Source organism: Prionailurus viverrinus, chromosome A3 (assembly GCF_022837055.1).
Source record: "Prionailurus viverrinus isolate Anna chromosome A3, UM_Priviv_1.0, whole genome shotgun sequence".
NCBI lineage: Eukaryota > Metazoa > Chordata > Mammalia > Carnivora > Felidae > Prionailurus > Prionailurus viverrinus.
Window position 1 is genome coordinate 132,208,960 of NC_062563.1, and position 72,089 is coordinate 132,281,048.

The window sequence follows — 72,089 nt, forward strand, 5'->3', positions numbered from 1 at the left end:
TCATGAAAGTACAGGGCAAATCGCAAAGCGCTCTATAAATGTAACATGCCCCCGTTTGGGTTTTTTTCGAATTTGAAATTTGAACCCAACGAGCGTGTATACATTGGACAGGGTGACACAGGCCTGGAGGAAAGTTCCAGCCATGTGGATAAACTGAGTATGTCAGAGGAAAGCCCCTAACCGCTGGGTCACGCCGTAAGGCTACAAGAACCTAAATTATCGACCCCCTTCAATGCCCCCGATACTCCAGGACGCTAAGAACGCAGTGCTTGACAGTGTAGACCCGCTCTGTGAGGAACCCACAGTTCGAACATTAAGTGAATATTTGGAAAGCCAAAGTGTAAAAGCGATCGTCGAGAAATGGCTTGTGTGCTGTGAGACCCGAGACGGGCTCCACACAGGAGGGGACAACAGAGCCGGCTGTCGACAGGTAAGGAAAAATGTGCTCCCCCCACAATCCAGTCACTGTAGGAATACACAGCAAGGCTTTTCAGAGGAGGGCGCTGAAGGAGATGTGGACTTTCTCGGGCAGTGCCAGCTTGGTGGGGAGGGGAAAGACGTGGGGACGTGATGTGGGCGGCCCCCACTCACCCTTGGTGGGCGGAAAGGGGCCGAGAGCCTCAAGGGAGGGCTGAGAGGAGGTGGGGAGGGTGTCGAAAGGAGCAGAGAGGAGGACGGTTGAGTGTGGAAGGTGCACACGGTCAGGAAAGGTTTTCCCCATCCGTAGGGAAGGAAAGAGTTGAGGCGGATCCCACTTCGGCATTTCCCACAATCCTTGGCAAATGCCGAGTCGCGAAGCTTCTCGGGGCCTCTGTTTCCTCAAATGACAAAGGAAAAGCAAGCACCGTTGAAATGTCACCACCATCATTATAGGTGGCGGGTCTCTGGTAAACGGGTGACTGCCTGGGTAGTCGAGAGGCCGTAGTCAGTATTCCCAAGGTGACAGAATCTGAAGGGAAGGTCAAGTTTCAGTGTTGCCGAGTAATTTTCTCATTCAATTTTGCATCCTAATTGGTGGCTTTAGAACCATCTTCTCTTAGTTCTTATTTTCCCTGGCTGCAGAGTGTACTTTGGCAGGAGACTGGGCCACTCAGGCACGTTAACGGGGCCTCTTTCCCTCTGGTGGATGAAGTGCCTCACCCTTAAACCAGAACCATCTGTGTCAAATGACTGGGAGGCACTCAAAGCGCCGGAACCACAAAATTCCAGCTTTGGCTTTGGCTTTCTGGCAGCGAAAGAAGAAAAACGCAGCTCTTGTTTCTTCAAATATTTCCTGCTCCACAGTCTACCCCGGTCTAACTTCAGTTCTCGATTAGGAAGCCCTGATGTTTTTGTGGCCCGTTCTCCCAACTGCCTTTGGAGATACTGCTGGAATGCGCCTTAAGGTCATGGCATTGGCTTGGAAAAAAATGATTTCTCAAAGAGGACAAACTTCATCCATCCTGGCTCGTTCCTACACAGGTGTATAGCCCAAACAGAAGAAAATCGCCTGTGTGTTTTCAAGTCTTGCCAAGACCTGAATATGAAAAACATGTGAGACCCCAAATGACTTCTTTTTTTACAGAAGGTATCTTTTAAGACACCCCAAGTGAGTCCAGAGAAAGCAAGCCATGAGCTGTGAAAATATCTTGCCTGATATCTGCCAACAATGGCCAAAGAGTTCCTCACAAAGCCTCGGCCCACATTATGATAATTGGGGGCGCCATGTACATCACCGGATAAAGTCCACGGTGTGGACTGACCCGATAGGGTAGGACCAAGATATTTACCCAGACGAGTGACAGCTGTTGAACAACCCGCTGTCCTCCACACCCCAGGAAGGCTTAATGATCCCACCCAACCCAGGACTTGCTTTGGTGTCCAGAGATGAAAATCATGTGGTTTGGGGGCACAAATGTTTTTAGCTATAAATACCCTTTAGATTGTTCCAATGCACTGAGCCAAAACCTAAATGCTGTGAGGTTTCACCCAACAGAACGGTTCCTTAAATAAACACGGTGCAAGGACAGAAATGACCAAGATGGAATCCAAAGAACAGAGACTGACTCTCAACGGATGACCCGACTAAGGAGAGAAAACATGTCCAGGCCTGTAGCAACAAATGCCAGCTGAGGACCTCAGGGTGCCGAACAAGAGGATTCAAATCCATCAGCAGATGGAAAGCGCCCACCGAAAATCCGATAAGAAAGTATCAGCTCCCTGCACTGTACAGATGAGGAACCAAAAGGTCCGGACAGATTTAAGAAACCAGCTCAGGGTTGGAAGTCACGACTGTCTGACCCCAAAGCCCACTGTCTTCCACAAGACCCACTGCTCCCAGCGCACCTGTTTCCCCATCGGTGGGTGACCTCTTCAAGGGCAGTGGCATGGAACTGTCCCGTCCACCTGGTACTCCCCAGTGCGTGGAGACCCGTGTTACCTTTGAGGTTGTATGCCGTTTTCCAGGGTGTTTCCTACCCGTGACAATGCACCACAAGCCAGGTGGCTTAAAACAACAGACATCTATTTCCTCCCAGTTCTAGAGGTGGGAAGTCTTCAGGGTTGGCACTACTGGGGGTTTTGAGGGAGAAACTGTTACTGCCTCCTCTCTCCTAGCTTCTGAGGGTTCACCCGAAATCCTGGGCTTCGAAATGCCCCGCCCCAATCTCTGCCTTCATCTCCACATGAGGGGGGCTCTCTGTATCTCTTCTACTAAGGACAGCATTCATATTGGATTAGGGCCCACCCCAATGCAGAATGGCCTCGTCTTAACTTGATTATATGTGTAAAGACCCAATTTCCAAATAAGATCATATTCACGGGTACAGGGATTAGGACTCCACCATATCTTTTGGGACCACACATTCAACTCGTGACAGAGATAATAAACTCATATTTCTTGAATGAATCAAGGACCAAATGGATCCTCCCGGGACTTCTGACGTAATCCCCCATGAACTCGTCTCTGGACACTTTAGATCCCGAAATACCACCGTTCCGCCTTCCTCCCACAGCCTGAGGAAGTCAGTCAGATTTGCCCAAGCTTCCGCCATACTGGAAATGTAAAATGGTGCCACCACTGAGGAAAACAGCACGGCAGTGCCTTGAAAAATTAAAGATGTAGAATTACCGTATGACCGAGTTCTACTTGTCCAAGTAGAGAAAGTGAGAAAAAAAAAAACCTCTTCTTTTATTAGCTATCAAATCCCACTTCCCTTCCTCCAAAAAAAACCCAGAGCAGTTTTTACAGCTCTATAAAGAAGATTGAGAGCTCTGGGTGTCATTTAAAAAGGATTAAGAACACAAATCTAAGAGCCCCTCCTTGACCACTGGGAAGAATTCTTATTATCGTGAAAAATACCACATTTAAAAAAAAATTTTTTTTTTTAACGTTTATTTATTATTGAGAGACAGAGAGAGAGCACGCATGAGCGTGGGAGGGGCAGAGAGAGGAGGAGACACAGAATCCGAAGCAGGATCCAGGCTCTGAGCTGTCAGCACAGAGCCCCACGCGAGGCTCAAACTCGCGGGGCTCCAACTCACAAACCACGAGATCATGACCTGAGTCAAAGTCAGATGCTTAACCAACTGAGCCACCCAGGCACCCCGAATATCACATTTTTAAATGCACCAATTACTTGTGTGTTGCCTATCAACCCGTGATATCACAAAGAAATACCAGCTTAGACTTCTTCTATTCTGACTGTAAAATCTTTGTTTGTTTGTTTGTTTGTTTAAAAGCTGATCTTTGAAGCATTTGATGATATTTGCAAAACATACATTTTATGCAGTACCTCCAAGATATCTATCAAGGAGGATGTACTACCCAAGAGGATGATATTGACAGCAATGTACAAAAAGTGGCTGACAAAGTCCAAATTAAGAAAACCGTAGACAGTAACAAGGCAAAATATAAGCCCGTTCGGGCAATAAGCATTTGCATGTGCTGTTAAATATAATTTCCACCAGGTGCATGAAGCACATGAGTGATTAAGGATTAGGAAAAAAAAGAAAGTGCTTTTTGCAGCATGGACACCCCTCCTCCGATTATGTGGCGGTGCTTTGAAGAGCTACACGCCCTCCACAATTGCCAGGTGGTGGTATTATTACCGCCTTCACTGTTCCTCATCACGGCCAAGGTTGCACATGAAACAATTACAAAGGGGTATTTTCCCCTCCATTTTCTCTCATCTCCCTGGAAATCCATGGTTCATTTAAGTCTGCAGTGCTCAGCATACACTCCAAAGAACCCCGGGGTTCCAATACTAAAATCAAAGAAAGTTCGTCTTCCCAATTCGCAGGGAGAAAAATAAGCAAACGAGGAGAAATTTCTCAACGTTAAGTTTTATGCCATAATTTTCTTTGTCCACGTGTGGCACTCACTACCTTTAGCTTGCTGGTAACTACCAGAGACGACAGAGCAAACGGGCAAGCCATATTACCGCACCGTTCCCATCGGACTGGGCGCGTGCCGCTAGCCCACTTCATGCTGATGGGGGTAAGGCCAGTCTGCATCCGTGTGTCTTTCTCCCCACTGTAATCTCACGTCTCCCTGCATATCATGGACTATACAGCTCTAGAGTCTCTGCTTCGCCCAAGACTTGGCCCCTGGGAGCTCACAGTAAATGCCCCAAGACTTGGCCCCTGGGAGCTCACAGTAAATGCTTGCTGTAAGAACGAGCAATAAGGATGCCTATAATAATAATAAGAAGAAGAAGATAAACAAACAAAACATAAGACAAGTGTTGGCAAGGATGTGGAGAAATTAGAACCCTTGTATGTTGCTGGTGGGAAGGCAAGATGGCACAACCACTGTGGAGAAGAGTATGGCGGTGCCTCAAAAAATGCAACATAGAATTTCCGTATGATACAGAAGTTCTACTTCTGGGTCCACACCCAAAAGAATTGAAAGCAGCAACCTAAGCAGACTCCTATATATCCATGTTCACAGGATTATTCACAAGAGCCAAAAGGTAGAAGCAACCCAAGTGTCCATCAAGGGATGCATGTCTAAGCAATATGCGGTGTATGTATATAATGGAATATTATTTGACCTTGATAATAAAGGAAACTCTTATACACACTACAGCATGGGCGAAGCTTAAGGACATCATGCTAAATGAAATAAGCCAGATACAAAAGGACAAATATTGTATGATTCCACTTATAAGAGGTATCTCACATAATCCAATTCATAGAGTCAGAAAGTAGAATAGAGGTTACCAAGGGCTGGGAGGAGGAAGAAATAAGGAGTGAGGGTTTTCATGGGTTCAGAGTTTCAGTTTGGGATCGTGGAAAGTTCTGGAGACGGGCCGTAGTAATGGTTTCACAACAATGTGAGTGTACTTAAGGCCACCGAACGAGACGCTTACGAGTAGTTAAAATGAGAAAGCTCGTGTTATGAATATCTGACCACAGTTTTCAGAAGAATGAGCAGATGCGTGTCAATAGCTAACAACATTCTCTAGTAAGCATCTGGCTTCCAATAGCCCCATCACCCAGCCATCTTTAGACACTTGAGAGTGAAGTTGCTAAGGTACAAGATGTGGGTATTTTAAGCCTACCTACAGTCTCTGAACGCGTGAGAGTGCCTTTCCTCGCACTATTGCCCCAGTATGAGCAGCGCTTTGCAGGAACCAGCACTTTAATGTTTGCCTCGCTAATGAAGCAATGTGGCATTTCAATGTGTATGAGAACTTCCTTAACTAAGGGATGTGCTGAGCAGCTTTTAATGGGATTCTTGTCCATTTCGCCCCTTTTGTTTTTTTACTTGTGCATATTCTTTATTGGCTTTTTCCCTACTTTGTCTTATTGATTTATATGAGCTTTAAAGACTTAAAAGTTAAGGAAATTAACCTTTCATGCATCACGTGTGTTGCAGATAGGTGCCCCAGATTTGTTTGCTTTACCGTGTGTTAGCTCCTCTGTGTCCAACACAAATTCGGAATTTTTATTTCTCTGTATGTGTCTTTTCTTTTATAGCTTCTGGGTTTTCTATCCTACTCAGAGAGCTTTTTCCTCTTCCAACTCTAAAAACAAATTCATTCAAACTTTTAGACTATCTTTGCTCTATTAATTCAATAGCGTGCCAGTAGTGTCGCCTTGAGTGGAATAAAATACAGTCAAACGTTGGTTTGCAACCATAATTCATTCCAGAAACAAGCTTATAATCTAAAGCACTCACATATCAAAGTGAATTTCAAGAACCATTGGCTCAGTTGTGATCACGTGACATTTGGCCCCATGTACTACTCATATTGTGACATCACTCATTTATCAAGTTAAAGTGTATTAGAAATGCTTGCTCATCTGCAAAACACTCGCAGAACAAGTTACTTGCAATCCAAGGTTTTACTGTATAAAAATAGTGAATGAGAATGTTAAGACGAGCTACTGAAACGGAAGTGACACAACTGACCTTAGGCCAATTGATTTTTAACATGCCTGCCAAAACAATTCAATGGGAGAATACCATTTTCAACAAGTGGTACTGGGACAACTGGATAGCCACATACAAAAAGTGAAGTTGGATCCCTTCCTCACACCATATGAAAAAGCCCACTCAAAATGGACCGTAGACCTACATATAATAGCTAAAACTATAAAACTGCCAGAAGAAAACATAGGAATAAATCTCGGTGCCCTGGGGTTAGGCAATAGTTTTTTAGCTATGACACCAAAGCACAAGAGACAAAAGAATAGCACAGGTGACAAAAAAAAAAGATAAATTGGAATTCATACAAATTAAAAACTTTTGTGTTTCAAAAAACATCATAAAAGTGAACGTATAACCCACAGAATAAGGGAAATTACTTGCAAATCATGCATCGATAAGAAATGTGTAACAGGAAGATACTATTTCACGCCCACCAGAATGACTAAAGTTAAAAAAGGCAGACAAAATACCAGCCCACAAAAGCACTGACGAACAAAATGAAAAATAACAAGTTTGGGCAAGGATGTGGAGAAACTGGAATTTTCCAGTCACCAGTGGTGGAGTTGTTCAATGGAACAGCCACTTTGCAAAATAGCTTGGCCGTTCCTCAAAATACTAGACATAAAGTTAGCGTGTGAGTCAGCAGTTCCACTGCGAGGTAGATGCCCAAGACGAATGAAAACATGTGTCACGCGGAAATTGGTATGTGAATGTTCACGGCGGCCTTATCCGTAAGAGTCAAAAGATGAAAATAACCCAAATGTCTATCAGCTGATGAACATACAAACAAAATGTGGCATATTCATACAATGGAATATTACTCAGCAGTTAAAAAAAAAAAGCAGTACTCATGTTACAACACAGATGAACCTTGATAACATCATGATTTTTGAAAAAGGCCAGTCACAAAAGACCATGCATGGCATGATTTCATTTATTTGAAATGTACAGAATAGACAAATTCATGGAAAGGGAAAGGAACCTGGTGGTTGCTTAGGGCTGGGTGCTCAAGACATGGCTAATGGGAAGTGACCGCTAATGAGTATAGGGTTTCTTTGGCGGGGTGATAAGATTGCTCTAAAATTAGACAGCGGTCACGGTTGCACAACTGTGAACACAGTAAATTCCCCTGAACTGTATATTGTATAGGAGTGGATTTTATGGTCTATAAGTTGTAACTCAATAAAGTTCTTTTTTTAAGTTTGTTTTAAAAAACAGGCAGTGGGAAATCGTCTGCCAGCTTCGGTGTTAGTCTTTCAACATTTTGCACTTTTGAAATACAGTAAAACCTCAGATCACGAGGAACTTGTTCTGTGAGTGTTCCACAAGATGAGCAAACATTTTTAATAACTTTTAGCTTGATCAACGAGCACTGTCTTACAATACGAGTAGTACATGAGGCCAAACGTCACAGGATCGCAACTGAGCCAATGGTTCTTGAAGTTCACTTTGATACACGAGTGCTTTGGATTACAAGCACGTTTCTGGAATGAATTGTGCTCGTCAACCAAGGTTTTGTTGTATTTAATAAAAATAATGGGAAACATACAAAGGAATAAGTGATTAAAAAAAAAAGGAATATGAGTGAGCAGAGGAAAAAAATCAGAAAATAGCACAGAGAGATAGCTCAGAGAAAGACTCAAGAAAAATCGTCTTTTCTTCCCTCTGCATGTACCAGTCCATGGATAAATGCCCCATCATCCAGGAGAAATATCAAGTTGGAAAGCAGAAAGCCACTGAAGTCTGTTACTGGGAGATGAGGGTGGGCCCAGTGAGTCAAGCTCACACAGGTGTCTAATCCTGCCCCCCATTCTTTCCTGATGGGAAGCTCATTGCCAAGTGACTCAGCTACACTGAGCATATCTGTGTCTTTCTTTCTAAAAGGGAAATAATATCTATCTTCACAAGTATAGAGCTCAAACACTTGAAAATTTTTGATACATTATAAAATAGGAATATTATGACCATAAAATTGATTTTTCTTGGTTGATGTGGCATGGGTGAAGGTTTCCAACTAGACTCTTTACTTCTTAACATGAGTCTAAATACGCCTAGAGCAGAGTAAGAAATTCATATCTATTTTCCAAATAAACCCTGATATAATTCAGGGCACCTGGGTGGCTCGGTCAGCTGCGTGTCCGATTCTTGGTTTCAGCTCAGGTCATGATCTCAGGGTTAAGAGTCCTGCATCGGGCTCCATGCAGACAGTGTGGATCCTGCTTGGGATTCTCTGTTTCCCTCTCTCTCTCTCTCTCTCTCTCTCTCTGTCCCTTCCCTGCTCACGCTCACTCTCTCTCTCTCAAAAATAAATAAATAAACATTAAAAAAAAAAAACCTTGATATCATTCAATCTAGTGGATCAAAGTTCTGGCCCAATCTTTGTAAGCCTCAACCAGTTATAAGCATTCTCTGGGCCACCATTTCCTTGCCTGTCAAGAATGAAGTGTTTCTACAGTCAGACAGTCTGGGGTGCCTTCCAGTTCTAAGTCAAATTCTGGGTCAAAATGTCACTTAGAAGTCGGAACCAGAACAAACTGATAATAACTAAAGACAATAGAAAGCCCTTGTTTTCCCGAAAGTGAATGGTCCCGTCACCACCACTCAGTTCCTGACCATTGGCTCGTCCCTTGTTTTCTTGGTGTCTTTCCTCTCATCTGTCCCCAGCCGGGGCCCCACCTTCAGGTGCAGACTTCTCCCTTAGCAACCAAACACAGAGAGCACCTGGCTGTACTGAGCGCTGGCCACAATGTTCGTTTTGTATGACCTCAGGCACTCTCCGCTCTCCGGGTGCAGAGGAACCCAGGTGTGCACAGCTCTTCGGTGAGAAAAGTTTCAGGGTCACATAAGCTTGGGCATCAACTGAATCGAAGATAGACAATTTGACTTTCGTTTCCTGATTTGACCTAGGATGTCCCCTTTCCCTAGGTTCTACCAGGCCAATCTCTGTGACTGTGGTGGCAAGGGAAACACCCAGCCAAAGAAAGCCCTGAAAGCAAACATTGACTGAGGCCTCCTGAGGGAGATTCATGGGAGGGAGCACACAAAACGCATCCAAAAGTTACTCCGGACCTTTTCACTTCTCAGTATTTTTTGAGAGACTTGGGACAAGAGGTGGGGGCCACCTACAGAGATCATCTTTGTCCCTTCTGGGCTCAACGCTGATAAACTCTACAGACCTTCACAAAGAGGAGGTGTGTTCTTTCTATAGAAAGGAAAGAACGATGAGGTGTCTCCAACCCTCCATTCTGGATGCTGTTGGCCACTGGCTGTCCTATTTCTCCCTTCGTGCCACACGCAGAGCGAATGCAAGGGTGTCTACACACACGGAAGGCCTGGGCAGGGCAGTGTTTGCAGCAATGGGCCACCCCACGCTGGTCCGTGGGTTCCAGGAATCAGGAAGGAACCCTGTTTGTACCCAGCCCTCGCCAATTGGAGGCCAGAGACAGAACAGGGGCTTTGATTCTGAGGCTCCCCCGGTGGGGGTCAGTGATCTATCCGGCCTTGCCACCACTTCCCTTGGGCACTGTGTCCACATTCCAGTTGCCCAAGTCGGCTCCCGTACCTGAGAGGGCAGCTGTGTCTCTTGCTATGTCTCTCTCCAGGAAACGCCATTCTTTCTCTTCCCTTCCTCTGATCAGCTCCGCTGGCTGGGACATCCAGGGCCGCCTGAATTTCTGGGGAAATCGGTTCCTTCAGGAAGGTTTGGCTCTCAGTCAGTCCTGCACTCCCCTGACCCAGGCTTTCCAGATTCTCCAGACTTCCTCCAGGGACCTGCCGGGTGACCTACTGTGGAAGCGTTTACTGAAACACGTATTGAGAGAAGGACCTTCTCTGCCTCCTGCCCGCATGCGGCCATGAAGTGCCCAGGCACCCTGACAGTGGTCGGCACGCTTGTCCACTCTGCCTCGAGGGTTCAGAGAGTGTGCCACGGACTCAGAGGCCCTGGTGGCCTTGCTACATAGAACGTCAGAAAGGCAGGTCCCCTAGATACTCCCGCAGCCTCTGCTGCTTCTCTACCTGCATCATCTGCGATCGGCAGCCCTCCGCTGCATTCCTACCAGGGGCTTGAGTTCTGCTCATCCACGCCTGGCTGTGTTCCTCCACGTCTCCCATCAGCAGTGAGCCCAGAGCTCCCGCTCCAGGGGGCCCCCTTGTCAGCGGGCACAGCAGAGCAACCCTTGACTCGGTCCAAGTTCATGGGCCACCGAACCCCTCCCCTTCCAGAGGGCCTTCAGCTTGGCCAACAAGGTGGGCATCCATCTTGTAACGTGATTTCTTTGGTTTTCTTATGCAAGCGAATTAACATCATGCTACATAAGTGAAGCTCTTCATATGAAATGCCAGGTCCTGATTATCATGATTACCTTCGTAAAGCAAAACAAAACAAAACAAAAAACTTCTGCTTTCTATCTCAACATCCTCTCCAGATTCTCTTTCTCTTTGGGGAGGGATTTCGAGGGCCGTCACGGCTCATTAGTGGGTCAGTTCCCACCTCCTTGCTCCCTAGGGCCAACAGAAATGTTGAAGGTGCACTATTAGGAATTTATCCAAAGGATACAAAAATGCTGATTCAAAGGGGCACGTGCATCCCAACCTTTATAGCAGCACTATCGACAATAGCCACATTATGGGAAGAGCCCAACGTCCATCGACTGACAAATGGATAAAGAAGTTGTGGTATGGACACACAGTGAAATACTACTCAGCGATGAGAAAGAATGAAATCCTGCCATTGGCAACAACATAGATGGAACTAGAGGGTATTGTGCTAAGTGAAATAAAGTCAGCCAGAGAAAGACAGATATCATATGATTTCACTTCTATGTGGAATTTGAGAAACACAACAGATGAACATAGGGAAAGGGAAGGAAAACTAAGATAAAAACAGAGCGGGAGGCAAACCATAAGAGACTCTTAAATACAGAGAACAAACTGAGGGCTGCTGGCGGGGAGTTGGGGGGGAATGGGCTAGATGGTTGATGGGCATTAAGGAGGGGACTTGTTGGGATGAGCGCTGGGTGTCATAAGTGGGAGACGAATCACTGGCTTCTACTCCTGAAGCCACAACTACACCGTATGTTAACTAACTTGAATTTAAATTTAAAAAAAAAGAAAAAGAAAAGAAATGTTGAAGATGCATTCTTGACTTCATTCTATGGTAATAATTTATAAACAACATCACTCGGTGTGAGTCGAAAATCCAAAATAGTCACTTCCCACACAGAGTTAGAATCCACACTGCAGTTAACGCCAACAAGGTGCCACATGGTAACTCAACAGCCCCACTGACTAGCACGCGCTGTGTCCCAGCACCGTGTCCCAGGCTTTACAGTAGCCCCCTTGTCTCCTCCTCTCGACAACCCTATTACGTAGACACTACAACGATCAGATTCCATAAACGACAGGACCAAGGCACAGAGAAGTTCCATGCCTGCCCAAGATCACACAGCTATGAGTGGTGGAGCTAGAACATGAACTCTGGAGGTATGGTTACAAAACCTGTGCTCGAAACCACTCTACTACGCCACCTTGAATTCAAGAGACATCCCTGATCCCAAAGAGGAAGAGTAAAAGCTTTGAAAAGCCTATTAATGTTGAATGGATTTTTCTCAATGGTGCCAAAGGGGAAATTACATTCTGAATCTCGCAGAAAAAAATCTTGAACACTTTATTATCCCCAAATTAGTGGTCGCCTGATGCGTTTCTAAATTTTCATTGAAACCCCCAGACCACTTGGATCTCCCATCTGTTTTCCTTTTATGGAAAAATTTGGAGCATTCGGCTTCTTTCAAGTCTCCTGTTCACTTATTTTCCTGGTCATCAAAACAAAGCCACCAAAGGTAGATTGGATTCGGCAAGGAAAGGATACGAATGTCGTTTTATACTCTTGCATCTCGGTCCCTTGGTTTCTGCCCATTGATTCCATTGAAGTTGGAATCTCAAACACTACCCCACTGGAATTTTCCTGTTCTTCTTTCCAAAACACAAGATGCAACCTTTTTGTTCCCTCTTACACCACCAGCCAGAAGATGATGATGCCCGTGGGCCACTCTTCCCAGTTTCCAGGGCACCCCAGCTACCCATTGCTGCACCCTCATCCATGGCCCAAGGCAAGACTGCTGCTCTGTCTCTCCCTATGCTTTGGGGTGCAACACGTCTTATGTAAGTTCTACCATCAAGCCTACACCTCTGCTTCCTTCTCTATGAGTACCCCTTCCTTTTTAAATCCTTATTAATATATCATACCCAGAGTGTTGATACAACTCACAGAATCAATAGAGCCATTGACCTACACTGGCTAGGTAGCCTCTTCTGTTGGCACCATGATTTTGTATTTAAAACCAAGACTATCACGTTGGCCCCATGTGGACGCGTTACCCGTTTAAGCAGCGCCAGGACCGGGCTGGAGAGTACCCGCAGGCCAGTGAGCCTGGGTCAGCTGAAAATCAGGGCCATCCCTCTGCCCCTGATGCATCCAGGCCATCACATCCCAATGGGGAACCTGGATTTCAGCCCTGGAATGCATGCTGGAAGCACTGACCTCTGAAGGTCATCTCTGTGCCCTCACAGCCACTGAAAAGGGTTTTCAGAAAAAAGAGAGTACCACATGTTAAAAGCTGACCGTGCCTGTGATTTATCACCTCCTTAGCAGGTGAGTCTCGACCTAGAGAGGCGCTCACCTTCCTGGGAGGGTTAAGTGGGAAGCTTTAGGGACACGGACATTTAGGGAGACATTTGGAGAATGGTATTCATTCACCATTTAATACAAACGTGTCTACATTGCAAAACTAAAAATGCACATATTTAAGCTACAGAAGACGTCAAGTAAAGGTGACAGCATTTTGGTGGCCAGGGGAAGGAGGAGGGAAAGGGTAAGGACACCAACCTGCCGTGGCGGGCGCCAGGCAGAAGCATTGTGCACAGTGCCTCACGCCGACCCCCCTGCAAACACGAGCGGAAACGGACCACATAACTCTGACTCCCTTCCCTACTCTGAAAAGTTTGAGGGGGGTCCGGGTGGCTCAGTCGGTTAAGCGTCCGACTCTTGATTTCGGGGCATGTCATGATCTCATAGTTCGTGAGTTTGAGCCCCGCATCGGGCTCTGCGCTGTCAGCACGAAACCTTGGGATTCTCTGGCCCCCTCTCTCTCTGCCCCTCCCCCGACCCCTCTCACTCTCTCTCTCTCTCTCTCTCTCTCTCGCTCTGTTTCTCACAATAACTATGTAAACATTTTTTAAAAGTTTGAACCATAATAGTATGATCCTTAACAGAATTGTTTTGAGAATTAAATGAGCTAATATATAGAAGCACTTAGATCAGTGCCTAGCACGAGGTAAACACAACATCACAACTAACTTTTATTATCCTACTTACACTAATTATATATTATTAGGTTGTATGTACAGATAATATACATACATATAATACATGTTTGTGTGTAACATGTATAAATATACAACATCCATATATAAGATACATGTTATACGTCATATATAATCATAATTACAATATATACATATAATTAACCTGTATATAGATAATACGTATATAGGCTATTAACCTAATTATACTAATTGTGTCTTCTCCTGCTCTACTGTTTGCAAATGGAAATGATTTATTGAAGCCATGCTGCCTGAAAGGTATGAAGGTTGCATCTTGAGGTTTGAACCCAAATCTTCAGAATCCAAATTCTGATCACTGCCACAGTCAGACTTTCTGTCACCTTCCCCCAAAACCATTCTAAATGGGTGCTTTAACTTCACTTAGCCACCACGTCAACTACCCAAGGCGTTGTTGTGGAGAGCAGAAAGCTCTTGGCTTGTAGTCAAAGAACCTGTGTCCCAGTGCTGAGTAACAGAGCTGGAGAAAAGCATGCTGAGTTTAGGTGTCTGTCGTGGGCTTAAACAGGTGCCTGACATGCAGACAAAAAGTCAAGGCTGGGGGGCCTGGGTGGCTCAGGTGGTTGAGCATCCAACTCTTGATTTCAGCTCACGTCGTGATCTCCCGGTTCGTGGGATCGAGCCCCGCGTCAGGCTGTGCAGACAGCGTGGAGCCTGCTGGGATTCTCTCTCTGCCTCTCTCTGCCTCTCCCCCATGTGCTCTCTCTCTCTCTCTCTCCTCTCTCTCTCTCTCTCTCTCTCTCTCTCTAAATAAATAAGTAAACAAACAAACAAATAAATAGAATAAACTTGTTTAAAAACTCAAGCCTGGAGATCTATCACAAGGAGTCATTTGTTGAGGGAGAGAAGGTTCCTGAAGCCCCAGGAATGAATGAAACGGGTCAGGAAGAATGGGTGGGTTGAAGGAGAAGAGGCTGGAAGCACAGGATAGAACACAGGGCAGGACAAGGGACCTACTCGCAGATTCAGAAAATGCCCGATGCACCTTGATGTTGTCCGTCCAAGGCGCTGATGTAGAGCCTAGAAGGAGAGCTCGTGTCCTCCCGTGCAATTGCCTCTTGCGCCTCCCGCGTAATACAGATTGGCTCTGAGATAAGCTATCTAGGACTTTCCATTTCTCTGCTGGCTGCGATCCAGCTCGGATTTGGCATTTCCCAGGGTGTTAACAACCATGTCTGTATTTGGGTTCTGTACTTATTAGGAGTTCTCTGAAAATAGCCTCTAGCAACTTCTGCTCTTTCCGAATGTGAGGCTGAAAACTCCTGCAGCTGAATATAATTTTCAACGCTTCGCTTCTCCTGGGAAGAATCAGGGTGGGGATTCACGTTGGTGCCTTCGAGGCCCAGAGCGCAGCATCCTCTGGTCTTACGGGGGTCACACCAACAGTAGAACGGCGCTAGGTCGTGCCTGGTGACTGCAGATTGCAGACTTCTGTAGCTTAGAACTTTAGCACTGGTCCTTACTCCCAAGTGAAGACTCGGGCCAGGTCATCAGCCATAAGAGAAAGGGGAGAGAGAAAGAGATTACTAACACTGAACATATATTCGAATGCTTCCAAAAATTATGTAGAAAATACGGTGCATTGGGGAAAAGCCCCGCTAAAATGGGGAGAAAATCATACCTGAGGACTGCACATCCAGCATGTGATGACTTCATGAAATGTTAGGAGAGAAAGGTTATAAGTCCACTTCTTGGATCAGACAAAAGTTTTTGACGTGTACTAGGACCCAGACACCGTTTGGGCATTTTCTTTAACAGTCCCCCGCGCTGGAAGAAAGGGTTTTAGCACCGCTGTCCAGATCAAGGAATCCGCTGTTCGGAGAAATTAAGTAGCTCCATCCAGATCACGCAGCTAGAAATTAATATAGTCAGGATTCAAACTCGGGTCTTCCCGGCTTCTCATGCCCATTCTTGGCTGGGAGATGCATCAAGCTGCACAGACACACAGGGTCCCACATCGTAATCATATCTTCTAGAATGAGGCATGTGCACACATTTGCAAGAGAGCACGCTGGGGACACAGCCAAGAGACCACTGGGTCAAAATGCAAAGATGTGTGAGTGGCCTATTTGACTCTGGGAGCAGAGAAGTCTGGCAGGTTGCTTATCAGCCCTTGAAGGCGCAGAATGAGCCACGAGCGCTCTCGAGAATATGGCCACGCCACGGAGCGGAGGGATGGGAGCGTCTGAGAGAAGATGACTTGCCTGCTGAGTTGAAACTGAGCACCTGTGCAGCGAAATGACAAGTTAGCCTATTATGTGGCCCCTGACTGGGCCACCAGGCGCACAGATGTATGGTCGAACACAATTCTGGGTGGTTCTGTGAGGGTGTTTGGGATGTGATTAACTGTTTGTGTGTGGACTGAGTAAGGGACATTGTCCTCCCTAGTCTGGGTGGGCCTTACACAATCAGTTGAAGGTCTGAGTAGACCATAAAGGCTGACAGTCCTGCATAAGAGAGGATTTTTGCAGCCTGACCCACCTTCGAATTGGAGTTTGGGCCTTTTCCTGCCTTTGGGTTCAAACCGAAACACTGGCTTTTCCTGGGGCTCGAGCCTGCTGATCGACTCAACCTGAAGATCTTGAAACTTCTCAGCTCCCATAGTTGCATGAGTCGATTCCTCGTAATAAATCTCTTTCTATACATACACATCCTGTTCTGTGGGTTCTGAAGGCCTGGGCTAATACACGATGACATCAGAATTCCAGCCTCAGTGAGGGGAATTGGTGATAGTCCCGAAATCAGAGCAGGTTTTGGGGCAAGTGGATTAAGTTCAGACATGAAATCCGAGGCGGGTAAGAGCTAGGAGAGAGTTGGATGTGTGAGTCAAACCCCCAGGAGTGAGATCAGGGATGAGACCGGAGACGTGAGGACCCAAGCAAGTGTGTGACAGTTGAGGGCATGGGCTAGATACCCCAGGAAGAGGGTCAAGGACCGAGCAGTCTGCTTAGGTCAGAAGCCAATGACACACGCCCTGAGGAATGTGACCCTGGATGTATCCCCTCCCAGCACAGAAGACGTTTCTCCATTTCCCTGCCTGGGAACGGGACGAAAATTCCTAAGTCACCTTCCAGAGAGAGATTCTATGAGATGGCCCCACCCACAAAAAGTTAATCACACCCTCTTACCTGGAGCCCTGACCATTGCTCAGGATCCGCTCAGCACTTTCAGGCTCGCTCGCTCGCTCTCTCTCTCTCTCTGCTTCATTTCGTGCTCCCTCAATATGCTACCACCTAATTTCCCCGGTCCCTGCCGTTCCAGAACATAATTCACCACCCCATTCCTAATGGATTTATCTCCTGCGACCATGGAGGACTTCTGTGTTTCGGTCCATTCTGATCACGGGGAATCCATCCATCAGACAGGACGAAGCGGAATTTGGGGGAACCTGCACTAAAAGAGATCTCCTTGCCTATATAGATTTAGGGGCAAGTGAAATCCTCCCAGGATCCTGAATACAGCTGTTTGCAATAGACATGCTGTTTTGTTCTGTTTTGCTTTGTTTTTAAACGTTTATTTATTTTTGAGAGCGTGCGGGCGGGGGAGTGGCAGAGAGAAAGGGGGACAGAAGGTCCGAAGGGGGCTCCATGCTGACAGCAGAGAGACTGGCCTGGGGCTCGAACTCAACAAACCGCGAGACCATGACCTGAGCTGAAGTCGGACGCTCAACAGACTGAGCCACCCAGGGGCCCCTGCTGGTTTTGTTTTTGATGCGACAGGTTCTCTCTGATGCGTTCCTCCTGTGCTCTTCTTATGGGAGGTGGCCCACCGTCCGTCCAGTGGCACTTACGATTGACAGCCCCTGCTCACCGGAGCTAAGGAGGCAAGCGATGTTAAGAGCCACCGGGCGTAAACAGGCACCTGCAGGGCCACTGGGGGGTTCCTGGGTGTCCCAAAGCCCTGTGACCAGCAGGTGGATGCCGACTCGGGCACCGCGTGTGAGTACGCAGGGCAGTCCGCACCACGGGCACAGAAGGTTCACCGTCCTGGCTACTCGAGAGCCCACGCAGGTCCAGGTAACGACCTGGATCGTACCCGTGAGACAGGGATCTTCCAGCTGCACCACATTCCAGACTCCAGTGAATCAAAGCGATCGGAGGCTGGCAGACAGTTTCTTTTCTTTGATAAATGACCACGAGAGTGAATAATATTCAGGCTCACCCACCTCGAAGGCAGCTGTTCTCAGGATTAATTGGAAGGTTGGCCTGCGTAAGCCTCCCATATTTCTTTGGAAAGGAAAAAAATCACGGAATCATGTGACCTTCATATTTGGTTCATGACTGGAAACAAATCTTCCCCGGCCACCGATGCCAAGCACGCTTGCGGGGAAATGAAGCAGTGGCCGTGTTTACAGGGCACTAAATTGTGTGATTAACAAACGTGATTGGACGGACGGAGCAGGAAGCTAGATGCCAGCGGGGATGTGCAGCCAGATTTCGGCACGTGGCCCTCCACTGGTCGTCCCCAGGCTCCCCGAGAGAGCGACTGGGGAGAACATCCCGGAGCAAGGAGAAGGCTGAGGAAAAGGTGAGCACAGTGAGGAGGGATGGAGGGAGGGGCCGCAGAAACTCGGCAATCCCAGGCCACTGGGTCCATTCTTCTCTTCAGAGACAGGGAAACTGAGGCACGGAAGGGCAGTGACTCTTCCCGAGATCATGCGTTGTTTACAGTGATCATTCTACGTTTGTGGTCAATTACAAACTGACCCAGAGTCACTCCACCTTTCTTACTCCCCTTCCTACCACCCAAACACTTGGAACATGGACCCACGTGCACACACAGTAGAAAACGTAACGAAGGTATTTGAAGAAAAGATGTACTGAGCTGAACTGAATTGAATCGGCGATGGCACACCGACCCGTCATCATGGAGCTTTGCATGACCTTGCATTGTCTGGGCTTATTTGTTTAAAATGAGCCCTGGAGGGGCCCCTGGGTAGGTCAGGCATCTGACTCTTGATGGCGGCTCAGGTCACGATCTCACCGTTCCTGAGTTCGAGCCCCACGTCCGGTTCTGCGCCGACAGCACGGAGCCGGCTTGGGATTCAATCTCTCTCCCTCTCTTTCGGATCTTCCCCTGCCTATGCTCGTGCTGTCTCTCTCTCAAAATAAATAAGTACATATTTTTAAAAATAAATAAAATGAGCACTAGGTGTGATATGTAAGTGACGAATCCCTAAATTGTACTCCTGAAACCAATATTATGGTAGCTAAATAGAAGTTCAATAAAATTTTGAAAAAAATAAAATTAAATTTAAAAAAAAAAAAAGCAGAAAGAACTCCCTGACCCTACCATCCAAGCCCAGAACTAGACACTTCTAATTAACATTTATCTTGTGCTTCTCCCATATACCAGCGTCTGTCTCCCCTCCCCCACCAGAGGTTGTCTTTCTCTGTAGGACGTATTTCACTTAGCATAACACTCTTCAGTTCCATCCACGTTGCTGCAAAAGGCCAGCTTTCATTCTTTCTCATTGCCGAGTAGTATTCCATTGTATATATAAACCACATCTCCTTGATCCATTTGACAGTTGATATGGACATTTAGGCTCTTTCCATAATTTGGCTACTGTCGAAAGTGCTGCTGTAAACATTGGGGTGCAAGTGCCCCTCTGCGTCGGCACTCCTGGATCCCTTGGGTAAATCCCTAGCAGTGCTGTTGCTGGGTCATAGCGTAGATCGATTTTGAATTTTTGAGGAACCTCCAAGCTGTTTTCCAGAGCCGCGGCACCAGTTTGCATTCCCACCAACAGTGCAAGAGGGTTCCCGTGTCTCCACATCCTCGCCAGCATCTATAGTCTCCCGATTTGTTCAATCACGAGTTGCTTTTCAAAATGACTGCGTTTCCACTGCAAAGTAGCAGGAACACCACTGACCCAAATTCCTTGCAAAACACGGAAATGTTAATTTTGCCAGTCAAATGGATCCCAAAAGGCATCTCACTGTGCTCTCGATCTCCCTTTCCATACGTTTATTCATCCGATGTGTCTCCTCTTCTGCAAGAGGCCTGCTTGTGCGTTTGTCCGTATTTACTGGGGAGATTTTTTTATATTGGCTCGAGGGGTTCTTACTCCTAGAGGTGGGCAGTTACTGACGTCACGTTTAGGACCCCCTAGTTTGCAGCTTGTCTTTTCACTTCCTTGATGGTGTCCTTTGGGGATCAGAACCTCTTAATTCGAATGCAGTGTAATTTATCAGTTTCTAATTTCGTGTGGGTGGATGGGATTTTTCACCCATAGCCAATCTTGCATCAGAGTATAAAGTGTGCATTTCTTGTCTTATTTTTTCATCTCATAAACCTGGTGAGCAAGGCTTTAACATCATTTCATAGACGGGAAATCTCAGTATTGGAGGTAAGTCATTTGCCTGAGGGCACAAAGCCTATAGGGGGCTGAGTGAGGACTGAGCTCAGGTCTCCTGATCAGCAGGATATCTCAGCCCCACACGGCCTCTCCCTGCTGTGCCAGGAATTTATCCATTCATCCTCACAGGAAACACTCAGTGTAGGGTCTCCTGTGCATTATCCATAGTGCTAAGTCCCGAGGGCAAAGAAACGGAGTGTCATCTGTACCCTTGAAAAGCTTCTATCAGGACTGTGCCCAGAAAAGGCTTTTGATGAGACAGCAGAGTTCAGACTTAAAGGAAGAGTAGACCTCATTCAAAGTGCGGAGAGATGTAGAGGGAACAGGAACATTCTAGGCAGGGGAAGCATGGGCAGCGGTCAATAGCAGACTGTCCGTGTGGGGCAGGGTGGGGGTAGTGGAAACGGCGGACGGACCCACAGACAACGGTCAGATTGTGAGCAGGATGTGTCGCACTGACAGGGACTTTATCCTGTAAGTAACGCATCTTTGACTTTGAAGCTCTGAGATCTGGCCTGCAGAGCCACCTTATCCCCCCAAATTCCTTCTGAGACCTCCTTCTTGAAGATTTCTACCTGGCAGAGAGGACACCCCTTTCTCCGGTCCCCTGCGCCCAAGGGCTTGTCCCCGTGACACATCCTGAGATTTGGTGAGCGAAGCTATTCATCCTCACTTACCAAGAAATTCATAGAATTCCATCCTTTCTACCCTGTGACCATCGTCGTCATGGACCATCGGTGAACACTTGTGAAGATGGTCAACCTCAATGGCAGCCTGCAGAACAGACAACAAGGTGGAAAGAACGCAAGCCGGGGGGGTTCGGTTTCCGGTGCTTCCTCTAACAACCGTGTGACCACGGGCAAGTTTCTTCATCCCTCTGTGATCATTTCCGCTCACTGTCCTGAGGACTTGGGGAGCTACTGAACATGTCTAAAGCAAAGGAAACATCCAGCGGATGTCAGTTGACTCCTCGCCATAACAGAAGTTCAAGATCATACCCTCGAGGGACATGTAATCTAAACAGAGAAGAAATCCCCTACTGAAACCAATTCCAGAGACACTGAACGTGGACCCTAAACAAGAACTCCTGCGTGAGGAGAGATGATTGAGCCAGCAGCCTGGACTCTGAACCCCAAGCGGCAGCATCCTTGGCATGGGGGGTGGGGGAGCGGGGGAGGTCTTTGACCCTGAGATTCCGATGGCCCCGGGGAGGCCCCTGGCAATCACAAACAGGCTGGGTGAGTTGCACTTGGCCCTAAAACAAGGGGGGAAATCTGAGAACAAACAGTTCTCATCTTCCAGAATCCTCCTTCACCAGAGAGTTGTCCAGTCTTCCAGTGATAAGAGCAAGAGTCACAATAAAAATAGATCTAGGGGCGCCTGGGTGGCTCAGTCGGTTAAGCGTCCGACTTTGGCTCAGGTCATGATCTCGCGGTCCATGAGTTCGAGCCCCGCGTCGGGCTCTGTGCTGACAGCTCAGAGCCTGGAGCCTGTTTCAGATTCTGTGTCTCCCTCTCTCTGACCCTCCCCTGTTCATGCTCTGTCTCTCTCTGTCTCAAAAATAAATAAATGTTAAAAAAAAATTTTTTTAAATAAAAATGGATCTAATGCAGAGGAAGTGGGACGGACTGCTGGCAGGTTTCAGAGGCCTTCGACTGGACGTGGAGACCCCCAAATGCTCAAAATAACCTCAAACTGTGCTTTCTCTGACAATCCCTTGAATCTGCTTAGAAGAACTTTTCGGCTGAAGGTAATGAGTCACGGAGGAGAGTCCTAATAGGGAACAGACAGAAACTTCCCTTCAGTCCCACACGCACACATTCACAAGTGTGAACCTCTGAAGTTGGGAGAAAGTAGAAACCAGGACAGGTGGTAGCTAGACGCGGAAAGCGCCCAACTGAGCAAAAGCAGGAGAAGACGATGCAAAATACACTTGTTCTCCTCCGTAGGGAGGATGGTCGCAAGAACTTACCATCTACTAAGCCGTAAACCAAGACTCAACAAATTCCAAATGAGCTGATTTCGAACACTGGGTGGAAGAGGGCCCACAGAGCAGTTTTCCACCTGCTTCTGATGTGTTCTCCCCAAAAGTTTTAAAAGACAGACCCCCCCCAGTTCTGGGTCATTTTTTTTTTGTTTCCAGCTTGGGATTCCCATAACACGCAGGTGCTAACTAAGCATTCGGCTGCCCCGTCTGAGCACGCCACAGGATTTCTCCCAGAAAACTCCTCTGTCTCTGGCTCAGAGCCTCCGGAGGAGACAAGCCTCCAGCATCTCCCGTGGCGTGGGATTTATCTTATTCAAGACCTTCTCACGCTTCCTCTAAGTTTAGCGGCACTGATGGGGAAAGCACATAGTCTTCTAAATTCCTGTCTTTGTGTATAACATGAGGGCATGGGGCAGAGCAATACCTAGATGTGCCAAGAACTTTGTATCCCTCCTTACCCCTGCCTCTGACGGGATACGACATCACATTTTGCAACTTCTCATGCTTGATTACTTTGCCGCTGGGACTCTTTCTCGGCTTTTGCAATTTTGTTCTTCGGGTTGGTCCTCGAGAGATGGAAGTCCTGCACTCCATCCACCACCATGGCCTGGAAGTCCCTGTATCAGAAAAAAAAAATTATTAAGAAGCTTCTCTATCCCCTAGCCTAGGCCCGCCTTGCTGGAAATCAAGGATAATTAAATAAGATCCAGCCTCAGGAGTCTTTTTTGATCTAACAGTTAGTTATAAAGACACGGTCAGAAGCTACAGTGTAAGTAGGAGATATTTATAGATAATGATAGAAGCGAAGAAACAGAAACGGCTTCTTAGGGAAACTAACAAACTGTACCCTTCCAGATAGTATCATAGTAACAATCGGTACCACATCTCAGATTTCAAAATGCTTTCATGGTCATGAGCTCGCCTGAACCTCACCCAGCCCAGCGACCTACACAGAGTAAGAAAAACCTAGTGACTCGCCTGACATCCGAGCCAAGGGTACGGTAAACCTGGAGGTGTCAGGGAGGGTCTGGAAGGAGATGAGCTAAACATTCACCAGGAGCTCAACCACAGAAACCCATACAAGAAAAGGCTGATTCACACAAGTCTAAGCTGGGTGAGATATTCATTCCTCAAGCAAAAGTGAACCGAGTGCACATTTAGTTTTTGGTGAAAGGGTCAGTTCTGTTGCATCCAATAAGCTTTCCCAATGCCAATGGGACCAATTATTATAGGACATTTTCAGGAGTAAGACAGTTCCATAAGTTCAACAAAAAAGTTGCATGTTTCAGAACAAGAGAAAGTCTGGAGTGTCTCTGGCAAAACAGGTCGTAGGTCCCAGGGGAGGCTCACCCTAGCTCAAACACAGCCTCGTCTTTTTACTACTGGATCCGATTCCAGACTCCGTTGCTAACTAGAGAAATTAGGTAGAAGATCCGATGAGGTGCCGTGCGGGCCACTAAAAGGCAGAAGTATCTGATGGCTGATTTTTGAGACTCGTGACGGTCAGAGGTTAGACGTGGAAGAACAGGCAGGGCAGGTCTTTGGGGTTCAAATTCCAATTTGCCGAATCTGAAGCAGGACCTACACATTCAGAATCGTAAGAAATATTGGAACGTCGTAGGTGCTTAATTTTTAAAAGTACATATTAGTTCAGTAAGGGCGTGGATTCATTTGCGAGGGCTGCCACAAGAGAGGACCACAGACCAAGTGGCTTGAACAACAGAAACGTATTTCCTCCCAGGGCCAAAGACAGAGATCCTCAACCAAAAGGTTGATGGGATTTCCGAGGCCAATCTCCTTGGCTTCCAAATGGCTAAATACAACACGATGTTTCTCTGAATGAGTGAGTCAGCATGAATGAGGAAAGAAAAAGTGATATAAAAGCTTCCTATTATGGACTGAACCCCAAAATTCACGTGTTGCAGCCCTAACCTCCAGAGGAACTGTATTTGGGGATAGGACCTTAACTTAGGTAATTAAGGTTAAATGAGGTTATAAGGATGTGGCCCTAATCCAATGACACTGGTGTCCATTTGAGAAGAGGAAGACACTAGAGAGGCTCACCAGTGAGAAAAGACTGTGTGAGGACACAGGAGAAGACGGCCGTCTGCCCGCCGGGAAGAGACACGTCAGCAGAAACCAGCCCGGACACACCTTGACCTTGCACTTCCAGTCTCCAGAGCTGAGGAAATAAATGTCTGTTGTTTAAGCCCCCTCAGTCTCTGGTGTTTTTTATAGCAGCCTGAGCTGACTTAATACACTTCTTTTCTGAGGTCATTTGCCAAAAAAGGAAACCTAGGTTTTCCCCTGGTTGGGGATTTTAAGTTGGGTTCTCTACAAAGTATCCAAAAGTTAAAAACGAAAAAGGGAAAGTAGTCCAACATGATTGTATTTGGATGTGTGCGGGAATATGTGCTTACAGCCACAGGGGTACTTTCTTCCACAAATACTTTGTAAGAGAATTTGCCATGGGCCAGATACCAGGCTCATCACGTATCATCAAATGCAATCCTTTCCTCTTCCTCAAAATGCTACTAGTGTTAGGAATTGACATCTCCATTTTTAAATTTGAGAAAGAAAGAGACTCAGAGACTTCAGGCGACTTGGCCAACCAAGGTCAGGCATATGGTAGAACTGGGTTTTGGAGGCAGGTCAGGTGGATTTCAAAGACTTCACACATACCCAGGACCACGCTCTCGTCTTCACGATAGAAGAATCGCAAACCCTTCGCTGCTACAATGTGCCTGGGTCCGTTCTGAGAGATTTGCCCATTTAATTTAAACTTACACATTGAATTAATGTTTAAAACCCATTTGATCTGCACGCAACCCATTGAGATAGATACTTTTATTATCCCATTCTGCAGATGAAAAATGTGAGACACGGAGGGGCTGAGTGACCCAGTGTAGGTCGCACCCTGCATTTCTTCATATGAATGAACAACAGGAGGCTGAGGTGACATCTGTCCTCAGCTTGGGGGCCACATGGCCACGATCTGCTGTGTTTTGGCTCCAATGGAGGAGAAAGAATCCCATGGGAGATGGGGGGGGAGAAAGCTCCCAAATCCTTTCCCTTCCTTGGATCTCACTGCTCTGATTTCGACTCACCAGCAAAATAGACAAGACTAAATGTCAGGATGTTTTTATCCACATAGAGATTTTTCTCCAATGAGAAGAAAGCTAACTCCTACTTCGCTCCTCTTTTGACACAAAATTTGATTTCAATTACCCAAAAATTTTCCTAGTTCGCTTTTTTTCTTTTTAACAGAGATCTTCTTTGTAGTTGAGAAACCCGCCAACAGCCAAGTACGTCCGGCTTCAGAAAGCCCACCGTGATCTGTGGCTTCTGAGAGTCACGGATCACCACCCCGTTGACTTCCGTCTTGCGGAGCGGTCAGGGGACCCCAAGGGAGAGGCTGCCTGCTTCCAAACTTCTATTACGTCATCCTGATGGAATGTGGACACAGGGACTTTGCAGGGACTTTACGCTTAAGCCTTGTTTTATTTAAGTTTATATCGTTCTTAGAGACTTAAATCTCATCCACTGTTGCTTGGAATCCAGGCTTCAGTTGGATTATGGCAAAGATGCAGCAAACTTATCCTCCTAAAAGCTGAGCTCGGGGAATGGTTAAAGCCATCCTGCCCCAAGGCTCAAAACGAATCCTTCAGCTCATTACATTTTAAAGATCGCCAGCAGTCAGCAGGCTTTAGATTTATGTAACCGAAGTTATATGCAGGAACAGCATGTGCTGGTTATACAACAAATGCTCACGAGAATTGGTTAAAATAGGACAGGTAAATCCCATGTTGAAACCCGGAGCACAAAGGCTCCCAACAGCTTTAAATATCTGTTGTTTTCATTCATAACAAGGGGATCATCGTTTTCCCGTCCTCTCCAATAATAACAGACATGACCGAGTGTCCACAAAATGCCACGCACCTCACCATGGCTCAGCAGCAAGAGCAAAGGCTTTGCAGTGAGGTCAGGCCACTTCATATGTGACATTCAGCAGGTGTCCCCGCCATGGTTGGCCCATCCATCAAGCCTTACGGAGCCGGTGGGAGAATTAAATGGAAAACGTTGCCAACGGTCTGGCATGACGGGGGTGCTCAACAGGGGATCGCTTCCTAGCCTGCTGCCCCTTATCTGATTTTATTTACTCCTCTTGGCAAGTCAGAGGAGAGGTGTTATTCCAATCCCCAATTACCAGGTGAGGAGCCTGGAGCCCGCTGCCGAACCTGACCATGTTCGGAAGCGGCGGGGGGCGGCGGGGGGACTTTTATGCTTCACTCCTAAGAGGCGTGTCTCAACTTTACAAGGGCACAGGCTGTCCCATTTGTGGTTTGTGCGGGTCTTTTGACGTCTCTTTTCCTTCTGGCCGCCTGCCATTTGGCCCTCTCCCTGCTAATTAGCACCTCGACCACAGTACAGCAGGGGAAATCCAAAAAGGTGAGCCTCGGTTAGTAGCTGAATTGTGTGGTTTGAGAGCTTTGGAGGAAAGATTTAAAAAAAAAAAGTTTGGTAAAGAGAGAGGTATGACACCTGAGCAGTGACGTGAGTGTGTGAAATCATATTTAGAGTTCAGTTGTCTAATACCTGGCCTCCCACTGCTAGGTGATTGAGAATAGATCATTGCATTTAAGAAGCCTTCTGATCTTCAGGGATTCAATATCCCGTTCATTTGTACACTGAGGCATTGAGAATGTTGCTCAGAATCATATCAGCATTCCTACTCACCTTAGCCATGACCACCAGACTGCGTTGCTCTATATTTACAATGTCTTTCGTTGGCAGAGAGGTTTATGGTCAAGAGTATTCACTCACTGCTGAGCTGGAATGACCCTCGTCCTGGACCCAGCAAAGCAGAGGCTGCGGACGAAGAGATTAGATTGGTTACAAGGAATTCTAGGTCGGAATCCCTGGGTCCCACTCAGGCAAGTTCATGTGAGCCCAGACCAAGAATCCACCGAGGAGAGAGGTAGCATCTCTTTTTGAAGCAGGTTTGCAATGGAGAGGAGAGAAATCACTCAGCAGAACCACTTTTCAAAATCCAGCTGAGTATCTACACTTACTCCCAACTCAATGCATTGCTCTTTGCAGCTAAGTTCACATGACATCTTGAATAATATGGCTAGCTGAGTTGATGAGTGCTTCCACGCTGATAAAACTAAATCCTGCAAAGATAGAGGACAGTAGCACTCTCCCAAAGGCATTCTACAAACGGTTTGCCAAACACAGCAAGAAGTCTCTAAAGTGCTCCTAACCCTTGATTTAATAGTTAACACTTCTTAAAGATAATTTTTTTTGGAGACACAGAGAGAGAGAGAAAGGGGGGTACAGAGGGAGAGAGAGAATCTTAAGAGATAAGACCCAGCGTAGGTCTTAATCTCACGACCTGAGCCAAAGTCTAGAGTTTAATGCTCTGCTTACTGAGACACCCAGGGGCCCCTGAAAGATCATTCTTATGAAACAGTGTAAAAATGCAAATCAGTACGTTTCTTTCCACGCTTACGTAGATGATGGACAGAACCGGGGACGGTGAATGTTGCCAAAACAGGCATTGGTTAAATTCATTTAGTCCATAAATATGTATTGCCCACCTGCTCAGGTCAGCCATTACTCTGGGAAGTTCTTCCCTGGTTACAACAGAGAGGGGAGAGCACAGGGGCACAGGGGTCCCAGGGTGGGCAAGAGTAGTGGGGAGAGGAGCTTGGGAAGTTTTCTTCCCTTTGCTAAGACCATCTGTGGGAGAGCTCCCCAATAAAGTATTCCACAGCCGCTAAAAACCATGTTCATAACAAATTTCAGTGAGAAACAGGCTCAGCGTGTAAAACCACATGAAAAAGCATCGTTCGTCCATAATTCTCTCAACTGTGCAATATGTTTGAAAACTTTTTATAATATGAAATCGAGGGGAGACACATTTTATGCACATGTCCACACAAACGTGTATATATATCAAAATGTGCAGTCGTTACCTTTCAGGGGTGACTCTATGGGTGATTTTTACATATTGTTATTTTTTGAGGTTTATTTACTTTTGAGAGAGACAGAGCGAGCGAGCGAGAGCGAGAGAGAGAGAGAGAGAGAGAGCGCACTCATGGGGCAGAGAGAAAGGGAGGCAGAGAATCCCAAGCAGGCTCCATGCCGTCAGTGCAGAGCCCGATGTGGGGCTCGAACTCACGGACTGTGAGATCATGACCTGCGCCGAAATCAAGAGTCAAGACGCTCAATTGACTGAGCCCCCCAGGCGCCCCAGATTTTTCATTCTGTTTTGTACACTTGATATATTACCCACACCCCGTGACCCTGCCCCCAACTCTTTAGCGAGAATCTCAACTTTCTGAAGCGGCCGCTGCTTGCTTCCGATGCTGCCTTGACCGTGCGTGGGCCAGGTCCCTCTGTTTTGACACCCGCACCCTTGTTGGGCGGCCTCCGCGGCAGCTGGCTGCGCCCTTTCCCCCACCCCCGTATCTGCCACCTCTCCCCGCTCTTCTCCGGGGGAAGCGCATCGCTTAGCCCTCCTGGTACTGCGGCACGCTCCCTGGGGTCCGGTCCCCGCAGAGCCTCCACGGTGTAGCGCTCACCTCCGGGACCCTCGCTGCCGGGGCCTGCCTGTGCCTCGGTTCCCTAATCTGCCAAACTGGGAAAATACCAGTACCTAATTCATAACGGTGCCGTGGGGACAAAATGAGTTCACGCCCAGTATTCAGAATAGTGCCTAGAATGTAACACGCTCTATAGGGGAGTCTAATTGTCATTGTCATTACTACGACTGCTGGTATTACCCCCGCGTCTACGACGATCACCCCCAAGCCCAGATTGCTATGCACAACAAGATACAGAGCATTAGGGACAATGGAGGCGAACTGGTGTGGACAAAAGCATTTATGTCTGCAGTCCCGGGTCCACACCCACCTTCCCGGGCCATCTCCCAGGTGACTGGCTGCCAATCTGACCCTCCAGGACAACGGCAGGTCACCGACCACTATCCCGCACCACGCTGCTCTGTGCTTCCAGAAACTGGGCCAGGCTGACCTCTGAACCCAGAGAGTTTGTCCTAGAAGAATTAATTTGTAAGCCACGAGCAAGGCCCATCTCCTTCCCTGCCCCAAGATTTACATCATCCCAGGATAATTAAGCGCCGGAACATTCCCTCAGTGGGGAACCCCCTACTCTGCCCCCCGGGATGTGGCTTGGTCTCAAAGCCCTCAAAAGTCATATAAAGTCATAAAGTAGTCTGACATGGCTGCATCTGTTGTTTTTTTTAAGTCTCTGCTGCTCGGCCTTATGGGCATCATGTTGAGTATATTTCCAAATTTGATGCAATTAACAGGTGCCACCTTCATAATGAAAAGTAGATGATGGACGTGAACGTACTTCGTGTTGCTGTTAAGATGGTGTAGATGTCTACGTGGTGCCACAGACATCAAGCAGACTTAGGTTCCAAAGTCCACGAACGGCCATCGGTTAACCTGACGGTGTTGGCGCAGCTCTTCGCAAGGCTGCTCTAGGGCGTTCCAGCTCCTTCTAGGAAATAGTTGTCAGAAGTCATAGATGTTGTCCTTTCCGAGATGTAAAAACAACAGCAATTTGCTATTTTTATCAATTCCATCTCTTCTGGGCCTATCAGAGTCAATAACCTGAACTGGGACAAAAATAAGAGACGACTTTTGCATTCAAAGTCTACGTGCTCAAAATCTTAACCTTTGCCAAAAAAAATTTAAAAAACAGAAAGGAGCTGGCCGGGTTGTTGCGCAGGAATGTCATTCAAACCCTTAAATCCGAAATAACTTCTGCTTCTCCAAGTCCCACTTATTTTTCCGAATCAACAAAGATATCTTTTTCTACATTGTTTCCACCCAATTTTGAAACGCGCCTGCGAAATTTCTCAAATAACATATTTCATGCGTTTCCTGGAGTTGGGAAATGCCAGAAAAAACAATCCAGGGAGAAGAGGAAAAGAATTCGTAGATCTGGCTGGCGAGAGAGAATAAATGATGACCTCTCTCCCTTCCAGCAAATGTAAAACTCTCCATAATTCTGCAGGTACCTGAAGAATTCATAGCCATCAAAACCGTCTTACTCATTTATTTCCGGAGCCCGATTTACACGGGTGAGCAAGGGATTGCATTTATCTTCGTGAATACACAGACGAGGGCATTATTTGACTCAGTCAGCGGCCTCCCTGTCGGTAGAGAAGACATTTTGGAATAAAACACAAAGGCTGGCGTGTGAGAGCTAGCAGGGCCCTCGAGGGCTGTTTCGTTAAAGCCCAGAGAGGTGACAAACCCACTGCAGTTTGCACAGCAACATGGTCCCTGTGAAGGATGCTCTGTCCATACGTAAAGCTTCACACCCATTAGATTGACGGCTACCGGAGAAGCAGAGACAAATGAAGAGACCCTGTGAGTCTATGTCAGGCAGGCCATTGAACTCTCTCTTGGGTCTTACTGGAGCAGCCCCTGGAAATGTTCAACATGTAGACCTTTCATTGCCTTTTGCCTTTGGGCTTTATTTTTAGCAGAAAAAGGTAAGAGCTTGGGACCAAACATCCGCTCTGGGAAACCACTCTTCCAGGGAAAACACAAGACTCTCTGGGACCAGAGGAGACCCCCCCCCAGGGCTTGGCTGTGCATCTTCTTTCCTAGCAGACATCCCTTCCGGTCAGGCGGGCGTCACAGGTGTCGGCCACAAACAGTGCCACTCTGGCGCGGTTTGCCATTTGCAGGGCAAACCATTCCATTGACCCCTGGGACTCCTCCTGCTATTTGGAATCTCCCTCCCTCAAACTCCCACCAACTTTTCTCTCTGGAGTCCCCCAGGCTGCACACGCTCTCCCTTCCAGCCCTTTAATATTGCAAGCCCTGCCGAGCTCTTCCTAAGACCTTTGTACCCTCGTTAAGTATCCCCAATTCCTCCAGCCGCTCTTCGTATGACAGATCTCGGCTGGACCAAGGCGCCTTGAGATAGGGTCTGTGCATGATCTAATCTGGTGCAGTCACCTCATGACCCTCGTAGAAGCTCCATCAGTACTGTTAAACAGGTAGATGAATCATTAAATGTTTATGAAAATCTTCTCATCAATCAGGGTATTCGACAAACAGGTAGAGAGCTCTAATGGTATTCCCGAATGGCCACAGGGATGCAAGGCTAACGACAAATGGTCTGTGCCCCCCGGAGTCCTGGCTTGAGCAGGGGCTGTGTGTGAATGACCGCTGTGGATTACCGTACAGCATGGGCTGGTGCACAGGTCTAGATGTCCGCGAGGGTCTTGAAGGAGGAACAACGCCCCCCTGAGCACCAGCCTGGGAGAGGCATTCCAAAGTGACCGGCGTGGGCAAACCCCCAGTGATCCTCCTGGGTCAGTATGACCCCCATTTCCTTTTCCTCTCTAACCTTGACGGTGAAAACAACACCGTAGGGACACCGGGGTGGTGCAGTCGGTTAAGCGTCCAGCTCTCGATCTCGGCTCAGGTCATGGTCTCGCGCTTGGTAAGTTCGAGCCCCGCATGGGGTTTCTGCGCTGCTGGCATGGAGCCTGCTTGGAATTCTGTCTCTCCTTCTCTCTGCTCCAAAAATCGTAAATCCTCTAATAATACATTTTACTCTTGAGTTTACTTTTCTGGTAACCGTGTCGCATGGTTGGTTTATAGAGAGTGCACGGGCACCTCAAAGCACTGAGACGTTTATTTCACAGCTACGCTGCTAAGCCCCACGTCTGCCAAACTGCACTAGCACAATGGGCTTAATTTTCCATTTTACTTAAATTTAGATGCTTGCGTTTCCCACCGCTACGTTCATTTCATCCCCAGGCTTAGGCTCCAGGCGCCACCCCTGAACTCCTGTGTCCCGGCTTCCCCTGGAGAGGAAGGCAGACAGAGAGGTTCTGCACTACGCCATCGGGAGATGGGGGAGGAAATAAAACGTGGACTTTAGGTGAGACCAGATTTCCAAAGGCCGCTGTCAGTTCTGACCTTCTCGCGTTACCCTGGAACCTAATCGTGATTTCCGCTGGAGGAGAGAAAGCCACCGAGGCGCGATGGCTACAGGTGCCCCTTCCTGGAGCCGCCTCAGTTTTCTGATCCGCTCTCTGCTCCGCTGTCTTGCAAGAGTCACCAAAAACGTCCTTAGGAGTCACAGTTGTCACTACGTTTCCCACGTCTCTCTGTCTTCACGCTACCCACGTTCCCCGTGTCCTCTGTCGGATCGTGTGTCCCCCGTTCCTTCTGCGACGGTTACTAGAGAAGCTTCACATGATGCTCCACCCAGCGTCTCTTGGAGGGTCAGTGGACCAGAAGCTTCTGCGAGCCTCATCCCAGCCCCGCGTTCTCCAAAAGCAAAATATGCCGATAGCTTCCGATTTCATTTCCATGTGTCGCTTTTCTTTAATTTTTTAGGAGGCGACGGGAAGAGAAGGGAAACAGTAGTTGTCTCTTTTCCGTATTGTGGCATTTTCCATACAGAAGTATTTTCTGTACATTTAATGCTTATAATTTTGAGGTGAGCGTGATCAACACTATTTTACAGACAAGAACACTGAGGCTCAACGAACTTTAGTAACTTCTCTCAAAGTCGTCGGGAGCTCAGGTCTGCCGGGCTCTGAAGCACGTATTCTTTCCACATCCTACATGCCCAAGAACTATGGAGAAGCTAAATTTGGGGGAAAATCTTGGAGGACAGCTCCTCCAAATGGCTTATTTTTCAGAGGAATCAACAGAGGCCCAGAGCGTGCCAGCCACATTGGCAACACTCTGGAGTTAATCCAGGGCTGAAACCCGGGTTCCCCGGAGCCCAGCCCCCTCCCTTTCTCTTCACCACACAAGGTCCTCTTCAAGCAGACAAACCCCACGGGAAGGATTGCTTCATGAAGGTTCACCCACACCAGGTGGCCAAGAGAAGAAAAGGCAGTGCTGATTTGTAGGGTAAGATCTGGGGAAGGCAGCAAAAACGACGTGACCGTAAAAGACTCGAAACTAACTTTCCTGATGACGGATAAAAGGTGTCGGGATTAAACTATGCCCAGAAAGCAAAGGTCAACTCGATGGGCAAGCCAGAAAGGCCCAATCCTCCCTGGGCCAGGAAAGCAATAGAGACATTGCCTGAGCCACCCAGACGCCCCTCTTATTTTTGTTTTAATGATTAATCTCTTCCATATGGCAACTAGGCAATAAAAAACAGTCCCTTCTATAAAACCATCTAATAGGAAAATGTACCTGATGAAAGAACGATCAAAAAATTTGCTTGAGAAAGGATGCACGAGTGACAAAAGCAAGTTCTTACAAACGATGGAAATATTTGAACATGGAAAACCTCCGAGTATTTTCCTTCTCTAAACGGAGCACAGCGACCGAATTTGGAGGCGATGCTCTGCGGACGAGTATGATTTTTATTTAAACGGATTTTCAGAATTTAGTACGCTGACGGAGATGCTTCTGATCATTAATTAGCAAGGAACAATCATCCTTGGGGTCAGTCTACCTCGACAGCAGGGTATCTGCCTGTAATGTGATCACTGGTAGTTAAGGTCCCTGAATTCGTTTCGTTCCAGAAGAGCCAAGCTGCAGTTACAATGCTCTTCCTTCCAAAAGTAAACCACAATCAAAACTAGGTCACAGATGCTGTTTGAAAATAATGACTAACATCTGCACAGCCCCGTTATGGTTTCAAGAGTAAATTCACATCCATTATCTCATTTGATGCACATGAAAATTTGTGAGGCAGATATTATGGTTCCCCTATCAGGGCTCGGAGTCGGAATGACTTGGCCTCGATGCACAGCGAGTATGTGACAGAGTCAGGCTCCGTCATTCACCTGCAACCTGTCCATCAAATGTACCATCAACCAGAGCTATAACAACGCACAAAAATCCCGGAAGTTCAAAATCTCCTGAAACCCACTTAACCAGGATCTATAAGGGTCTAGTTTTGTTTATGTTTTTTTTTCTTTGCAGGGGAAAAGAGGAGTTTGGGGGAACATTCTACTTTAAAGATAGAAAAAATAACATCCCAGGCAAATGGAAATACCCCCCATTTCCTGCCTGAGCATTTCTATCTCCTATAGTCTTCTGGACAACCTTTTATCGTTCTAGCAGGAATATAAAGCCAAGAGAACAATCATTTAAAAAAATCAATTTTATTGAACACGGAGTTTTCTTAGCATGGGAACTTTTCAAGATTGACAGTTTTTTTTTTGAGGTGAAACAAGAGAGATCTTCTGGTTAACCAGGCAAGTAAATTAACAAGAGGAGATGTTCATGAACTCGTGTCATTACTGCGGAGAAACGATGTTGAGTCTATCGACAAATATTGGCGGGATTCTCTTTCACCTTTTCACGGCTACTTCTCTTCTTTCAGGGTTGGTAACTACAGCCAGAAGATGAGATGCCAATTGGGAATTTTCAGTTATTTTTTTCATATGTATGTGTGCTTAAATGTTGGAATCTGGGCAAATAAAAGTGGGATTCTTTAGAGTGCTCCTGGGGAGAAGCCGGAGGGGGGACCAAGGACTGTCCTTGGTCCTACGACTCTTTCTGGGGGAAGACACTGGTTTGGGAGAGCTTGGTTCCAGGGAGTGTCTGGAAGCAAAATAGGAGTCCTGAAGTCTACAATAAAGATGAAATATAATAATATAATAAGAGGAAACTTCCTTGGAATCCAAAGCAGACTTTTCCTTCTAAGAGTTTCTGTACTTAAAATCACAGTGTAATTTTGTTTACAAGGAAAGAAAGATATTCTGACCAAAATGAAGCAGATTTGAACCATGACCCTCAGGAGCAAATATTTCCCCCCAGGCTATTAAGGCAATAGACTAAAGAGAAAGTAATTTTACATGGAAAAAAAAAATCAGAGATGAAGGAACATGTAATCAAAGTCGAGTCTACACAATATCAATTTTAAAATAACAAGATGAGTGAAATAACCAAGATCTATCCTCTTAACGCCAACAACATGGTGTGGCTTGCGCCCCCCCCCCCCCCTCACCCCGCCACTAAATTATCTAATTGATACTGGTGACCATTTTAGTCTACTAGGGCCGCCATAACAAAATACCACAGACTGGGGGGCTTCAACAACAGAGGTCTATTTTCTCACAGTTCTGGAGGCTGGACGTTCAAGATCAAGATGTTGGGAAGTTTGGTTTCTTCTGAGGCCTCCCTCCTTGGCTCGCAGATGGCTGCCTTCTCCCTGTGTCGTCACGTGGTCGCCTCTCAGTCTATGTGTCTGGGTTCTAATCTCTTCCTGCAAGGACGCTGGTCCTATTGGATTAGGCCCACCATACAACCTCATTGTGCCTCACTTTACCTTCATTTTACGTCATCACCTTTGGGAAGGCCTGATCTCCAACTGTGGCCACATTGTTTTTTTTTTTTAATTTTTTTTTCAACATTTTTTATTTATTTTTGGGACAGAGAGAGACAGAGCATGAACGGGGGAGGGGCAGAGAGAGAGGGAGACACAGAATCGGAAACAGGCTCCAGGCTCCGAGCCATCAGCCCAGAGCCCGACGCGGGGCTCGAACTCCCGGACCGTGAGATTGTGACCTGGCTGAAGTCGGACGCTTAACCGACTGCGCCACCCAGGCGCAACTGTGGCCACATTGTGAGGTAACTGGGGAGGGGGGGGGGGTTAAGACCTCAGCATGTAGATTTGGGAAGACACAGTGCAGCCCATAACATGCCACCCTTGGACCCCCTAAAATGTAAAACACACTCTCCCCATCCCAACAGCCCCCAACCTTAACCCACTCCAGCACCAACTCCAAGCTCACGATCTCACCGAAATACCAACTGGGTCACATATGGGTGAGACTCAAGGTATGACGCGTCCCGAGGCAAAATTCTTCTGTGAAGCCAGACAAGGGATCTGCTCCCAAAACACAACGGCGGGGCAGGCATAGGGCAGACATTACTATTCAAAGGAGAAAAGTCAAGAAGATGAAAGGCTTGAGGTCATAAGCCTCTTTGGCTCCCTTTTCTAGCCCTCTGGTCCCCCAGGGAGGCAGCTCTGCCCTTAGGCCCTGGGCAGGAGTTCCGTGTTTTTTGGAAGGACAACACACATTCACAGCCAGAGAGCCCTATTGGCTCGTCCTGCAAAATCTCAGAAGCCCAGCAGCGTTCCTTCATCGTGTCCGGTCTCCGTCCCCTTCCGTCCGAGCTGGCCAAGCCCTTCGGTCCAAGCCCTTCTGCTGAGACAGCTAATTGGATCCATGAGTCATACCTGTAGTCACTTGATAGCCAAATGGTTGTCCAGCCACACGCTCGGTGTTCTCTCCAGACCGAGCGTTCTCATCTGGGGCCATACAGATAGGCTGAAACATTCCAGATCTTCGAGTACTAGTTCCCTTTGGCCTAACAATTCTTTCTTCAATTTATGTCTCTCCTGTCACATTTTGTCATCAGGCAGCAAGGGGAAGCCAGGCAGCAGCCACAATGCTCTACGTAGGAATCTCCTCAGCTAGGGATGCCTGGGGGCTCAGTTGGTCAAGTGTCCAACTCTCGATTTCAGTTCAGGTCACGATCCCATTGTTTGTGGGCTTGAGCCCTGCCTCGGGCTCTGCGCTGACCGCACGGAGCCTGTCTGGGATTCTCTCCCCCTCTCTCTCTCTGCCCTTCCCCTGCTGGTGCTTTCTCTCTCTCTAAATAAATAAATAAACTTAAAAAAAAAAAAAAGGAATTGCCTCCGCTAAATATCCCAGTGAATCACCTACAAAGTTCTACCTTCCACAAAACACCACACCCAATTCCACCAAGCGTTTTGCCCCTTCGTAATGAGGACCACCTTTCTTCCAGTTTCCAATAACATGTTCCTCATTCCCACCTGAGACCTCACCAGAAGCACCACTGACATTCTTGTTTCTGTCAAGAGTCTCTTCAAGGTAATCTTGGCTTTTCCTGTCAGGCACCTCCAAAACTCTTCCAGCTCTCCCCACGACCCAGTTCTAGAGCCACTTGAGTAATCTGAGGTACCTGTTAACAACTCCCCACTCCACGGCACCAAAATCGATATTAGCCAGGGTTCTCTAGAGAAATAGAACCGAGAGGGCGTGCATAAACAGATTTCGTTTAAGGAATTGGCTCGTGTGGAGGCTTGTCAGGTCCAAAATCTACAGGGTAGGCTGGCAGCCTGGTGACCCAAAAAAAGAGTTGTGGCTTGAGTCTAAAATGTGGTCTCTGTCAGGGCTCCCTCTTCTCAGGAGAAGGTCAGTAGTCTTCTATTAAGTCCTTCAACTGATTGGATGAGGCCCACCATATTATGAAGAGCAATCTGCTTTACCCAAAGTCTATTGATTTAAGCGTTAGTCTCATATAGAAAATATCTTCACAGGAGCCTCTAGAATAATATTCCACCAAATCTAAGTACTGTGGCTTAGCCAAGTTGACACATAAAGTTGACCTTCACAGGGGTGCCTGGGTGGCTCAGTCAGTTGAGCGTCCGACTTCGGCTCAGGTCGTGATCTCACAGCTCGTGAGTTCGAGCCCCGTGTCGGGCTCTGCGCTGACAGCTCGGAACCTGGGGCCTGCTTCGGATTCTGTGTCTCCCTCTCTGTCCCTAACCCACTCGCATTCTGTCTCTGTCTCTCTCAAAAAACAAATAAACATTAAAAAAAAATTTTTTTAAGTTGACCTTCACAGTGGCATATGGTTATTTCTTTCCTAATTGTGATGTGTAACTCATTCTAAGGGCCAGAGGTGAACTCAAGCATAGAAACTAAGAAGAAGCATGGAATCCTGCTAACAGTCCTGAATTTCAAGTCAATAGAGACATGCACTGTATGCCAAATGATTGGCCAAACGATTTATGTGCTGTCAGTTTTTTAACTTACAAAATGGGAACCACATCAATAACCCCCTCATCAGGGGTCAAATGGGATGATCAAAAACAAAACACTTTGAAATGTTAGTTCTTAATCACGAAATCATTTTCTCACCCTTTAAGGAGACAAGTACAGTCTAGGATGCACAGAAAACTTGGCTGTCCATCTTGGCCAATACCAAGATGCCTTGTATGGACGATTGGATGACATCATTCTTGCTCTTGCCCCCACTGAAGCCAAACTTAAGTTATCACCATGGAGACTGAAGTCCAACAGCTGTAAAGGCTTTCTCAAAACTATTGTGTGTGCAGAAGGAAGTACCAAGTTCTCCTTCCCCAGGGATGTGGTTTCTATTCTTCTGATGACATTGTAGCCAACTTTGACGACAGGAGTTCGAGAAAGATGGCTTCCAGCTCAAAGATTCTATGGTATGTAATCAAAGTCACATTCGTGGAAAAGATAGACCATTATTATGAGCAAAACGTCTTTTTGTTTAAGTTTATTTATTTATTTTGAGAGAGACAGAGACAGAGCAAGTAGGGGAGGGGCAGAGAGAGAGGGAGACAGAGAATCTCAAGCAGGCTCCACACTGTCAGCACAGAGCCCGATACGGGGCTCAATCCCAGGAAACATGAGATCATGACCTGAGCCAAAATCGAGAGTTGGATGCCTAACTGACTGGGCCACCCAGACACCGCTAAAAGTCTTTTTTAAAAGAAAACCTTGCAGGACACCTTGGGTGGCTCAGTCGGTTAAGTGTCCGACTTCGGCTCAGGTCACGATCTCATGGTTTGTGGGTTCGAGCCCCACATGGGGCTCTGTGCTGACAGCTCAGAGCCTGGAACCTGCTTCGGATTCTGTGTCTCCATAGCCCTCTGCTCCTCCCTGCGCATGCTCTGTCTGTCTGTCTCTCTCTCTCCCTCAAAAGTAAATAAACATTAAAAAAAATTTTTTTTAAAGAAAAACTTGCCCCTGCTCCCCAGTTTGGGATGAATGGCAAAAAGAAATGATGATTTAACACTGTCTTCTGAGGTCAATGAGAGCGAGAGGGATCTGGGTAGCTGATTTTGGTCAGTTTTAACCCTCTTGCAAAAAAAAAAAGGCATGGAATTAATGAACCAGCTGCCTCATGCTGGACTCGTTCCCCTACGCTGTCTAATTCAGCCTTCCCCAAATCCTACAGCTTTGATATTATCTCTGCAGGGAAACAGCTATGGGGGTGGCCAACAACTTGGAAATTAGAAAAAATCGAGTTAATAACAGAGAGTTAATAATAGCACCACAGACACCAGATCAAAGCTGGGATATTAAAATTTAGCTGAAAAAATAAAAAACCAGAATGGCTTGTAAGCCAAGCTATTGTGGCTGGAGCCATTGACAAAGTTACGCTGGAGGAGCTTGGTCATTCCTGGAAGTAGAGAAAGGGACAGTCACCAAGCTGTGCCCATGCCAGCAGTAGCCAAGGGAGAGGGATCCAGGTCTAGGGATTCAGCCTGTCCGGGCTCTGGGGCAAGTTTGGCTCTAGTTTGAAAACTGATGGAAGAAGCTTCTAGAGTCTAAGGCCACAGGACACTTAAATTGCATAGCATATAATGCACACCCTGAATGCATTTCTACGAAGGATCTTTCCAATTGGAATTTGCTTTCCCGTGCAACTTGCCCACAAAAAGAGAAGGTGCCATTTGGGCCACTGCAAGCATCTTGGCCACTGTGGTAGTTATGCCTCCTGTACTAATTTAATATATTGGCAATGGGTGTGTGTTTTATATCAGCCTTATGAGTTTGGTTAATGCGAGTCTGTCCCGAGGGATAGAGCACAATCTTGGTGAACTAAAACACGATTAAAGGTCCTCCCTTAAACGATGGAGACTTAGCCTCAGGATTCACCCCGCTGGGAAACATCTTAGCAGACTGACAAGGGGTTTTGCTCAGTCTTTCTGCGTATGGTCCCATTTGGAAGTTCAACACTATCACCCCCTTGCCTTCCTTGAGCACAAGTTTCCTTTTCTGTAGAATAGGAATTTGCTTGCCAGAAAGTAAGTAAGATCGTGTAAATAAAGTACGTAGCAGAGGTCAGAAACATAGGAGCTCAACTGCAGGAACTCAGTTAATGTTAATCCCCTGTTCTTCGGGGCCCCCATGAAGACATTTCCCTGGAAGCCGAACTTCAGGAGCACAGCACACAGGGGCTCCCATTCTCCTAAGTGAGAAGTTCTCCACTTCCTAGGAAGCGCTTACGCATGCAACTAACTTTCCAGTTGTCAGAACATTTCCTCTATCTGGAGTTCCTCACAACCAGAAACGCAGGACATATTAGGGGACAGTCAACAACTGGTGGCACTCATCAGTTTCACCAATGCGTGAGAGTTAGAAGTCACACAGGTCCTGGCACTAAGGAAATTAACATCATCACTGTGTGGACGCTGAGGGAACTACCAGTGCGTTTGCTGAGTCGCGCAGAAATCCCCCAGCCGCCGACAGAAGTCCACTGAATTCCAGGAAGCAGACGTCACACGGTGGCCACGCTCTGGGGCTGTGCCAACTGGGAATACCACGGGGTCAAAGGATCACCCAGCTCCCAGGGCCACAGAAGGCATTCCTGTCCTCGTGGTCACGGCCACAACAATAAAATGGGTCATTGCTGCTCTGGATAAATTTGGAGGTGGGGACGGGGACAGAATGCAAAGCAAGGAAGGTTTCCAAGGCCACTTCCAAGCAGAGCACGTTCTTTGACATTCAAGTTGGCCAGGTTGACAAAACAGCAACCCTTGAAGCACGCTGTCTGTGACACGGATGAACTCCTCCTTCGCCTCTTGAATGTTTCAAGATGTATCTTTATAGCAACAAACGAAAATGAAGATTGATGGGCGGAGGGAGCCACGGAGCCAAATCCTACCCGACCAAGGAATCATGCAGTGGAGCACGAAAGCAGCCCAGAAAGTTTGGCTGGGACATTTGCCAGGATGGCTTGTCAGAGCCACAGCGGAAAGAATCCGTCTCCCCTGGCGGGGACCGCTTCCCTCTCACCTCCCGGAGAAAGGCAGGCATTTCCTAGAATAGAGTCAAATCTCTTTCAGTCCGAGGTCGTGAGCTCCCCTGTCCAACTTGGCTTCCGTTTCCATGCCAGGAAATAAGGACACCAATGCCGTCTAAGTGAAGACGAACTGGATGTGGTCCGCCTGGAAGTGTGGGCCAAGAACGTTCTTCCAAAATCTGGTCTCAAGGTTTCGGGTCCCTCCACTGATTCAGTTTCTGTTCTCGGTGAAAACAAAAGGCCCGAAGGTAGGAAGGGTGGAGAATTCGGAACGCGGTGTGGAGAGTCCGAGGCCACGTTCAGAGAGGGCGAGCTTTGGAGTCAGACAACACGGGCTTCGGATCCTGATCCCGCCACCGCGGACGGTGGGACCTCAGGCCAGTAACCTAAGCTGACAGAGCCTCAGCCTCCCTTTCTGCACAAGAAGCCTGATACTATGTTTCTCTCACAGCTGTGCAGCTTAAATGAGATCGCAAATGCAAGGTGCATAATAACACTATCTCGCCGCGCGCTAGGTACAAGCCAAACGTTAGTTTCCTTCCTTTTCAAATTACCTTTTTAGGATTTCGGAATGCATTCACACCGAAAAGTGCTGTTGAGAAGGGTGTCTTCAATTATACTTTACAGAGACTATGAAACATATGGGAGGGAAGATATTGATCCCAAGCTGCCAAAATTATTTTTTCGGTGGAAGGAAAATTCGAAATCACTCCGGAGCCGTACTGCGCTCTTTGCGGCAGGTGTGCTCGCAAAGTCTTTGACGCTCTGAGGTGGAACATGTTCCTTACGACATAAATAGAATGCTGGGGGCTTCTTCATTCAGGTTGGAGCTTTGAGTGGCACCGTCTCCAGGAGAATCACTCCGTTGGGTAAGTATCAACACATTTGAAAATGTCAGACGGGGAAGAAGAAGTGTTCTCTCTGGGATTTGGACACCTGGTGTGAGAAAAATCTAACAGAAAGGTGATGGCAGAGAAAGAAGGGTAGAATTCTTACCCTTTCTATGTAATCCAGGCAAGCAACACCGAGCAAAGCAATAGCTTTTCCTCTTAAATATTCAGCGGCCTTTCGCCATAATCCGTGGGGCACGTTGGCATGGAAATACTAAGTTTCTTAGGTGTGAACGGGTTAAGAGCATTATAAGCTTTGTATCATGCAACTCCATCAGCATAGGGGTGAGTGGCTAGTGGGGGCAGAGAAATCAGGGTCTGGGTGTCCTATGGAAAGCCAGGAACAGGAGGAAGGAAATGAGCGAATTATTCGTTCTATACTGTGTGCCTGGCAGAGGGTTTGAGACATGGCATCACGTGAACTTCGCATTTTTATGAGGTCAGAATTACCGTCTCATTTTCGAGAATGAGGAAACTGAGTCCAGTGAAATCTAACTAGTAAGTGACAAGGGTTAGCTTTGAAACCAAATTGGTCTAACTTTACATTTTATTTATTTTTTGAGAGACATAGAGAGACAGAGCACAAGTTGGGGAAGGGCGGAGAGAGAAGGAGACACAGAATCCGGAGCAGGCTCCAGGCTCCGAGCTGTCAGCACAGAGCCCGACGCGGGGCTCGAACTCACAAACCATGAGATCACGACCTGAGCCGAAGTCGGACGCTTAACCGACTGAGCCACCCAGGCGCCCCCAAATTGGTCTAACTTTAAAGCTTAGCTTTGCCCGGGGTGCCACACGGATCCATGGACCTCAGATGGGCTCTATCACACCTTCCCCATCCCTTCGTGATGGAACCATCCGCAGCCCCGGAAGATGAACCTCATGGCTTCAGGTCTAACGGTGGCCTCACCTTGAAGGTTGAAGCAGAACCCGGCTCCTCCGAGGGAGGTACAGTTCACTTTCCTTCCAGTGTCCCCTGTCAGAAAGGCTCCCGGATGTGGCCATTGCAAACCTGCCCCCCAAGGCGATCTCCAGCTCAGAACCTGCATTTACCCACAATTGGAGTCCTCTGTGACACGTCCCTGTCTGTCACCCCTCCCAGTGACACTTCAGCTTATCCTATCACCTCCGTGTCCAGAAAGCCACCCACCCATCCCACCCCCCGTCACCCCACTGCCCCCTCCCTGCTCTGAGGGTCCTGCAGAGCATGACTCTTGTGGCCTCCTGCCTCCTAGTCATCACCTCCCAATGCTGGCCTCCATGCGGCTGCTTCGAGAGCGTTTCCCTCCCATCACTCGTGCATTCCTTCCTTCATTCACTCATTCAACATATATTTTCCAGTGCTTTCTGTGTGCCGGGCACTGTTTTAAGTGGAGATTCATTAGTGATAAAAATAAGCGAGGGGGCGCCTGGTGGCTCAGTTGGTTAAGCGTCTGACTTTGGCTCAGGTTATGATCTCAGGGTTCATGAGATTCAGGTGCTCTGTCTCCCTCTCTCTCTGCCCTTCCCCTCCTCGCACCTGTGCACTCTCTCTCTCTCTCTCTCTCTCTCTCAAAAATAAACATTAAAAAAAATAATCTACAGGGGCACCCGGGTGGCTCAGTCCGTGAGCTCACCATGGCTCAGCCGAAGGGGCTGACTTCGGCTCAGGTCATGTTCTCACGGTTGGTTGTTCGAGCCCCGCGTCGGTCTCTGTGCTGACAGCCCGGAGCCTGCTTCGGATTCCGTGTCTCCTTCTCTCTGGCCCTCCCCCGCTCATGCTCTGTCTCTCTCTCTCTCTCAGAAATAAATAAACATTAAAAAAAAATTTCTAATCATCCAGAACCCCAACTTCCTGAAGCTTACACTTTACCCAAGGGGAAGTAACCAGGCAAATAGATAAGTATGTGAAACGTACAGTAAGTTGCACTGTGACAAGGGAATGACACGTTAGAGAGGTTGGATGATGTGGCATGGCCGTGAGCACCTGCAGGAAGTGAGGAATGAGCCGTGCACATATCTGGAAGAGGGCTGCTCCAGGCTGAATCGACCCAAGTGCAAGGTCCTGAGATAGGACAGCACTCAGGGCGAGCACGGTCCCGGAATAGCAGTGAGCCCAGAAGTGAGGCCAGAGGGCCCGAACCCAGAGAATGGGGGTAGAGTAATGGGAGACACCTTTGGGGGGGGGGGGACTGTTGCCACCTGCTGAGCCAGCCCCTCCCACAAAGCAAACATTCTCCTGGGCATTTTGCATTTGTGGATCCTTAATGCTCACAAATTGACAACTCCAGTTTCCAAATGCAGATACTGAGATCTCATTAAGTTCAATGGCATGCCCAAGGTTACACGGAGCAGAACTTGTCTAATTTCATCGTGCTCCAGCTGCTTCCCTGAGGATCTGGGTTTCTGCTGTGCTATGAAGTCAGGACGCGGCTTCAGCAAAATGTCCTTAGCCGTAATGTCGTCGTGGGTTGGATCATGACCTCTGTTCTGAATGGTAAAGAGCTGCTCAGAGCAAGCCGTGGGCTCGGACCAAAATTTCACCCTCGACCACAGCCAACAGTTGGGTTCTATGCTTCGATTACGCCGGAAGCCCTGGGGCTCAATGTCCAGGGCCCTTAGTTGCCCCAGTGTGCGATGGGATTGAACTTCACCATCTAGTCTCTGGCTTCGAGGCGCCCTTGGTGGCTGTGCGGTCCAACGCCCGCGTTTGGAGCGGGCGAGACAGGCCCAAGGAGGAGGCACGACCTCCACGAGGCCACCTAGTGGGTCAAAGGCAGGGCTGGCGCGCTCTGCCTGGCACCATCTCCCTCCCTCTACGGAAGGAGTGTGTGAATTGCCCTGTCTTAACATCGAAGCGTTAACCCAGCAGGGAAGACAGAGAAAGCGGGGACAGGGGGTTCCAGCTGACTCCTTGGAGGAGCCTTCCCTGCCTGGCATCCTGATACAGCGGAAGACACGACTAAGATCCTGAGCGGAGGCGCTCGTCTCGCCACTGTGTCCTTCCCCCCCACCCCCGTGCCCGGAACCTCCCCTCCCGTCAGCCGCTCCCAAGGGCGTCGTCCCATCTGCTGGAGACAACAAACGGACTCCTCGGGCAGGGCCACAAATCTTCATTAGGATGGTAACCGTCATCAATGTGCTGGAACCGCAGCGGTCTGTTAGCACGCCTTGGTGGCGGCGTGATGGATGACGGCCCAGCCGCCCGCCCAGCTGCCAATGAAGGCACATGGCCGCTGGCAGTGAGGACGGGGGCTGGCCAGGGTGGGGGTCTGCTGCCTCCTTTTGTGCCGTCGGTAGAGCTACCCCTGGGGACCGGGAGGTGCAAAGTCCCCTCCGTGCATGCAAACCAGGCCGGGGGGTGGGGAGGGGACACAGGCGGGCTTGCCAGGAAAACCCAGGACACCCAGCGAGCTCTGAAACTCAGATGTTGGCAAGGGAGTGTGTCCCGTGCACTGCCTGACACGCACTCCCTTTGTGTCCGAAGTTCAAAGGGAACCGGGGGCCCTGCATTTTGCTTCGCTAACTCCGGCCCCCCGCGACCTGGCCCGCGTCCCCAACCGATAGCACCGGACGCTCGCTGTTCGTCACGCCCCCGGGCCACCTGTCCAGGCCGCTGGGAGCTGCGCTCGGACAGAAGCCAAGGAGTCCTTGGCATCTGGAGTCCAGGAGTCCGGGAACCTCGGGCAGGCACAGTCAGGTCACGAGGCTCGGGCAGAGGGAAGGAGCCACCTGGTCCAGTCGAGGCCGTGGGAAGCAAGAGACGGGGGCCGATGGCGTTCCTGAAGTTCGCTGCATTCCGCCAGCTCGTGCCCGGCAAGGCGTTGCCAATGCGGAGTCAGGAGAGGCACGGCCTCTGTCCTGAGGGAGGGCCCGGAGGACGCTGCGGAATTTCCCACCCTAATTACCCTGGACTCACCCTCAGTCGCTGGCCGTGTCGTCCCGCACCTCCTCGCGCCCCCGAAATCAGCTGCTAAGCCCTGACCATCCCTCACCCGCGATGTGTCCTGCGTCCAACAGCACCGAAGCCTGCTGCTCTTTGCTTTACGTCCTCGCCTCCACCTTGGAGGCACCGCCCTCTATAGATGTGCCCGTCTCAGGTCACAGGCCACCCCCGCGCCACCTTTCTGGCTCTGAGGCAGCGCAGGCCGGCTGGACGCCCAAGTCCAGACGCACTGGCACGGCATTGAGAGCCCCCCCGAGGTGCGTGCGCCCGCCTCGTCTCCCGCCAGTCCACACTGCGCACCCCCATGCTGCGGGCACCCGGGATGACGAGCTGTTTCTGCCAAGTGACCCGTTTGGATTCCTTCCTCCGGCTCCTCTTTGGAAGCTGGGACTCCGAACACTAAGGAGGGAAAAGCTTTAGCTAAACCTTCAGCCGCCCACTTAGTGTAGCGTGGCTTCTAGGAGGGCTCCCTGTGACCCACCGGGGGTGTTTCGCGACCCCCTCCCCGACGACTGAGACTCTGTGGCTTCGGTCCTGCCCCGGAAAGCTGGTGTCGGTCCGGGTAGAGCCCGGCCCCCTGCGCTGCTCAGGGAGCCATCTCCCCTCAACTAGAGCCATCGGTCATCCCGACACCGGCCCAGACCACCCGGTTAGCAAGAGAAGGGGCTCGGTTTCCACCTCGGCTTCCTCATTATCTTCTCCACTGCACAGAGCCCTCGGGGGTCGTCCCCGGGCCCCCCCATCTGTGCAATTACACCGCAACCCTGCACGCCCCACTTCTGCCCAGTGTCCCTCAACCTCTTCGTCTTCCTGCCCTCACTAAGGTAAGAGCTAACTGCTCTGGGTCACAAATCCCAAACCTCTGCGGCTTAACATGGTCGAACTTCCCCATCTGCCCACCCTGCTCCTGTCCTTCCTTTCGATCACTCTTTTTTCATTCTTTTTTTTTCCAGTTGCTCTTAATCTAAAGAGGGCTCGTGGATAAACTTCCCCCACACTGATCTCTATGCCGGACTCTGCCCCCCAGGCCCCCGAAATGCATACGCTCCCGTCACGTCTGCTCACGCTGCCTGGGCACGAACAGAGGCTGGTGACAAAGAAGCCCAGAGAGGGTGGCCCGGCACCAGGAGCCAAGACAGCACTCTGCTCGTGCTGTCCACGATGGGCACGCTCCTCCTGACCCCACGCTCCCACCCCACGTGGAGCCCCGTGGGGGTGCGAGGCTCCCCGACGGCAAAGGGGGGGAATGTGTCGGACGCTGAGACGTGGTTCCAAAGCTCCGGACTTGGAACCAGGACGTGCCATCTGGGCTCCAGCGTTGCCACTTTCTACCACCATCAGTGAAATGCTATTTTCCTTCCTTCTCCCGCGAACTCCACTTCCCAACTCTATAAAATGTGGCCCCAAAGATTGGAATCTACAGAGCAGTGTTGAGGAGGAACAAAGAGAAACAATGCAAAATCAGCGCCCCACGGACCTGGAATGGAAAAACGCCTCTGGCGATCCCCAGCGGTCCAAGCCCCCCTTCTGGGGTCCGCTTGGTCCACGTAAACACGCTCACCTCTTCGACGATAAAGCTGTGGGCAGGGGCACTCAGACGTCATATCCTATCAAGCGCTGACCAAACAGAAAGGAACTGGCAAGCTGGAGACTTCAACATTATCTCTGTTTGGCTTTCCCTCCAACAAAACTTTGAAGATGTTTTCTTTTGGTATTAAGCCACTTGATCTCAACTCAGTGTTCCGTGGCCTCAACCGCCCTGGAGTTCTGCGGTTTGCATGAGTTGGACCAGAATCTGTTGCCGGATTCTGGCATGCGCTCAAGGTGGGCCTTTGAAGGCAGGAAAGCGCCTCGGCTGGCGGGGGCCTCGGGCGCGCCCGGAGCCCCACGCTTGTGGGAAGAGGCTCGCTGGGCAGAACGGCTTGGCGGGAGTTCGAGACGGTTTCCTTCTTGCCTCATGACCTGAAACCAAAGCAGCATAAACCAACAATGTAATCAGAGCGCTGAGAGGCTCTCAGAACTGCATCCAATCTATACAATACCCAGGAAGAAATGCCGGAGTATCGGAGGGGTCAATGTAAACTCTACTAGACTTGCAGCCGAGGACCCTGAGCCCAGTCCTGAGACCCAGGATAGGAGCCCGGGGGGGAAGAGGAGGCTGTGTCCACAGCAGTGAGGATCTCAGGTTCTACAGCGAGGGTGCTAGCATTTACCTTCTGGGTGCCGCTCATTAGCCGTGTGGAAGGGAACATGTGGGTTATGTAACCCGTCTGTGACCGAGTACTTCCGTGTCTAAAATGGAGATCAAGGGGCGCCTGGGTGGCTCAGTCGGTTGGGCGTCCGACTTCGGCTCGGGTCATGATCTCACAGTCCGTGTGTTCAAGCCCCGAGTCGGGCTCTGGGCTGACAGCTCGGAGCCTGGAGCCTGCTTCGGATTCTGCGTCTCCCTCTCTCTCTCTGCCCCTCACCTGCTCACAGTCTGTCTGTCTCTCTCTCTCTCAAAGATAAAAAATAAAACACATAAAAAAAAAAAAAACTTGGTAATGGAGATCAAAATAAGACCTGCATCATCACGTTAACGTGAAAATTAGACGAAAGCAATCCAGGAAGCTCTCAGAGCTGGCGTTCGGCAATTATGCGATGAGGTTAGTTGTCAACATTATTGGCATTAGTACAACGAGAAGTGCCCTTGTTTGCTTACTGATGCTCTCCCTGAAGACTGACCTGCCCCCGGTCTGTGCTAGACCCCAGAGGTGGAGATACTCTCCCGCCCGGGAGCTGCCCACCGTCTGCTCAGGGATCAAGCGAAATAGAGAAGATTCTGCTTTGATCCAAGTAGCTTCAGACGAGCTAACAACGGCAGAGATGTGAGCCCCTACCCTAACCTGCGGGCAGGTGGCTCCCACACTCTTTTAGCCTCCAAAGTCCCATGGTTGCTGCTGGAGGAAACACACAAGCCCCAGGGTCCCTGCATGCAAGGACAGGGAACAGGTGGGGTGTGAAGGGGCTGCTTGGGGGGGGGGGCTCAGTGATGACTGCAAATACGGACCCGAACCTGCCACCCACCCTCTAAAGGTAGACCAAGAATAGTACCCTCTCAAAGCTAGAAGATACCGTCAAGGAGGATGTGGGGAGCCCTGAATAGTTCCAGGGAAATATCAGTCGTTTTTGAGACCAAGATTTTCCCCATACAAGCTGTACCACTAGAGAGAGGCACCCAACCTCTCTGAAATTCATCATCTTATACATAAAATGAGAGTAATAACACGTTCATCATATCCTGCTGTGATAATTACATTAGGGAATGTCTGGTTATTTATCTTTCTTTTTTTTTAACCACGGTTGGTGCCACACCATAAAAAGTGTTAAGCATTTATCAACAGAAGTGGGACAGCAAGAAAACTAAATACACAATAAAGGGGAGAGGGGCACCTGGGCGGCTCCGTCGGTTAAGCGTCCGACTACGGCTCAGGTCATGATCTCGTAGTTTGTGGGTTCGAGCCCCGCGTCGGGCTCTGTGCTGCCAGCTCGGAGCCTGGAGCCCGCTTCGGATTCTGTGCCTCCCTCTGTCTCTGCCCTTCCCCCATTCACGCTCTGTCTCTCTGTGTCTCTCAAAAAAAGTGAATGAACGTTAGAAAGAAAAAAATTTTTTTAAATAAAAAATAAATACAGGGGAGAAACCATGAATAAGAAGAGGAAAGGCAGGGGAAAGACCAGTCTGTATGACCGCATTCCCTGTGATCCTGGATCACAGATGAGCGATCTTTGCTCTAAGTTTCCTAGTGGCCAAGGCAAAGAGAGAAACCTGGTCAGTTACAAGATTAATGGCGTCCATAAGATGAAAGCAGACCTGCGCACAAGGGAGGCATTTGTTTTGAAGCTCTTCGCTTCTACAAAAAATGCCCGTAGCTGCTATTAACCACTACCGCTGTGTGACTGTGACTCTCGTCATCGTCATTGCCATCACCAGCTAACATGGTATTTTTCAAAGTAAACGTGAACTCAGTTTCATGGTCATGGTGAGAATGTTTTTAAATAGTATAAAATAGGGGCACCTGGGTGCCTCCGTTGGTTAAGCATCCAACTCTGGGTTTCGGCTCAGGTCATAACCTCATGGTTCTTGAGTTCGAGCCCCGAGTCGGGCTCTGTGCTGACAGCTCGGAGCTTGCTTGGGATTCTGTCTCTCCCTCTCTCTGCTCCTCCCCTGCTCACGCACTCACGCACGTAGTCTCGCTCTCTCCCTCTCTCTCTCAAAGTAAATAAACTTTAAAAATACTATAGAACAGGGGCACCGCGTGGCTCAGTCGGTTAAGCGTCCGACTTCAGCTCAGGTCATGGTCTCACGGTTCGTGGGTTCGAGCCCCATGTCGGACTCTGTGCTGACAGCTCAGAGCCTGGAGCCTGCTTTGGTTTCTGTGTCTCCCTCTCTCTCTGTCCCTCCCCTGCTTGCTCTCTTCCGCTCTCAAAAATAAATAAAAACATTAAAAATTTTTTTTTAAATACTATAAAATAAGGCATAACAAAACAGAAGTGTGTTTGTGAAACATTTGCTTCAGTTGTCTGGTAAACAGAGAGACCACAGGATCGTTGTTCCAGACTGGAATGCATCCCACCAGCCCCCCACCCAGAATTCAGATGCGGAAGCCTAACCCCCAGGGTGGGCTTTATTTGGTGATGGGACCCTTTAGGAGACAGTTCAGGTTAAATGATGTCATAAGGGTGGCGCCTTGATCTGCTAGAAGTGGTGTCTATGAGAAGAGACCAGAGAGGGGTGCCTGGGTGGCTTCGTCAGTTAAGCGTCTGACTTCGGCTCAGGTCATGATCTCAAGGTCGGTGGGTTCGAGCCCCGCGTCAGGCTCTGTGCTGACAGCTCAGAGCCTGGAGCCTGTTTCAGATTCTGTGTCTCCCTCTCTCTCTGCCTCTCCCCTGTTCATGCTCTGTCTCTCTCTGTCTCAAAAATAAATAAACGTTAAAAAAAATTTTTTTTAAATAATAAAAAAAAAAGAGACCAGAGAGACCAGACTCCGTCCCCACCGTGTGAGGACACAGCGGGCAGGCAGCTGTCTGCACGCCAAGAAGAGAGCTTGCGCCAGAAACCAGGCCTGCTGGCACCTTGACCCTGGACTTCCCAGCCTCTGCAACCGGGAGCTCGTACATTTCCGCTGTTCAAGCCCAGCAGCGGTGACATTTCGCTGTGGCAGCCTGAGCAGGCTAGGACAGCTGTGATAAAGGACTCACGTGCTCCACGTTCAAGGAAGCCTGGAAGCCACAAAGCAGCTCAGCCCATAGCCTGGCTGGCTGGACTGTCCCGTCTAGCAGGCATCCAAGGGGACGCCCGCCTTTGAGCCAACATCAGAACGCCGGAGCTCCCTCCTCTCCCGGGCATTGGGTCTCTCTTGCTGTGATAAAATGCTTCCTTTGAGCTGAAACCTCTCACCCGGGCGTTTCCGGTCACTACCAAACACTCTGAAGCAAGTCTAGCTTCCATTCATGTATTTCGGTGTTTGATTTGAATTCTCAGAAGGTCCTTTCTCTGTGCAGACCTCTGACCTCGCCCCCGGTGGAGCCGGGAGCCGCTTGGAGCAGGAACCCCCATGAACCAATCGGCTGTGACCAGGGACAGGGTCACGTACGAATATGGCAGCTCCCGTGGGAGCCAGGTAGCAAGAAGGGAACTAGCAGGTGTCCACGGGAACATGTGCTGGGAAGTAAAAACTTTGGATGGTAGTGGGGGGTCAGGACATGCTGGCAGCTGGTCCGGCATTTAACAGACTGACCAAGGCAAGAGAGGGGGCACACTGGAGAGATTCAAAAACCATGAGCTTCGAACTTGGACCCGAGTTGCAAACCTGCCACCTATTTGCTGTGTGACCTCGGGTGAGTTATTAACGTCTCTGATGCTCGATTTTCTTGAAGACTGGAAGGGAGAAAATGGTACCTAACTTGAGCCTTTCTGACCCTCAATCTTTTTTATCCATAAATGGGAAAAATACAGTCCCTCATTCGAGGGATGCTAATGAGAATTCAAAGGGAAAATATGTAAAGTCCCTGGCACATGGCTGGTCCTGTGTAAATAATAGCTATTAATCGTGCTTCTCCAGGTGACACCGAAGGACACAAGGAAGGGCCAGAGGCTGGAAGTTACAAGGAGAAATCTTTCCGTTTAATGAGCAGGCAGCGTGCACGGCTCAAAACTGGAAAAGGCTGCCGTCCACACAGTAAGCTCTTACTTACAAAGAGGCAGCGTGGCACAGGAAAAAGAACATCGGCCATTCAAGGGCATCTCGGTGGCTCAGTCCATTAAGCGTCCAGCTCTCGCTTTTGGCTCAGGTCATAAACTCATGGTGCATGAGTTCAAGCCCTGCATCGGGCTCTGTGCTGACAGTCCGGAATCTGCTTGGGATTTTCTCTCTCCCTCTCTCTGTCTCTCTCTGCCCCTCCCCTGCTTTCTCTATCTCTACCTCTCTCTCCCTCTCAAAAATAAATAAACATTTTAAAAAAATTAGTCCACCCGGAGTTTTGCATGTATCACTCATTTCAACGGTAAGCTTCTCAAAACGACTGCTAAACAATTTCAACATGCCATAAATAGAAAGGCAGCCTGCTGTGCAGTCAGTTCTCCTAGATTTGAAAGCTCAGCTCTGTCATTGATTCACTATGGGATCTCAGGTGAATTTATACTCTGAGCCTCGGTTTCTACATCCGTTAAATAGTTATAAACTAGATCAACTCGGAAAGTCTGTGAAGATTATAGTTGTGAACTCATTAGGTTGTGCAGACCGTGCTGTAGGGTTTAGCAGATAGTGGTGTTCAAAAACTTAACTTTTATGGAGTTATACCATGTATATGAAAAGCGCACAAGTTTTTTTTTTAATTTTTTTTCAACATTTTTATTTTTTTCTATTTTTGGGACAGAGAGAGACAGAGCATGAATGGGGGAGGGGCAGAGAGAGAGGGAGACACAGAACACAGAATCGGAAACAGGCTCCAGGCTCTGAGCCATCAGCCCAGAGCCTGACGCGGGGCTCGAACTCACGGACCACGAGATCGTGACCTGGCTGAAGTCGGACGCTTAACCGACTGCGCCACCCAGGCGCCCCAAGCGCACAAGTTTTTAAGTGGACAGCTCAGTGAATATACCAAAATGAACGTGTCTGTGTAACTAGCACCCAAATAAAAAAAAAATGGCATATGACCAGCACCCAGAAACTCTCCTCCTGCCTCCTCAGGATGCCACCCACCCCCCGCCCCCCCTTCTTGACTTCTTTCACCATAGATTAACTCTGCCTGTGTTGGAACTCTATGTAAGTAGAACAATACGGGAATGGAATCTTCTGTACCTGGCTTGTTTTACTCGGCATTTAATTTGTGTGATGCTATTAGATGTGGGCGTAGTTTATCCTCCATGCATTTTATTATTATTTTTCAATTTCGCTTGTGGGTTGTCACCATAAAACAATAATGGCCATCAGGGAAAACTTCCTAACGGCTCAACCAGGATTGCACCAAATGATGGCTGCGGTTCAAAAAAAAAAAAAAACCACTCGTTTGATATTTTGAATCACAGGATGATTCACTAAGTTTCCCTAGAGCATAATACATGATATGTGCACATCTTTTATAATAAATGAAATAAACCAAGCTGTCGCAGCCAGCAGCTTAAATAAAAGCAGGCATATATCAAAACCTCCATGGACTCCAAGAAGAAAGGTCCAATTAGAATCAGGAGAACACACGTTGCCCATGCAAATAGGTGAGAAAAGCACCGAAACTTCTCTAAAGTCACCGATGGAGTTGTAAGGAATGGGCAGGTGTAAAACACAGTCGAAAGGACACTGACATTGGTGGAACTTGTATGGGGCCCTTAGGACGCCAAGGACAAGGTCCAAGGACAAGTGACCTTGGACAAGTTACTTCACTTCTCTGAGCCTCGATTTCTTCATATGCAAAATGAAGATAATACTACCTACCTCTTAGGCTTGGTTTGGAGATAAAATCAAATTCAGTACTTGTGTGAAATATCAAGTAGGCACTTATATTATTAACTAATGAGGAAAATGCCACTCCCTATCCACGGCTCCAAACTTGATTTTTATGTTTCTAACTAAATGGTACTATGAGCGTGTTGAGGCCAGAGGTTGAAACGTACTTATCTCCAGATCCCAAGGGCTTAGGGTGGGGGGACCGGAAGTAGATGTTGACTTGAACCTTACTTATCATGAGGTAGATGTGTGGTTGTGCTTATGTACTTGGAGGGAAGACAGTGACACTAATGTCTAGTCGTACTCCTGTATGTCAGCCATTGTGCCAGTCACTTCGCTGTTCTGTCATTCGGCATTGGTAATAATTCCATGAAACGGATTTTTATAGACAAGAAAACAAACCTTTCTAGGTTGAGGTCATGCGTCAGTTACTTTAGGATCGAGATTGGGAGCAAGTGAGTATCCTTCCAAATGCTGGGCTCCTTCCATTCACTGGTTCCCCACCATCCCTCACCATCTTGTCTGCCCGCTCCTTCATTCATGCAACCAACCAATCAACAAATATTTCTACAGCGTCCCCCATATGCCAGACTCTCTACTCCTATAAAGACAAGAAAAGACAAATGAAGTCTCTGCCCTCATGAAGCTTACATCATAGCTGGGAGAAGCTAAGTAAATAAGTAAGATTCAGGTGGTTGATCTCTGATATATATGGAGAAATACAATTCATAGCAGGGAACCTGGCAAGTAGGACCTTTCTGCAGAGGTGACATCTGAGATGAGACCTGAGGAATGTCCTCCGCAGTGGGTCCAGGGGCCTTTCCTCCCGCCCTGCTGCAACACTCTCTCAGTTGTTCCTGAACTTGACCCACGAAATATTCTAAGCCATCCCAGGCCTCCCATGGGGAGCAGTTTTGAAAGCTCGACTTACAGATCAGTAGGAACAGATCCCGGTCCGCCTCCCTGCCAAAGTCCCGTCAGCGCTTACAGATGGTTTTCACAGATTGCCGCTTCCCTATCTGTCTGGTCTGGCCTTCTCTGCTCAAGGGAGCAGTCTATTGGAGGTGGATGACTGGGAAGGATTTTCTAAGCATCTTTTACGCAGCAACCGACCCTGTTGGTGTTTACCCCTGTGAGAGCCCTTGACTTACATTCTTTTATCTTCTTGTACCTCTGCCTCCATCGGGAAAAGAACCGCCAGTGACAGAGCGCCTTCCGTGTTCCAACCACCGCACTTCACATACTTATCTGAAAATGCCTTTAGTCATGAGACCCTGGCCATTGCACTGTCACGTTTGGTGACACAGTATTGTACATGGTCACAAAGATGGAGGTCGGTCTTTCCTCTACGGAAGTATTTATTTGCAAAGAGTGGGAATTCAGGTCCATCGCCAAAACATCTGAGCGCAACATTCTCACCACTGAACGTGTCATGGAATGCTAGGTTGTTGTAAGAGAGATACCGGGCCCAAAGAGGAAGATGAATGTCAGCTCTGAGGGAGACACAGCCTGAGTGTTGAAGTCAGACGGGCCTGGATTCTAAACCTGCTTCACCATAGCCATGTGATTTTTAAGAAATTGCTCAATGTCCCTAAGCTTCTATTTCCCCATTTGAAAAATGAGGTTAAAGATATCTGGAGAGGTTTAAAATAGGAATGAAAAAGGTTGGTCCCAGCCAAAGCATACAGTATGACAAATGTGTCCAAAAGAGAGAATGGCAGCCATGAGCAATATTGACACCGGAAATTTACTATGATCCAAGGCCTGGCCATCAGTTTTGTGACAATAACATGATTTTACAGCCAACACCAAAAGCGCCCTTATCTCTCAGGACAGAATCACACTTACCAAGATCCCTGGAATGGATAGAATGTCAACTTTTAAAATGATAAGGAGGGGGCGCCTGGGTGGCGCAGTCAGTTAAGTGTCCGACTTCAGCCAGGTCACGATCTCGCGGTCCGGGAGTTCGAGCCCCGCGTCAGGCTCTGGGCTGATGGCTCAGAGCCTAGAGCCTGTTTCCGATTCTGTGTCTCCCTCTCTCTCTGCCCCTCCCCCGTTCATGCTCTGTCTCTCTCTGTCCCAAAAATAAATAAACATTGAAAAATAAAAATTAAAAAAAAAAAATAATAGCAAATCAAAATAATAGCAAATCAAATCAAATATGTAAAAAGAAGAACAAACCATTATCAAGTGTTTATCTCGTGAATGCAAAGCTTGTTCCATATTCAAAAGTAAATTGATGTAAGCCACATTAACAGTCTTAAGAAGAAAAACCACAAGATCATATCTCACAAAAAAGGCAAAAAAATCAGACAGCCACGTAGAGGAGAAACATTTACCTAGGAAAACAATAAACTAGCAATTACATTTTTACAATGAAATTTTACAGTATTATTTCCTCCTGGAAATCTTCTTTGAAACTCCTTGTGTTACACGTCCATTGAAAACACCACTGCCGCATTTCTCCATCAGGGCATTTCCTTTGAAGAGACTTTTCAAAACCTTGGTCAATGGGCTGCCTCTCATCCGGGAGGTGTATTACATGTAATGATTATCCTTGATATCTTTCCTACTCAGAGGAAGCAGACTCCTTTAAGTTTTACAGGAAAGTGGGGAAAAGATGTATGGATTAGTGTATCATCATCAAGATGGCAAGAGAGACTTTATAAAGTGATGTGCACATCAGAGGTGATTCCTCCTTCATTTCTGAGCTCAGCTTATTTTTACTATGTCAAGCACATTAAACTTCAAAGCTTCAATATACTCCTTAAATATTCAATTTACACATTTCACAGCTTCTCAACCGTCACATGATCTGGAGCCACTCACCAGCACAGATGCCTCTGCTTTGGGCTCACCTGGATGAAACTTGCCTCCTTTGAGATGGTCTTCCTTCCAACCTGATTAGAACAAAGAAGAGAAAAAGGGGGAAGAGGAAAGATCTAGTAGTCCTCTAGAGCAAGTGAGAGGTGGAAAAATGGAAGGACATATGATGATTAGGAAAAGCAGAGAATCTTTGACCTACATGCATTTTAATTGAACAATTCTGGAAGTTTCACAAAGGAGGGAAGTTCTGGAAGTACCCTGATTTATGAAGGGAAGTTTTGGAACGTCCATAAAGCTCTGGAAGCTATAGAGGAGAGACATCTGCTCTAGAGTAGTTCTGCGGCAATGCTCATGGGGAGATACACCAGGACCCATGGCATTGCCTTGTAATGAACTTTTTACGAGTTCTCTCTGGTTGCTAGGTATGTGTGAAACATTCTTTCCTTGGGTCAGAGATTTTATTACCTTCCCAACGGCCAGCAATCCACTATAATAACTGATGGAAAACATTCGCGCAATATTCAAAGGGCTGACTGAATAAACAGCTCATAACAGCAAGCCACATTTCTGGGGAGAAATCAGAGCAACCGCTCACCATCCAAATAGTCCAGAGAAGAGCACGAAAGTACAGGATAAAGATGCGAGTCCTAGTGAAGCCAGCTCAGGACCGCCTGCCTCCAAAACCAAAATGCCCAAGAAATAGAGTTTATCCCAAGATGGGCTTTGCTCGTGGATTCACCAGGACCTTCAGCAGCAAGTGGAGACAGAAGCCTCCTGGATACTGATACAGCCAATGAATTCTATTTGGCCAAACTTAGGGTGTTGTGGTTAATCGTACTTGTCTTTGCCTAGAGCCAGTAACTGCAGCTCAAGAGTGGAACTTATTGGATTTTAAGTTGAGACCAAGAGATCTAGTTGAGCCTCACCATATTAGGGGAGAAAAAGTAAAATGTGTCAGGAAGAAAAAGAGAGGAAAAGAACAAGCTACTGATCACTTAACACTTAGTAAATGTTTGTCTGTGTCTTTAGGATTCTACTTACGATGGTGGCAGTCAAGATAAGACTGAACGAACCTTGCTGTCTTGTGACTTCTCTTGGAAGAGTAAACCGCACAAACCAGAAGGACCTTAGACACTGAGTGCCTTTAACCTTATTTTTCACCAGCTGCAGAAACCTTTGTTCAAGTGAAATCATCAAGCAACTCACCATAAGAGCAGACAAAAGTATAACTGAGATCCGAGAGGACAGGGGCCCCCCTAAACAAGAAGGAAAGCTGACCATAGACCCAGTCAAGAGCTCTGGTTTCTCTGTTGGTTGTGCTCTTCCTATCATGTCACACCATCTCTCTGTGGAGTAATCTTAACACACCTTCTCGAATTCATGTTGCATCTCTCCAACAAGATCAAAAGCCCTGAAGGCAAGTTTCAGATCTCACATACTTCTTTTTATCCCCCACTTCCCACAGACAGGAACTGACACACACACACACCAAGACTCAAAATATATCTGTAGACAGACTCTAGGTACTTTAATCATGTCTACAGGTACAGAGCAAATTTAAAGCGTATAAAGTTGTGTTGGGGTGGGGGGATTTTATGCCTCTATCTGGGTGAGCTTCCATTTTGGAAGTAGGTGGATATGTTCTTTCTCTATGGGAGCAGTGTATCCTGAATGATCCATGGGTGCAGGCCATACGAGGAAAGGTGGCCTGCAAGGGTATGGCATAGGCTGGGAGGCCCTGCTGCCCCATCAAATAGGCTTGTTCCAAGTGATAGGTCCATGGAGGTGCTGCTCCAGAGTAGATAGACAAGCTTCGAGATAAAATAACTCGGTATTTAAGAGTTACATAAGAGACTCTTAAATACAGAGAACAAACTGAGAGTTGCTGGGTGGGGGGATGGGCTAAATAGGTGATGGGCATTAAGGAGGGCACTTGTTGGGATGAACACTGGGTGTTGTAGGTATGTGACGAATCACTAAATTCTACTCCTGAAACCGATACTACATGATATATTAACTAACTTCAACTTAAATAAACAATTTTTTTTAAAACAAGATAAAATAACTTGTGTGTGTGCACGTGTGTGTGTGTGTGTGTGTGTGTGTGTGTGAAGCTGAGCAAACGCAAAACTGCAGGTCGGGCAAAGATTAGCAAGCCAAGAGGTCCAAATAGGTCAGGATGTTAATTCAGCTAAGTTGGAGGAATTAGTTTATTAAAAATTAAAGCGTTCTAATATCGTCGCATCGTTAATTGCGTAACCATGTCTTCAAAGAGAATGATCAGTTGGCTTCTTAACTCCTCTTCCTCTCCCTTGACTGGGACATAATATGTTCCCTTCATGTGGAACATAACTAGACCACATGTGGGCTCGTGACACATGCAGGCCTCAGTTCAGCTCAATAAACACATACTGTTCATCAGGCTCTCTGCTAAGAAAGACGATACCAATTTCCCTGACTTCAACAAACACATAGATGCTCCTTTCCTTCATGAAGAGGAAAAGCAAATCCCTGCCTTCAAAAATCAAATAGCCTCTTCAGAAACTGTGCGGGTAGTTTTAACACAGGGGGCAGTGCTCCCTAGCAGATGCCCAGTGCGTACATTTGTCGAAGGAATGAATGAATGATCGAGGTACAGTTTGGGGTGGTGTGGGAGTTTAGAGGGGGAGAAATGAGCACAGCCTAAAGTAGGAAGTGATGGTCAGAAAAAAAAAATCATTTGGTACCAATGTAATAAGTGTAAAAGGAATCAACACTGTAGAGCCCTTCGTATTTTACAAAATTCTTTTGCGTGAAACAGCTCACTTACACTCACTACTAAGTAAGGAAGGCATAACTCTCCCTCGGTTTCCAGAGAAGGCACTAGAAAAGAAAAAAGCTGGCCCGGGTCAAGGTCGCCCAGCTCGTCAGAGTCGGAACTGGGACACAAACCCATTCATTTCGACTCTAAAGTTTGTGTGTTTCCCAGAAGCCCGTGCTGCCACTGAGACTCACCAAGTCTCTGTTCTCTTCAGGGAACCTCACGTTGAAGACATACTTGCTCTACAGTTTCCAGTCGGCTCCTAAGGGGGCATTTGACCTCTCATAGGGGATCGTGGGGAATCTTCCTTTCAAAATTTGGGGAGCCATCACCATGGGTATGATAGTTTCTTTTTCTTTCCCTAGCCCCATCACACAGAAAAAATAAATGGTGAAAGAAAGAAAGAAAGAAAGATAGATAGAAAAGAAAAAGAAAGCAACATTAGCAGTAAATGATAACTCTAAGAAAATAGTAGACTACATTCCTTAACAAAAACACATTGAATGAATGCAGATGATTGTCGGTCACAAATACAGAGAGGTATTTTTAGCAAAATAATGTCCCCAGGCAATGTTCGGCTATAGCTTGATCAACTCACCTATGGGGAGATATTAAACCACTGTTCGCAGTTTTCTGTGAGCACTGTGCCTCCTTGCATATAAATGAGAAATCGCTCGGGCTGTTAATGACAACTCAGAACACAAAAGGCTGCATCAAAGCATAGTGCTGTATTTATGAAATGGTAATTACGTTTGCAAAAGTCCCAGCCCTGTCTTGTTCTCCCCCTCGGAAGTCCTCCCCAGACACCCCAGCCACAGTCTTGTATCCAGATAGAGCAGGAATCCTAAAGCCCCTCCCTTTCCTGTTCCAGAATATTCCATCCATCACCTCATCCAGCCCGCTCCCCTCCCCTCCCACCTCCCCATGGCCAACCCACTCCCTCCTCCCCGTCTCAGCAGCCCAGGTCGGGGCTCTCCTCTGTCCTGGGCTGTGGCCCTCACCTAGCCTCCCTGTCTCCAGCTCCCAACCCCGGGCCTTCCCCTGTGCTGCCCGAGTAATCCTCGAAGAAATCACAAAAGAGAGCATGGCACTCTCACCCCCACACTGGAAACCCTCTACTCTTTCTTCTCACTCGGGTAGCTAGCTCTGCAGACAAGAACTTGGGTCCTTCACCCCCACAGTGTTACGCCGATAACACTGACCACATTTCTTTAATGGGAAAAATACACCATAAATAACAAAATGACAAGCATAAGATTAACCACAGCAATTTAACAGTTTTGATGTTGGGCTGTCTTCTATTTAACAAGTACAGACAGTGGAGTAGAAACGTTTATTTTTATTCTTCCCTGACAAAAAAAGGCATGATTAAATTGACAGTGACTTTTCAATCAAGGAAATGCGGTATGTATGAAGGAAAAACATTAGGAAAAACTTTGCTCCTACTCTTGAGAAATAGGGGGGGAGTTTTGAAAATGGAAGTGTCCCCTTAACGCCTTTGTTATGATTTGGGGGCGGTGGGGGGAGGGCGGGAAGAACGTGAATTTGAAGATAGACGGGTCTGAGTTTGGTACAATTCTGATAGTTTGGGGATCTTTGGCCTTGGGAAAATTATGGAACTTCCCAACCTTGATCTTCTTTCTTTGTGAACTGGATATAAGGTCTACCTGAAGTGTTCTTAAAAGGATAAATTAGGGGCGCCTGGGTGGCGCAGTCGGTTAAGCGTCCGACTTCAGCCAGGTCACGATCTCGCGGTCCGGGAGTTCGAGCCCCGCGTCGGGCTCTGGGCTGATGGCTCGGAGCCTGGAGCCTGTTTCCGATTCTGTGTCTCCCTCTCTCTCTGCCCCTCCCCCGTTCATGCTCTGTCTCTCTCTGTCCCAAAAATAAATAAACGTTGAAAAAAAAAATTTAAAAAGGATAAATTATATACTATGAGTTACACACCCAGCGTGCTCGCAAAGGGAAGATCACGTAAATACAACTTATCATATTGGGGATTAATATCACCACTGTTATGTTCCCCCTCCCACCTAAAAGCATTGCCTACATATCGCATCACTCTTTTCCTCAGCTGCTGTTATTTGTGACAACTGTAGAAAAAAATAGATATAGTTTAACGACGTATCAGCAGAACTCTGGCTGTTTACAACATAAAAATACATTTTTTAAATACCAGTTAAAAATTTTTTTGACGTTTATTAATTTTTGAGAGAGAGAGACAGAGACAGAGTGTGAATGGGGAAGGGGCAGAGAGAGAGAGGGAGACACAGAATCCGAAGCAGGCTCCAGGCTCCGGGCTGTCAGCACAGAACCCGACGCGGGGCTCGAACCCACAGACCGTGAGATCGTGACCTGAGCCGAAGTCGGACGCTTAACCGACTGAGTCAAAGAAAATCCCACCCTAGCCTATCTTTCCCAAGTAATGATAGAAGTTCCAAATTTACTTTTGCAAGGAAAATGTGTAGACGGCCGACTAGAAGTGAACGTGCTGGGATTGGATTGGTATTTGGTATTGCTCAGAGTCAAAATGAAGGACATAATTGTGTTGCAGAGGAAACTTAATAAAAGTCAAGATGGACTTTTATCCTGAAGTCCTCTGTTGTCTATCTTGTTGGACAGGAAGCAGTCGGACCTCTTCCCAAATGTGCCCTATGCCACCTCGATTAATTCAGCAAGCAAGACAGAATCGGCTGCTTAAGTATCAGTCGGGGGCGGAATGGGGTGCTTTAAGGACAGTCTAAATCACGGACGCACTGTGCCAGGAGCCTTGTCAGCCAATCCTGGCACCTGTCCAAAAGATTTTGTCATTTTAATTTTTTTTTTTAACGTTTTATTTATTTTTGGGACAGAGAGAGACAGAGCATGAACGGGGGAGGGGCAGAGAGAGAGGGAGACACAGAATCGGAAGCAGGCTCCAGGCTCTGAGCCGTCAGCCCAGAGCCCGACGCGGGGCTTGAACTCACCGACCGCGAGATCGTGACCTGAGCTGAAGTCGGCCGCCCAACCGACTGAGCCACCCAGGCACCCCAGATTTTGTCATTTTAAATTCATCAGCACAATCTCGCCCCACACTACCTGGGCCAAATGTGAGCAGAGACAGCGAAAGGAGTGCATATGCAGTTGCTCAGAGACGGCACAAATGTGGCCATTGCGACTGAGGTCTGATCAGCACCTGGTGCCACACATCCGTGGGACAGGAGGCAGGAGGGGGCAATGAGGAGACTTAATTACAATGTGTTCCAGCGGCTCATGGCGCTGCCGGGGGAGGGAGACCTCATGGGTGTCATAGCAATTACGGATCTCCACGCGCATTGGAAAATAACAGACTGTGACACCGACACAATGGTCATGTTGCCATCTCATCTCCACAGCGATTGGACATCCTGGGTGTCAGCGTGGAACTGAACTAGGGGAAGAGATGGCAGGGTCACTTCCCAGCCCGGCTTCCCAATCCCTCTGTCAGCCGCAGGAGACACCTGCCAGGATCATTCTGGCAGCCCAGGAACGACACCCCCCCAGCCCAGCCCAGCCCAGCCCAGCCCAGGCTCCTGTCTCAGCAACCGACGACACCAGGATGGGTTCACATCAGCTCCCTGGCTGCCGACACCCAAGATGCTTAGAAAAATACAAAAATGCAGGGGACTGTGAAGTGCTTATCCTGAACACACCCGAAGAGCTAAGCTCCCAGGACTCCTTTGCTCGGCCTCTCACCTCACCTCATTCTCCGAACCCCTTGACATCACCCTCTACTTGCTGCGTGGCCTCGGGGAACTCCCCCGCCCGTCCTGGATCTCAAATCTCCTTCTTTAGTACGGGGTTAGGAGAAGCAACGAGCCTAGATCAGAATCACCTGGAACGTTGTTTAAAACTCCAGATTCATTTCCTCTACTGAATTGGTATCCCCCGGGGGAGGAGTCTCAGGCATGTGGTTTTGGGTTTTTTTTTTTTTATTTTTTTAATGTTTTTATTTATTTTTGAGACAGAGAGAGACAGAGGATGTGCAGGGGCGGAGCAGAGAGAGAGGGAGACACAGAATCCAAAGCAGGCTCCAGGCTCTGAGCCATCAGCACAGAGCCCGATGCAGGGGTCAAACCCACGGACCGTGAGATCAGGACCTGAGCCGAAGTCAGACGCTCAACAGACTGAGCCACCCAGGCGCCCCAGGCACGTGTGGTTTTTTTTTTTAATTTTTTTTTCAACGTTTTTTATTTATTTTGGGACAGAGAGAGACAGAGCATGAACGGGGGAGGGGCAGAGAGAGAAGGAGACACAGAATCGGAAACAGGCTCCAGGCTCTGAGCCATCAGCCCAGAGCCTGATGCGGGGCTCGAACTCCCGGACCGCAAGATCGTGACCTGAGCCGAAGTCGGACGCTTAACCGAGTGGGCCACCCAGGCGCCCCGGCACATGTGTTTTTAACAAGCTCCCCAGCTCCCGAGGCCGACAACTCTGTACCAGTCACCAGATCAGAAAACCAGAAAGGACGGGGTGACCCATAAGGGGCCATTCCCATCCTGCAGCTCATCCAGCTGTTCTCCGGAGCATAAAAGTACACGTGGGACAGTCCCCAGGTGTTTACGCAGAAGTGGTCTCATGCAGCCCCTCTGAAGACAGGGTCCTGTGGCATCTCCTCAGGTCCCACCAGAAACACCACTTCGTGCAGGAGGCCCGCTGACCCCAGACCAGGACCCATGGCCCACCTCATGCTGCTTCCACTGCCCTAATCATCAGACCGTCACATTGTCCACCCCCCCCCCCCATCCTCTCCCTCACGGCTCTGTCTCCAGGGCTGACGCATGGTAGGTGCTCAATAAATACTGGCTGAATGAACATGTGACAGATGGCAAAACTGAAACTCAGAAAGGTCAAGTAACTAACTCAAGGTCATAAGAATTTGAAACCGGGGCCGTCTAACTCATGAGCTGGTCTTCATATTGACTTCAATATTCTATTCCAATGGCTGGCCTCTATCTTTGCAAGACAGCTTGGCAGGCATTTGCTCAAAACTCCGCCCCAAGTTTTCTTAGAAGTTAAACAAAACAACAACCACAACAACCATCCTAAGAAGGCTAGCCCACTCAGACCCTGGGGAGACGTTGACCAACAGGATTAGGGAACTCGGGTCCTCAGGAGAGTCCTCCTGGTTGGGGAGAATGGCTTTCTGATCCAGCCCTAAGTAGAGCTCCCTCCCCACCATTGACCAAGAGCCCTCCACGCCGTCTAGCAACCCACGTGCCGGTGTTTTGTCTGATTCCTCCTTAGCAATCATGACACTCCTGTGAGATATCCTGTGAGACAAAGATGAAAATCCCCATTTCACAGATGAAGATACTGAGGCTCGGAGGCATTAAATTCCGGACCAGGGCCCCTCAGCTCGTGGGCAGTGGAGCAAGCCCTGGCTTCTCCTTTCCAGGCAAGGAAATAAACAGCATGGGGTCAAGAGTTACACTTCCAACTTTATTTTTTTTTTAATTTTTTTTTTCAACATTTATTTATTTTTGGGACAGAGAGAGACAGAGCATGAACGGGGGAGGGGCAGAGAGAGAGGGAGACACAGAATCGGAAACAGGCTCCAGGCTCCGAGCCATCAGCCCAGAGCCTGACGCGGGGCTCGAACTCCTGGACCGCGAGATCGTGACCTGGCTGAAGTCGGACGCTTAACCGACTGTGCCACCCAGGCGCCCCACTTCCAACTTTATTAAGGCAAGTTGGATTTCAATTGCATGCTAGAAGATTGGGTTCTTCATTGGCCTGGTTTTTAGCTTGTGATTAGGAATTCCGTGTCATTCTTGGCCCCCCTAAACTTAAGGTTTTCCATCAATATTAACTTTGCTATTGATTTGCTGTCCTGACAAGACAGTTTTCATATCTTTTTCACCTTGTGGCTTGGACTAGGCCATTTTGGCAAGTTAATTAGAAAATTCCACCAACGGGGGTTCCTGGGTGACTCAGCCGATGAAGCCTCCGACTCTTGGTTTCGGCTTGGGTCATGATCTCACGGTTTGTGAGTTCAAGCCCCGCATCGGGCTCTGCGCTGGCAGCACGGAGCCTGCTTGGGGTTATCTCTCTCCCTCTCTCTCTCTGCCTCTCCCCCCAACTCGCCCTGTCTCTGTCTCTCTCAAAATGAACTTAGAAAAATAAAGAAAAAGAAAATTCCATCAATGGCACGGTTCCGGCCATACGTACACAGTGGGCCAGCATGAGCCACGATGGCAGCAGGTGTCCCAGCTCTGACAGTGGCGTCGTGCAGTTCTGTTTCTGCTCTCCATGCTGTTCATGGAAATGCCTGCTCTTTCGGTCATTGAGACACCGATGACAAAATCGTCCCGCCCATTAGAAACGAGGAGCACTAAGTAAACCACACTTGCATTTGTTTCTATCCAGGTGCTGACAGTAGACTAAAACCTTCAGTTTTAGCCAAAGGCAAGAATGATGCTAGACCTTGGTGCCAAGCAGAGGAGAAGGGAACAACATTAGGGTGACTAAGGGACCAGGCTTGAGAGTCAAGGGGCCTGAGTCCAGGCTCACCCAAGCTATACCCCCTCCGTCCACCCCCCTGGGGAAGCCGTGTTACCTGGAGAAGTTTGGTCAACCTGTCTGCTAAGGAGAATGCTAACACCTACCTCGAGCAAGTCAGGGGGTAAGGACTAAACGAAGCCCTCCCGAGGAAGCAGCCCAGTAAGGGCCTAGCATAAGGTAAGTGCTCAATAAATAGGCCTTTGGTGATTTCTTTAGTCACCAGACCTCGTCTCCAGACTTCCTGCCTGCAGATGCTTTCCTGCTATACTCTGCTCCTACCCGCTGCCTCTGCCCCCACTGCCCATGGACCGCACCCTCCGGCCTCCGTCCTTCGGCCACAATCATGCCCTGTGTCTCTCACCAGGCAATAACGAAGACGTCCTTAAGAACCAACTTCGTCACCTTCAGCACTTGAAAGTGACCCCGGCCACCAGATCAAAAGAAGAGAAGGCCCGACAGCCTCACATCAGAGGCTCTGGCCATCCCAGGGATGGGCAGCACCCCCCCTGCCCCCGCCCCTGCCACCAGAAACACGTGCCTTCGATTCATTGCCATCACTGCTCCGCACAACGTGTGAGCTCACCTCATCCAACCTTCCCACGAAGATGCTATGAAATTTGGCCTGAAATTGTCCTTCCCTCTCATTTTTGATCGACGTGGTTTTGGCCAAAACTGCAACAGTTATGCCAGGGCCATTTATAAGGTTAGTCACTGAGGCTCGTGAAGAGGACCCTGCACACCGAGCAGCCACCCCGGGACCACAAGCCGCACGGCGTGTGGGGAGCCTCCCTCGAAGGGAAGCGCACGGGGCCACAGCCCCTGTGTGTCACTGAGTGACACCCAGGTGGCCTGGGATGCAGGAAGAGGGAGGTGCCCCGGGTCTATCCGGTTATGCCCTTGTCCTGAAATCAATCACCAGATGCTGAATTTTTTGTAAGTAATACATGTTTTTGTGGACCCTGTGGAAAAGTAGGAACATACAAGATTAAGAATAATCTCTAATGTCACCACTCACAAATGACCTCGGTGACCATTTTACTAGCTATATACCAGGGCATTCGTAAAAATAGGACCTATAATATCAACAAGTTGACAAACATTTAAGTACTTACAAACATATGTTTATACATTTAGTATAATAGCCATATATTTACATAACTACTTTTATTGTATATTAATTTATGTTGTGTAAGTATATATTTCTATCTGTACACTGTATTTTTGGTCTGTATTTGTTACATGCATGATGTTTATTTATACAACGTGTAAGGGTATATGATTTAGAAGATATATCACACGAGTATATATATCATCGCATGTGTGCACACATTAGACTTACAGATTTAGGTATGACTATCCCCACTTTTGATGTAATAAATGACGCTATCATGAATGTCCAGTTACAAAATCATCATAAGGCTGCTGATTCACTTCTTTGGTGTTGGGTAGGGATTAAGAGTCCATTGTTCTCCAATTGCAAGAAACACCGCATTATTTTTTTTCAACATCATCTGAAGCCTCATTTAGGCTCCTCATTCGTCAAGGCCAGCGAGTAAACCACCTGAAGTGATTTTTTTTTTAATTTTTTTTTTCAACGTTTATTTATTTTTGGGACAGAGAGAGACAGAGCATGAACGGGGGAGGGGCAGAGAGAGAGGGAGACACAGAATCGGAAACAGGCTCCAGGCTCTGAGCCATCAGCCCAGAGCCTGACGCGGGGCTCGAACTCCCGGACCGCGAGATCGTGACCTGGCTGAAGTCGGATGCTTAACCGACTGCGCCACCCAGGCGCCCCCAACCTGAAGTGATTTTATGTGGTCCCTCTCCCTGTGGTGGGTTGTGTCCGAACCGGGAAAACAAGGCCCTGAGTCTTGGTCTGGATCGCTCAGCAGTGCCTTTGCTCTCCGGAAGGCCTGGCGGGCCCTTCCCGGCCCCTGACAGTCCCCTGTCAGCTCCCGCCCTGGTGCCGGTGTGGCTTCCACACCAGGGCCTTGAGCTAAAGCTGCTCACTGCCCACACCCCCCAGGCACCTCCTGGTGTTCCAGACCCCACAAATGAAGGGCTCCCCGTCTCTTGCTGAAGGATCTGTCTCATTTCTCTTCTTTCGATACAGGTAAGTTCTTCAGTAACTTGCGATGCATTTGTGATGCCTCACTGAGGATGCTAAGTCAAGGGCTAGAGATATTTTTTAAGACTCCTTAAAAAGCCTTTAAGGGCGCCTGGGTGGCTCAGTCGGTTGAGCGGCCGACTTCAGCTCAGGTCATGATCTCACGGTCTGTGAGTTCGAGTCCCGCGTCGGGCTCTGTGCTGGCAGCTCAGAGCCTGGAGCCTGTTTCGGATTCTGTGTCTCCCTCTCTCTGACCCTCCCCCATTCATGCTCTGTCTCTCTCTGTCTCAAAAATAAATAAACGTTAAAAAAAATTTTTTTTAAAGCCTTTAAAGCGGTCTATCATGAAAATATCATCTATACAAAAAAATATAGGAAATGAATAAAGTATGCAGAATTACAACACGGACACCATTGTGATCCGAGTGAGGAAGATTCTTGACGATTCATTGCGCGTTCCTCTCCCCCTTTCCCTCATCCCACAGGAAAACATGATCCTGAATTTTGAGTTTACGGTGCCTCGTTTTCACATAACCAGATAATATCTATCTCTAAACAATTGTGAAGTCTTGTATTTTTGAGGACTCTATACAAATAACATATTCTTTAGAAACTTGCTTTTATCATTCAATTTACTGTACTTTTCTTTTAAGGTTCACTGTTGTCGATGCACGAAGCTAAGGTTTGTGCACTTTGCCAAAGTACGGTAGTCCGTCAGGGAAACAACCACAATTTATCTATGCGTTCTCCTCTTGATGAACATTGGGGTTGGTTCCAACTTTTTGCTATTACATGCAATGTCACATAGGTCTGCAGTCCTGCGTCACACAAACAAGGGGATATTTGTTGTGTGAGCCTACGAGGGATGAGGTATCACTGAGTCTGGCGTACTACACGGATCTACCCGAAAAGATAATGTCAATTTTCCCGACATGTTCGTACACATTTCACACCCCCTCCAGCGTGCTGCAAAGTTCTGTTTTCCTATTCTCAATACAAACATTTTGCCCGTCTGTCTGGTGGGGGGGAAATGGTGTCTACTTGGCATTGATTCTGCATTTCCCTGATTTCTGAGGAGATAGAGCATCTTTGCATATGCTTATGGGCCATTTCACATTTCCTTTTCTCTGAAATGCTTGGCCTAGTTCTAGTCCAATTTTTTTCTATTAGATTCATCTTCTTTGTAGGTCTTTAGCTATCAAAAACATTGTAGCTGTTGAAAATGTAGATTTATAGTTTGTCTTTACACTCTCCCTATGGTTCTTTGATAAACTACTATCGTGTTTAATGTTTTTATTAAAGTATATGTATTTTTTTGTCTCATAGAGGGAGCACATGAGCCGACGGGAGGGACAGAGGGAGAGAGAGAGAGAATCTTAAGCTAAACGTGGAGTTCAATCTCACGACCCTGGGATCATGACCTGAGCTGAAATCAAGAGTCCGACGCTCAACTGACTGAGCCACCCAGATGCCCCAATTAAAGTGTAACTTACGGATAATAAACTTCACCTATTTTACATATCCACCTTGAAGAGTTTTGACAAACATTTCACAGGTAAGCAATCACTCAAAGTGCATACTTCATGGTAGGGTTCACTCTTCGCGTTTTACGTCCTATGGGTTTGAACAAATGTGTAATTACTACACGTACGGACCATCGTAGTATCATTAAAAGTGTTTTTGCTAAAAATCCTCTGTGCTCCAGCTACTCATCCCTCCCTTTCCCCCAATAACCACTGACCTTTTTACTGTCTCTGTAGCTTTGCCTTTTCCAGAATATCCCATAATTGAAAGCATAGAGAATGGACACTTTTCCGATGGTCTTCTTGTACTTAGCAGTATGCACTTAAGTCTCCTTCATGTCCTTTCCATGGTTTGATAGTTCCTTTCTTTTGGGCACTAACGATACTCCAGTATCTGAGCATACGCTGGCTTATTCATCCATTCACGAGGAAGGACATAGTGGTTGCATCCAAGCTTGGGCAATCATGAATAATGCTGTTACAAATATCCACAGGCTGGATTTCACGTTGACAGAAGTCTTCAACTCCTTTGTGTAAATATCGAGGCGTGAAATTGCCGAAATACGTCCAGTTTTGTAAGACACCATCAAACTGTCCTTCCAAGTGGCTGCACCACTCTGCATTCCCACCAGCACTGAGAGTTCCTCCTGCTCCACAACCTTGTCGGCATCGGGCATTGTCCGTGTTCTGGATTTGTGTCATTCTAACGGGTGTGCAGCAACACCTCGTGGTTGTTTTCGTTGGCATCTCCCGGATGATGTACGACATGGAGCATCTTTTCATAGGTTTATTTCTCATCTGTGTATCTCCTTCGCTGAGGTATCTATTGAGGTCTTTGGCCCGCTTCAGTCAAGTTGTTTTCTTTATTGTTGGGTTTGAAGGGTTCTGTGCATATTTTGGATAACCCTCCTTTGTCAGATGTGGCTCTTTCCAGTATTTTCTCTCAGCCTGTGGCTTGTATTTGTATTCTGTTGACAGCGTCTTCCACAGAGCAGACATGTTTGAAGTTGGCCTTCTCATTTCTTTCCTTTCATGGGCCATGCCTCTGTGTTCTGTACGAGAAGTGACCACTGCACCCTGCGTCCTATAAATTTTTTCCTATGTTGTCTTCTAGGAGCTTTGCATTGTACGTTTAAGTCTGCGATACATTTTGAGTTAATCTTTGTGTCAGGTGTAAGGTCTGGGTCTGGGTTCACTTTTTTGCATGTGGATGAAAGTTAGTTCCAGCACCATTTGCTAAAGGCCGTCTCTGCTTTATTGTGTTGTCTTTGCTCCTCTGCAAAGATCCAGACTATAATTATGTGGGGCTTGGTTGTGGTGTATGATTCTTTTTATATGTTGTTGGGTTCAATTTGCTGATATCTTGTTGATGATTTCTGTATCTATATTCATGAGAGATATTGGTGCGTAGCTTTCTTGTGATGTCTTTGTCTCATTTCGGTATTTTATGGGAAGGTTTTTCACCATGAGATATGCAGACAGAGATGACTATTCAGAGATTTTATTTCTTCTTAAGTTTCTTTTTGTAAGTTGTGTTTTCCATGGAATCTTTTTTAATTTCTTCAAAGCTATTAAATTTATTGGCATAAAGTTGCTCATAATATTCCCTTACTCTTCTTTTTAATGTCCTTAGATTCTGTTGTAATTTCTTCTCTTTCATTCTTGATATTGATAGTGTGTGTTTTCTTTTTACATTTTTATTTATTTTTTTTTTATAAATTTTTTTTTCAACGTTTATTTATTTCTGGGACAGAGAGAGACAGAGCATGAACGGGGGAGGGGCAGAGAGAGAGGGAGACACAGAATCGGAAACAGGCTCCAGGCTCTGAGCCATCAGCCCAGAGCCTGACGCGGGGCTCGAACTCACAGACCGCGAGATCGTGACCTGGCTGAAGTCGGACGCTTAACCGACTGCGCCACCCAGGCGCCCCTTATTTTTTGACTAGTCTTACTGAAGGTTTATAATTTTATTCGTCTTCTCAAATAACAAAATTTTGGCTTTGTTAATTTTCTCTACCATTTCCCTGATATTACTTGATTGACTTCTCCTTTGATCTTTATTACTTCTTTCCTGCAACTTTTCATTTGTATCCTTACCTAGCTTCTTAAGATACAAACCTATACCATTAACTTTACACTTTTCTGATACAGGCAAAGCTATAAATTCTCCTCGAAACACCGCTCTACCCGTGTCCCACAGATGTTGATAGGCTAAATTCATTATCATTTGACTCCAAATATTTTCTAATTTCTACTATGACTTCTTCTCTTTGACCCCTGTGGTTTATTTAGAAGTACATTATTTAATTTTCAAATAAGCGAATGAAAAGAACAGTAAGCCCAGAAGCAAATCCACCCCTACACAGACACTCGATTTATGACAAAAGTGACTGCAGATCAATGATGAATGGACGGCCTTTTTAATAAATGGCGCTAGGACAATTGAGTATTTATGTGGGAAATATGAAATTGGGTTTCTACCTCACACATAACTATATTAAATCA

At 47.7% G+C, this 72,089-nt stretch overlaps 1 long non-coding RNA gene across 1 annotated transcript; it reads right to left on the minus strand.

Moving 5' to 3' along the window:
* Positions 1 to 14,629: 14,629 nt before the first annotated feature.
* Positions 14,630 to 42,896, minus strand: LOC125162385 (uncharacterized). Its single transcript, XR_007151010.1, has 5 exons — positions 42,813 to 42,896; positions 26,902 to 27,033; positions 22,623 to 22,781; positions 20,855 to 20,951; positions 14,630 to 16,042 (listed from the first exon to the last, which is right to left on the minus strand). It is a non-coding gene; the product is annotated as an uncharacterized LOC125162385 (long non-coding RNA).
* Positions 42,897 to 72,089: the final 29,193 nt, after the last annotated feature.